Raw genomic sequence first — 72,089 nt, forward strand, 5'->3', positions numbered from 1 at the left:
TATCAACACTGATTCTCAATATAGCGCCCATCAGGAATAATTAAAAGGAAGTAAGCAGCAAAATGGGCGGTACTTGTGAAAGATTTGACCAAAATAATCCTGCTAATTGCACTTGGGAAAATCCTCGTATTGAGTGAGTACAATGAACTTAGGGATCTTGTGATTCGTCGTTGAAAAAGTCGTTTTGTACAAGCTTCCTAAAGGATCTGGTCACTTTCAACCCGTGAACCACACGAACTCAAATGGAGTCTAACGACATTTCTGATCGACAATCTTCCGAGTGGCTGACCACTCCAGTTAAGTTAAATTGGAAATGGCGGAATCGAGGTGGAAAATAACATTAAACTGCCTTCGCCTTGACAACAGAGAATCCCAGCGACGTTGCCCAGATATTAATTTGCTAAACGTAATACTTATGCGAAGGACGCGAGACATATTTCAAGATTTATGCGTTTGCTTGGCGACCGGAAAAGAAACAGATTCGGATAGATCTGAGAAACTCGTTTTTTTTAAAGTTTAAAACAAATAAAAACCGCCAGTGGTAAGTATTGGATCGCATCCCGTCAGGATCGATGTGATATACGTCATGTCCTTATTTCAACTTTGGACCCAAATTTCGACTCCCGCCAGTTGTTGAGGGCAGCGCCATGAACTTACAATATATGTGCGAGAGTCGTTCGAAATTCCGTTGCCATAAAAAAGGTATTAACTCAGGCAATTTGCAGAAAAATTGATAATTCGGGAAGTCCATTTCTTTGTCACTAATTCCACCATTCCGACGCAATTATTTTAAAGGATTGTCATTTCTTTACCATTTCCAGGGGAAAAGACTCCCTGTGATGCCGAAGGATAATATTGTATTGTCAGTATTGTAAGCATGGCGGGTCGATGACTTTGCAATACTTACGAAAGTCCTATTTACAATTTGCAAAAGGACAATATTATCCATCGTATTATCGTCGCACTCCTTGCTACATTGAGAAATAAAGCGAGGCTTATCAGAATTGGCTAGTCGGAAATTTTGACAAAAAAGTACTTTTGGTAATCAAGTCACGTTCGCTTTATCTTTCAGAATACCTGAAAGGCGCATGTGTAGATATCATCGTTGGTTGTGCCTCGGTACAGGGGTATCTGAGTTGTGAAAGCAACGTCGATCTTCAGAGTAATGATATCACTCAGACTTGTCTATTCTGATATTGTTTCAATGATTGCTTACGATTCACCCTTGAAAAAAAATTCAGAGTCGATGCAGAAGGCAAACATTCAGTTTAATCCTGGACGGGGATACTGACCGTCTCCTTGAAGTTCACTGTGTGACGCAAAGTGTCCAATTATCGCTGATTTCCAGTACCCATCAATCTCTGGAACACAAACTAGCCGTTGTCAGACCTTTAGACTGACTCACCAAAACCGTTCTTCAGCAATGGTTAAATTTGTTTATTTTGAATCAATCAACAAAGTATAGATTGTTATGGCATGTTTGATCATTACTCTCATAAGTAGGGTCTACCGTTGTGGATTATGCATGAACAAGGTCTATCTTGTCTCACCATTGTTGATACCACTGTCAACTATATTATGGTCTGTATCATGTATAGTACATCATCAAATATGGTCTATAAGGGCCATCATTAAGTACCATGGTTAATAATACTCTATTTTGTCATAATTTCCTCATTTCATATCTTACTATTTTAATTGTATAGGAAGTTGGTTGCGAGTTTTCTAGCAGCTGAACAGAAACTAGGAATTGCTTGACATCTTAAAAACGGCATAAAAAACGTTCATCATGTATACGGGGGATATTGTGTTTGTCGTTCTTTACCCTCACGTAGGAGGAAGTCCAGAAGGTTGGATTTTTGAGTAAAACTCCATTATGGTAATCCTGCATCATCAAAGACATTACTAAGAGCCCCTGTCTTTTTCTTCTCTTCTTTCCAGTCAAAGCATTGTAGGACACGCTTCCCATATCAATACAGGATCGCAGGGAAACGATAGGATACGGCGGATAATTGGTTGGAATGAACACAAATGCGGTCTCAACTAAATCCGGTGAGAGTTAATCAGGCGACTGCCCTTGTTGGAATCTCTTACAATAATGTTATATTAACCTTCCCGAGGTCATTGTCAGATTTACCGAACACGTGCAGCCTTTCACAAGGCCATTAGCGTTTCATTCGAATACAGCGGTATAACCTCGCAAACTCCGGCAAAGAAACTGGCACTCAGATATCTGTCTTTAATTTTATAATAAATAACACTTATACTAGATAATGTACCTGGTTAATACTTTTTCTTACTTGAATAAGAAAATTTGAATTTCTTAACATGTTTAACTATCATGATATTATGATGCATTTCTTAGCCACATTTGCGAGTTGTTTGGTATTTTAGATTCATATGTAACAGTTCGATATTGCTAACCCGGAAAAGTACCTCCTAATGACGAAACCAATCGCTCTACGGAAATAAATAGACAAACAAACAAACACCGAACAAATAACCCCAATGCGATAGGAGCTAGATTTTATCCTTTTTAAAAGTTAAAAGTTTAAAACGCGCATGCGTCTAAAAATTGCGATGATGCGATTTAGCGATTATGTATTTACTAATCAAAGTCGTATACCTTTAATTTTCATTCATTAAAGATTGGCATTTAGACATAGATAACAGCTTTCACTAAGACTTCACTCAGTCTAATATCCGAAAAGATTCCATCTGTACAGCTGCTCATTCTAATACTATGATTAGATTTGCGAAGAAAAGGACTGTCATTTATTAAAATAAAATTAAGGAGAGAACACTGGTGTCTACCTGTGCGATTTTCTTCAATAAACTATAGGGTAGGTAATTATGTCTGAAAGCTTCTTAAGATCGTGGTACATTAATGACTTAAACCATTTACATTAGCAGACAGCTGGTCACTAGAATTGCCGTACAACACCACTGTTGTTGTTGTCGTCGTCGTCATTATCATAATCATCATCATCATCACCACCACCACAACCATAATCATCAAAATCATCATCATCATCATCATCATCATCATTATCTTAATCATCATCATCATCATCATCATCATCATCATCATCATCATCATCATCATCATCTTCATCATCATCATCATTATCAACTAACATTATTATCATCATTACTTTCTTTGTTGTCATTGCCGTCGTCATTGTTACAATCATCATCATCATCATCATCATCATCATCAACATCATCATCATTAACATCTTCACCACCGCCACCACCACAACTACCATCACTATCATCTTCGTCATCATTATTTGACAATTTGTTTATTTAAATGCTGATAATAATCAGGGTAGAATTCTATACAGGCAATTCCAACGATGGTGTCTGCTTCATCACAACGTGACAAGCTGAAAAACTATGCAACTTCTTTGCACGCAAAAAGAAACACATTCGAATACTACTTGTAATCAGGGCTGAAAAATTACTGGTAACCAATACAGTTCTTTAATTGAGATCAGAGGTTATGCACAAAGTTGAGTATATTATTTAAAAAAATTAATAAATGATACTAACGTCAGTTGAAAGGGTAATTGTCATGTTATTATGCTTTTGTCATCGTTAAAATACATTTATGTTTCATTTTGCAGGCATTGACTGGCGCGTCGACGGTTTGAAGGGGGCCGATGAGCGTAATTTTCTGTCTGTCTCCGAGTCTTGCATCAGTAATGTAATGTGAGCCCAAATCCAGGAATATATGTACGAAGGTGAACGGCAGTGTTTGTTTGCTGTGAATCCATAAAGAGAGACAGTAAATGACACTCTTAACACATTTGTTTATTTTGGAGAGTTCAAACAATCAGCAGGATTAGAAACAAAATATGATCTGAAAGAGTTTTTAGGTCATCTGCGATAAACAATCATGAGCCGGCGGCAAAAATCAAAGATAAACACACTTTACTTCTGACTGACTATATCTGCCGCATCGTTAGATGCTGAGCGCGGAAGGTGAGGTCGAAGCACAGGCGCCAGTGGGCTGGGTAGTCTGCTAGATCGATCGATTTTCTACTCGATCTATCGATCCCGTAATCGATCTGCCTGCCACTGAAAACTAAATACTTCCAAGGTGTGAAACAGAATCACTCAATTTACACACGATCCGAGTCTTTATCTGGCCGTGCACTCACACAAAACATTCAAAAGTACACTCCCATAGATACCTTGTCGAGCAGAAAATCGATCGATCTAGCAGACTACCCAGCCCACTGGCGCCCGTGGATCGAAGCCATCGACTCACAACGAGCGCGACTTACTCAACCTTACGGTCAATCACAGATTTACGAAACAATGTGTGGCAAGAAATCACCTCAAAACACACAGAAAGCACGATCCATGGTCGAAAAACTACATCTGCTCTCATCGACAGAAATACAGATTTCTCTCAGTTGAGTAATCCCGCAGCAGGGACTGTCCTTATGCAATTACTTTTACTGTCATATAAGCAAGCCAGTGTGCGCACCGGGTCAGGTAAAACCAACTCGGTCTGAGCCCAGTCGGCCAAGAACCAACTAGGCCTGACCCGGCAACTCGGTGGTGAAATCTGGTGCAGTATAAAAGCTAACATCGAACTGGTTTTGGCTAAAGTTGGTTTGAGACAGAGTTGACTGTGAACTCTTCGTGTTGTTAGATTTTGTCTCCAGTTGCGCAAGGCGCATAGGCTGTCTCTTCGGAAGCCCGGCCACAAAAACGAACCAACTGGCGCTAAAGACTAAAAGCTTCCATCACACAATGCGAACCTGATTTGTGCCAGTGACCAGAAAATTCTTTCAACATGAACCGACAAACGAATAAATATTGTTACGTGCAGAGAAAACGAACAAAAGGGTGAACTCAGCAGTTTCCGTTTAAACAAAATTTATTACGAAAACAAAACTAATTGCTAAGTTAGGGACAGAGTACAAGCTTTAAAAGTGTACAGACTACTTATCTCAGCTGGGACGGCAAAGGTCCAGTCTCAGAGTTGTAAAAGTCAGTCGGATGAATGAACAGTCCTTTGGCTTGCAGGCTTGAAGCTGCACAAAGACCACAGTATAAATCCAGCGTTGACAGTGAAGGTCTTGAAAAGTCTTGAGAATGACTACTGCTGGAGTTTAGTAACACACAAGAGACACGATCCCAAAAGTCTGACTGGAAGCTGTGCACGTCCCTTTTATAAAGGCATATAAGAACAATCTAGAACTTTTATTGACATGCTAATTACTGTTCTAAAATTATCTCCCTTACACAACTAATCAACTTTCCAGAACATTCCAAACATGACTAATTGAATTCAAGGTTGTGAGGTCATCAAGGGCAGTGACCTTGAGAATGTTCTAGACTAATTGAACTCAGGTCATGATGAGTGTGGGGGAAATGACCTACATAACAATATTGAGTCCCACATATACAGAGAAATACCGAATAGGGTGCACAAGAAGAGCGTTTATCACAAGTCCGGTTACATCCCTTGCCTTGTATATTTATATCCAGAACTACGATCCTGGAGGAATAAAAATCAAGGACAAAACCTGTCCTGTTATATCACCATCTCATCCTCAATCACTTAAATGCCAAGCATCAAATAAAACGTCAAGAGGCGCCAATCCATGGGACGGCAAAATGACTGCATCAAGTAGCATCTGCATATAAAAAGTCTAGATGTCGTCGAGTTTAACACATTTGTAAAGGTTGGGCCACAGTTATTGTGGATACTCGGAGTGCTCATTAGACAACTGAAGATGTTACACAAAGTATTTAGTAGCAAAAATCGTCAATGGCGAGATCTCATTGCATTTCAGTGTAATGTTCAAGCACAGCTAGCAAGAGGATGTCGGGATACAGAAACAGAGTGGTGGCTCTAAGTCTTCAAACGACAACATCGCTACGTTTATTTCCTAATAAACGATATTGTCGTTTGTCGTTCCTATTCATGGATTTTACATACTGTCAGGTGCTGTTCCTTCCTTCCCGGTATTCGTAAACATACCTCTTAAGTACAGTTGTTATTTTCATGCAATTGAAATGCAAACTTATCATATCATCCTCTGTACATATCGTGCGTGATCAGACCATCTCATGCCACTATGCCGATATCATTATCATTATCATTGGCGTTGTGACGTGGAAACCTTGTGAATCTTTTTATCAGTTTATTGCCTTCTGCATCATGACTGACTTCCAAAGCAGTATCTCGATTTCAAGTTCGTTTCATCGGACACCGCTGCCTGAAATTCGGACAATTTTTTTGCCGCTGTTGTAGTCTGAGCCATATGAATTGATGTGACTTTTAGTATTGGTTGTAATACTACCAGGTTTTAGTTTTTATCGTTCCTGCGGAAAATGCGGACAAATATTTATTTTGCATAGTAATGAAAGAAAATGGTATCATTTGCGATCTGGGCTATTTCATTTTGTCTCGTTGAGACAGTCCTCATTTCCCACATGTATATTTATAACACGCCACATGCTGATTCAGTGTCGCAATTCGTCAGAACACGACACGTGACGAGCAAATAGGTACGACTAGTCCCTAATAGTTCGAAAAAAAGTGCCCGGTCACGTGACCATACATACACATGGTGTCGTCTGCAGCTTTTGAGACAATGGCGGGTGATCAGAGCATGATGAGCGCCGGGGATGATTAACGACTCTCTGACTAAAACAGCATGGTTTTCTGTTTCAACAGTTTAGGAACTTGAAAGTTCATTGACGACAAAGATTCATGTGCAACCAAGAACGTTATACGGTATGCTGAGGACACTTTGCTTCACTTTGTGAAGAAATTGGCAGTACTGTTCCCGCATTGTACATTGTACATTTGCATATACATCAAGCAATAGAAGAGTGGTGTGTTGTAAAACATCTATAACCTGGTCTTTAAACCTCGTGGTCTTGCATTACCAGAAACACATCGCTATACCCCTCGACCTATATGGCCTCGGGAAATGGCGATGTATTTCTGGTATAGAATTTGCACAGTAATGTGAATAATTTTGTTTGTAAATGTTACTAGGTTTAATTCTTGTTAACGATTTAGATTTTCAGGTTGTAATCCTTTGAATATGACAGAATGACAGCCCCCTCCTAATATCTCATGAACTTATCCTTACGTAAAGTGCCTATCGAGCACATCGGATTGTAATTGGCATTTGAATATCCAATTCCTTAATTTGAATTATCCTTTGTGGGAAATAATCATGTTTACCAGTACGGCCACTAGTGACTGGTCAATTAAGGGCTGGAGTCAGGTGGCGCTCGTGGAGCAGTTATCAACAAGTCACTTAAATCTCTTTTTCGCTTAATGAGTGTATCTGAAGAAAATAGGCAACGCTATTAAATGAGTTGGACTCTTCTTTGCAAGGGCACTGACATCGAGCCAATTAACTGTTGAGCGCAGGCCGGATAATGTACCATATTCTTTAGTGATATGATTGACCTGTTCCACAAAGAACTGCGTGCAGGCTGCAATACACAATGGGCTTGGATGTGTTATGAGGAAACGACTTGTTTTGGGGGGCCCGAGCGTACTGAACGTGGGCCCTATTGGTTTCGTTCATATTCTTCTTCTCCTTTCATGTTGCCGTGGTAAAGCTAGCTGTCTGCTTATTTCATCAGAACACGATTGGAACTAATTTGGGATAATTGGATGGTAAAGTAATGTCTGTTTAATCTTGAAATGTAAGCGCATCTGCTTTTCTTTTTCAGTTATAGACTTGTTTTTCTGAGTAATGTGTAATATTGCGACATTCAGCTACAGTGGACCTAACATTTTTGAGAAATTTGATATTGTTCATGATAAGTTGGACTAGCTTATTTAATGAAGTTACCAGGATTTATAAAGAGTGAAAAATATCAAGATCCAATTATCCCAAAATTAGTTCCAATCGTGTTTCTTCCATGTCTCGCCACTGCTCTAGTGTCATTGCTAAAAAATACAGTTTTTAGCTGTTCATTTTCTACAGTTTCCAGTTTTGTTCCGTTTCAGTTATCAGACGTTACTATCTTTTTGTCTGATTTCAGTTTGCGTTTTCGCCTTTAAAATTGAGTTGATGTGATATGTACTTTTCATTACAGGAGTTTGACTTTAGCATTAAACATTCTTTTGAAAAATAAAAAAATATCCTTCTTCTTCCTCTTCTTCGTCGTCTTCTTTAACTCTTCTTCCATATTTTTTTGTCGGTCCTAATCTCAGAAACTGCTACCAGTATCATTCTGAAACTTCACACCTTGTTCGGGGGTAGGGAAGCAACTTAGTGCATGGTAAAGTTGGACTTCAGTTGATCACATGACCTTGGCCGCCAGATTGGATTCTATGAAAAACAATAAAGTGGCATACTCGCAAAAGGACAGAGCAAATATACTCCAAATTTCTTGTGTAGAATGCTTCAACTTGGTCTACTAAAAATTAGGAAATCAAATTCCGAACAGTCACGTGACCATGACAGCCATATTGAATTTGTAAAACAAGTTGTGTCAGATCTATGAAGATTTTCTCTAGAATCATTAGACCATTTTGAAATGAAATTTTGCTCAGATCATTATCTGCGCAAGTAAATTTGAAAAATGCGTTAAAATCGGTAGCGCGTCTTGGCGACCATATTGCCATTAACGAAAACTTACGATAACCATAAGACAATATTCAAAATATCTCCTTCATGAGAACCAACGGACCTAATGGACAAGCATGCCAAAACCTTTATGCAAATTTTTTGGATGATCTTCAATGACCTATGACATACTTTCACGTGACTCAAATAACATCAAGGGGTAAAGGTTTGGTTTTTTGCGACAAGTATGAGACCAAACGTTTTTCTCCAAAATGTAGATAACCTTGGATGACTTTGACCTACTTCCATATATCTCAGTAACAACAAGATCAGTTTTTCTATGCATATTGACCATTCTGCAACTAATTGTTTTCAAAGACGTTGGGATGACCTCAAATGACCTGAGATGACCTCAAATGACCTTTAACCTATATTTAATGTATCTGAGCAACTACTTGCCCAGAGATCTAGTATTTTGTAGGATGATGACCACCATGAAACAAACGTTTTTCTCCACGACGTTAGGCAGATCCACTTTCACGGATCTCAGCAACTATAGGGGATACAATTCTTGTTTTTGTTGGATAATGACCAGAAAGAGACAAGTTTTTTCTTCAAAAGTGGGATGACCCTTGAGCTACTTTTATGTATCTCAGTAACTGTAAATTCTAGAAGTTTGTTTTCTGTTGTATATTAATATATGACTAAATTTTCCGCAAAAATGTTGATGACCTTTGACCTACTTTCCTGTATCTCGGCAACTGCAACTATGACAGGTATAGTATTGGTAGACATAAGGTGCTTACTTTAGTTAACCACTTTCAGAACAAGTACACCTCATTAATTATGTGCATACCTAATTTAAGGTAGACAAAGAGGGCTGGATAACTTGCGGGGTTAACGCGTTGGTGTGGGGCAGTAAGGGTCAGACATTCAGCTAACAAACTGGACTAAAATTGCGGCTGACTCGCAGCGTGTTTGCAAGGTTATATCTGATTGGTCGATTGTCACTATTCACAGCCACTTAGGGAGTCTATTTGTATTGTTTTCATTATATTGGTAAGATTCAGCCACCCCGTTGGATAACAGCTTCGAAATCGCTGCGAGTCGGCCCTAAAATTGCTTGTGTTGCAATTTATCATAACGCTAGGGGCCCCCGTTACGCTGCTTGCAGCTCTAATTGCATCTTGTTTTCAGCAAAATACATAATAGATGCCACAGGTGTGAGATTGACAAAGGACAGGAATTCAATGGATGCTAGCAATGTGCAGAAAACAATGTCCAAAGTCACGATATCTCGTTGATAAACATTCCTCCATTTTCGAGAACACTCATAGGCGCTTGGCACATTGCTGGGATAATAATCGTATTTAATATGTAGAATGTCTATATACGACTTGATTATATCAATAAAAGAATCACTGTACGTGATATTAGTGTAGGCTTATAGGCATTATACCGAGTGGCTATAGCTGCCTAGCTCGGGCCCGGCGAACGCACTGCATAATCATCAATGTGTAGAATGTCTACATGACTTGATTATTTAATAAAGAATAACTGTACGTGATATTACTGTACATGTCGGCTAGCTTAATCGAGCGGCTGTAGAGCTCTGCAGGGCATGGGCCCGGCTTGGGCCCGTTGTCCACCGCTGCACATACAGGATGAAAAGGCCGGAAAGCTTTTCACCGCCCGATTTCATAAATCAGCGAAATTCACGAACTCTGAGCGTTTCCGGTGATAAAAACTGGTCAACGGTCAGATGGTTGCATAAACAATCGATCGACTGACCTCTTTTGCCTAAAATCATACCTTACCCTATGCTACTGGTGAGAAATCGTCCTGAAATCGGCTGGGCACACCAACCCAGCGCCGGCCATTTTGAATCAGCTGCATGCAATGTACGCGTCTGCATACAACCCTTCGCAGATGACGTATTGTCTTTCAATTGCTCTTCTCTCATTGGACGCGTACATTGCATGCAGCTGATTCAAAATGGCCGGCGCTGGGTTGGTGTGCCCAGCCGATTTCAGGACGATTTCTCACCAGTAGCATAGGGTAAGGTATGATTTTAGGCAAAAGAGGTCAGTCGATCGATTGTTTATGCAACCATCTGACCGTTGACCAGTTTTTATCACCGGAAACGCTCAGAGTTCGTGAATTTCGCTGATTTATGAAATCGAGCGGTGAAAAGCTTTCTGGCCTTTTCATCTTGTCTGTGCAGCGGTGGACAACTGGCCCAAGCCGGGCCCAAGCCCTGCAGAGCTCTACAGCCGCTTGGTTAAGCTGGCTCACATGTACAGTAATATCACGTACCGTTATTCTTTATTAAATAATCAAGTCTTGTAGACATTCTACACATTGATGTTTATGCAGTGCGTTCGCCGGGCCCGAGCCATAGCCATTCGTGTATAATGCCAGTCAACATGTAGGCCTATAGGCCTACACTAATATCACGTACAGTGATTCTTTTATTGAATAATCAAGTCGTATATAGATATTCTACATATTAAATACGATTATTATCCCAGCAATGTGCCAAGAGCCTGTGAGAACACTCTGCGCAAGTGGGTTATCCCTTCGTCACTCAGAGGTTTCGAGATATTCCTGGTCAAAATGGCCGCATCGATGCGCTAAGAGACCCTATTCACAGTCACCTGTGGTCTATTCCGCTCTGCGTCTATATATATATGCGCCCCATAGACGTGTGTACATATGCCTGAGAAGAAGAAGACCGCAGGTGACTGTGCCCTATTCCACGGCACGATGAATACTATCGGTGGCTCCTCAATAACATGGACACGTTCTCACTTGCTCATGTAGCGGGGGTGTGACTTTCTTCACCATTAGCAAAGACAGACGAGATTCGCTGCCGAGGACGACACTGTAATTGACTGATTAATTAGGGGTATTTTTCGACTCCCGGGATTGAGTTTACACCAAGTGTTATATCAGATTTTTGTTCGCCATTGAAATTGTGATTTAATGATTTTGCTGTTAGCTAGACGTGATAAATCATGACTGCCTCTCTTCTACAGTCGTACCAACACAGTATGTCCAGGGCGCGATTAACTGACTCACGGTCCCTCCACAAAACCGTGACTGACTCTAAAAGACAAAAAACTGCCGGCAGAGTGTTGAAACAAAACTACAAGATTCACGATTTACCACCAGACTATACAAAGTTGGTACAAGCGGTAAGAACTGGGGCAGAAAATGAATTGAAGACGTGAAAGGGGCTTGGCAGACTGGCATTGCTTTATTTTTTTAGAATGTCTTTTTTCCTATCGGCTGTCGTCGGAAAGGGTAGCCGAGGCGACAAGGAAGTCGTGACTGAGACCCAGTTTACTCGCCTTGCACACACCTGTTTCCATTGAAGTCGTTCAACTCAGTCTGTCGTACAAAATCGACATTGCCCGTATTTGCCGTTTTAGCTTTTTTTCCTAATGTATCGTATGTTACTCTCTCGTTGAGCATCTGTCCTTTTGGGCATGCCTTTTGTGATTTTCGTTTGCCTCTTCTGTGTCTCTTCACTGAGGCGCTTTAAAATCGATTATCTTCATTTTTGTACGTTATATTTTGGCTCGTACAGTTTGCGACTTGAATTTCACCATCATAGGCTCACGGGGGTTGCGAAATAGACAATATTCACGCTGAGTCGGTCGGACCTGTGGGGAAAACCATATTCCTCCCACGCATAACAAGTACAAGTCCGAGGCTCCAATTATTACGTGTATGTAAGACTTCGGCGCCGACAAAAATAAGTAATGAATAAAAAACAACGACATAAGCATGAGTTTTGGTCATTTTTAGAGCTAAGCGCAACATCGATGCTTTAATCCTCGTCTGAAACTCAAGACCATTTTGTTCCATCCCCTGCAAAACATCAGAACTTTCCTTTGCTGCGGAAGGACACTGTAATAGATACGGTATACAGATTATTGACACTATTGCTTTTTTGCTGCTGTCTGTCGAAGAGCACATTATGCTTAAACCCTCTAACAACAATGGTTTATCCCAATTGCGGTGTTTGAAATATTGAAGCAGCAACACTAAACACAGATGTAGGGGTGGGAGGGAAAAATACCGAATCCTCAGGATCGACGACAGGATTTCGGTAGTTCTGAAGGAATCCCTTTCGAAAACCCTCGTATTTCTTGGAAAGCTTCTTGATTTCGCACACCACGAGTGTCATGGGGCTCCACTGCATCGTTTATCCCACCTCACACTAAGGGACATGTAGAAGACGAGGTGAGTACACAACGGCCCAGGAGGTACCATTCGTTGACAGCAATCACCGTATCTACACCTTTTTTCCAAGTTTTCCTGAGAGAAGGGACGATTTCCGAGAAAGAGAGCGAGAAAGTTGACACCTATTTCTCGCTCGCGGGTTATTAATTGATGGCTATTCAACACGCTCAGCTACTTTTACTGATGTTCTCAATATCTGGTCCATATCACAACGCAAAATTGCGTGTTACATTCTCCTCAGTTACGAGGGCTTAAAAAGATGGCCCTGAAATTATAGAGTGTCAGAACTGTTACAAACTATCGCTAGCGGTAGGAATACGTCTGCCACTGCAGGGGACTGAATCCCAGCGTGGCGCTGCAGCTCTACGATTCGCAAGACGCGTGACGTAGGCTGGCGCCGTTCGGCGTTTGAGTGTGAAAAGTAACACGGTTTGGGATTCTCCGTTGTACAGGTGCTACACTGCGATGAGCCGTGTCAAGGTAGGGTTTTGCAACGTTGCTCTGATAAATATCCTTTAATCACCTTGAAGGGTACTTTGTTCATGCCCTAATTGAAACAAGAAAAACGCGATGGGATGAAGCCAATTATCGTCCACTGCCTTATTATTATTAATTTCTTAAGAAGAAAAACGAGTATGCATCGGGAACTTGCCAAGTTCATCAGTTTGAAGGATGCCATGGTGGCAGGAAAGTACGTGCCATGGTCGAGACCGTCGATTGCTCATCTGCCCTCTGATTAAGCGTATACTGCTTTCGGCAAGTGGAAAGTGGAGGCATTCTTCACGTTTCAATTTCATTACCGACCGGTGACTATACTCAGGCTTTGTTGACAATTTACGTCCCAGGTGCATAAAACTAGCCGTAATTGAGATTTTTGCCCCGATACGATCCCGTACCTTGACACGTCTGGTCTATATATCACGGTGAACGAAAGACGGAGAGAACGTCGCTATACGGCCACTCTAACGAATTGTGTCTTCCGCGTTAACTGGAAGATTTATCAGTGATGTGACAACGAAGCAGTATCTCGTGATATGAGTCCAGAAGACTAATTGCTTCCACGGAGACTTGATTGACCTTTTCAACGAATTTCAGAGGAAACACCTCTTTATTAAGAAAAGTCATAAATTTCCCGTAATAGTCATAAATTGAAAGAGATTATTGCGTAGAATGTTATGTATCCAAACTAGTTAATTCACGTCTTCAAAGTGGAGACTGCTGGCACGGAGTCTCCAGACATCGTCTCTCCGGAGGGACGGTGCTCCAACCCTTGACAAGAGAAGAACTGAAAGAGAACTCATTTGCCATATGTGGCAGCAGAAGAAAACTTGTTTCATTTTCAGTATTTAGATAGAAAGTGGTTTGTCTTACCGGGGGGGGGGGGGGGGGGTTGGATCGTTACGTTATCAAAATTCTCCCCATAACTTCTTAATTATGATTACGAAGATGGGGATCTGACACAGTCACGTGAAGACTTACAGTTAAACTCGGCCAACAAGTAAGTCTGCCCACGCGTCGTTTCGTCATTTTGTTTCTATGACAGCTATTGCACGAATCTTTGGTCCCTGAAACCTCGACGCATAGAGCTGAGCACAGCTCGCCCGGACAACTGATGTTGTTTCGCAAGGTGACCGTATTCCATCGGAGGAATCGAATCAAGTCGGATTAAGCGGAAGTGACGTCGGCGCGTAATTCCATAGATATTCAGAGGAAAACGTTGATTTTATCAGCCGAATAGGATAGATTAGGATGCATAAGGAGGTTACATATTTCTGGGGCACCGCTCTGTATAAATGCAAGGTGTAGACTGTCTAGACCCCATTTTCTGAAAACCTACGAAAGGAAATGCCCGACGCTGTCCAAGTCATTATATCGCAATAACGTCTTCAATTAGATTCATAATTGGCATCGATACTTAAACCTCCAGGTAAGTACCTTTCTTCCTTACATATTCATGCACATTTTAGATTAAACTCGATTAGATTTTTGCGCATTGCGCTCGCACCGAACAGTTGTAACGCTGGCGATTAACATTTCACAGACTTGGGGGCTACTACTTGATACAGTCAACGGAGAAGAGTTCTCCCTACTAGCTATGCAGTTCCCAGGTACTTGTACGTATGGAACGCCAACCATTGCGTGCAAGATTACTGCAACTTGTATCCCCTATCCAAATCTACACTACAACAACTGCTTAAATATGTCGATGTGTTGACACTTCCATCAGATCATGGAGGCTAGAAAGTAAACTACCCTATATTTTGTCATGAAGCTATTTTACTTTCGAACTGTAGTTGGCTGTTGGACAATATGATTGAGTTTTTTTTCTTTCTGCGGAATAACTATAGAAACAAACATGAAAATCTAGATGGTTCAAACATTTCCTTCAATCAACCGTGTCATAGTTTACGTTCACAAGCAGGTAAATTTAAGAAGTTTAATGTATATAGATTTCGAGTAGCGATGTAATGTATATAGATTTCTGGTAGCGATCAGCCAATATTCCTGAGCATAGGGAACAGCTATGCCGTGTGACAGTTAACGCAACTCGATTTAAAGCGCTCTCTCTAACACAGTGCACTGGAACATCCGTTGTCATGTCATGTTGTCTCCGGTCTTTAACTGACAAGAAAAAATGTCAGATTTACGGGCGAAATGGCCATTTATTCGATGTCAGGGGCCAACTTGGACATGGTAGAAACAATGTGGCACATCAAGAACCAAGAAAGCTTACTGACAGGGAATTTGCCCCACTTCGGGATAAATTGCGGGAAAAAGCGAAATCCTCGGAGGGAGAATGTCGAACATCATTATAAATGGGATGATAACACTTCATATTTAGATGGTACCTTTTATTGCAGATTTATACAAATATTGGAACTATTTTGTCATAAATCGATGTTTTGGTGGTATTTTTGGCGTTTTTTTGACAGAAACTACATCTAGCAGTGTACTCATTTTTCAGCTCGTCGAAGGTGCAGCACAATTGACAAAAAAGTGAATTATCGAACCATTATCCGCTCTCAGTCTTACCTTTTTAATTTGATGAATTTTTTTACCTGATCCGGATAAATCGTAAAACATGCAAAATGCTGCAAATTGCAGCAGGCGCCTACGTACGCCGTTCCCATGGGTTCTACTATTTTGAAACCCGTTTAACTCAAAAGTCAAAGCACGTATGGTCTGTTCATGAGCCACTACTACATACAAGCGTCGAAACATCCAATATTTATCATTACGTGCATGGGATAAACCGAATTTTTTTTGAAAATAAGGAAGATCGTCATCTATTCTAAATGAATAAAACTACTCAGCGTCTGAGGCAATTTTCCATGACATATTTTCAATAAGCACTGATAACAACCTCACTAGGGGTTTAATGTTAGTGAACCAGGAGAGTTGTTTGTACACGGATGTCACAGTGATCGAGAATTCAACTTAACTGTGGCAATACATACTTGAGGTATTCGCCATTTGTACTTGAAGCGTTCAATTGTAAAGTGTCATTCGATAACACTCAACACTGAACAAGAGTTTGTAGTACATGGGTGCACATGTGTGTCGGTTTACACCGCAAATAATGGCAAAAGTTGGCGTCTGCATGCTGACGTGTATAAAATGCATGATATATTCCTGTGCAATACCGATTGTCAAACCAACGAAACTCGATAGCCTGGAAAAACTATCAAAAAAATTTCCGCCTTGTTTATTAGACTGTATGGGAAAAAGATACACTACAGTGCCCTCATCCAATTACAATAACTATTATTTGAATGCTGCCATGGGCCGTCGATGTGAAGTGCTGCGCCAATAGACAAATCGTAAATATTGTCTGTTTTGCCTCGATGTCAGCGGTGCCAGAGGACAGACGCAAGTGAATGAGTTGGCGGCGTTGAATAAAAAAGTTTACCCATATGGTTATGATAATTAATGACGCTTTCACCGCGGATGCCCTCCGTGTTTGAAAATCACATCGGATAACAGGTTGTTTGCATTCGCGCGGGAGAGAGACGGCCTTGAGGAACATTACTGCCTTGGCGCGTGGGATTTATACGGCGTGACAATTTAGCTCCGGGATGAAGGCTACAGATTGCTAGCGAACCAATGCCATGGTAGGACGCATTTCTCATCGTTTATGAAATTATCTTAATATTATCTCCGAGTTAATTTTTTATCAAAATGTTATTCAAATCAAATATCGACGTGAACGCAGAACTCAGATTCCAGACATTCTGGTGACGAATATTCGACGTTATATTCGATAAAAATTGTGCCAACTTTACTGTTATTGGCAGTTGTAAGATAAATGTATGAATTTTGATAAAATGTTGTTGTGTTGAACGTCGCTGCATTTTTGCTGTCTGGATACCTATTTAATCTGTCACCGATTCCCCGAACAAGGTTTGCTTGGAGTAATATGGAGTTATGGCCGGTCCAGTGATGGAAACCGCTATATCCTATTCAATTTAGATGTCGTCGCGAGTAAGGCCCGCTGGCTATGAGCCTGAACTTTATCAATGCAAAATCTAATGGAAAGAGCGACGTCTATAAGTATTCAATTATGCAAAGTGTGTGAATGTTGCTGGTTAAATGTGCAAATTAAATGATAAGAATTACATGAGAAGGGTTCATATTGATCAATGTTGAATCTTCAGTTATCGCGATTCGTGCATTTCTTTACAAAAAAATGCTAGTATAGGTACTAAACCGTCGGAAAGACATGTAGTGGCTCTCTGTAAAGGCGCTGAAAAGCAAAGTACAATTTAAAACGACCTGCTGTTTCATTTGAATGGTCGCTGCGACGACTCGGATCTATAGTTTTAAAAAAACGACGGGTTTCTATGCATGAGAATGCGACGGTGTTTTTAGTGGGAATTACTTTTGTATTAACTACATGGGGAAAGTATATAGGCGGCATGAACACGACGTGTATTCAAAGCTGTTACGTTTGGTGTTTCGCGATGTCATGAAATGCCTTCGCTACATCAACCATGAATCCAAACCAACCATGAATTCAAATCAACCATGAATTCAAATCAACCATGAATCCAAATCAACCATGAATCCAAATCAACCATGAATTCGAATCAACCATGAGCTCAAACACATTTATTGATATGCAAGACTTGAGTATAATTTACAACATCGCTTCGTCGCAATCCGGAGTTTGATGTTAATCGGTGTATCCGTTACGTTATTTGCACATATAGGTTCTTGTATCGGTTCTTTTCACTTTTTATGTAGAATGCGCCTCGGGGACACATACTGGACAGATATTCTGACTCTCAAACTTTTACAATTCTTTTCTGGTCTACAGCTTGTGGGGCTCATTTTGAAGCTCTCGGTGTAGGTAAAGTTTTCACCGGCTTAGTTTTGTGAAAATCAAAAACTTAATTTTCCCCGTAGCGTTAACACAGGGATGGCGGCCATTTTGAATTTCAAGTATCGGTGAATGTTTGGTAATTTGTTTCTCTTGTACTAAAAAATTGCACGGTGACCCCTTACTTTTCGTTCTTGTTTTGTTAAGAAAATGGGTGAAAGTTTCGTTGGGGAAAGTTTGAGCAAGAATGTAAGTCTCCCAATTCCGAGGTGCGGACTACCTTCAATAATATAGAACAGTATGTGTTCAAATAAATTTTGGACAGCTTGCCAACCAACACAAAACACGCACTCGACATAAGTGAGCTTGACATTCAAAGTGACTAGTCATAATCGACTGATTGATCGTTCGCAAAGGTCATAACCAGAAATGTGCAGTTCTTGTTCGTATTCAAACCGATGTTGTTCCATTCACAGAAATTCCGTACACTGCTGCAGATGTATAAATATAACTCGTAAACCGCTGCAGTTATATTCATATGGAAATTTGAAATCATAACCGTTGAATTATTACAGACATTGTAAACTGCTAAGGTTGCACTCATATCCTATAATTTCAAATCCACATTGATTTATGTATAGTGTGCATGCTCAGCTATTAACCTTTTATTTCGAGGAAAGTTGTTTTGTAATGACATCAGCTGTCAATAATTATCATACCATGAATTATGCAAAAACTGACATTTTTGCAATTTTCTGACTGTTTACCACTACAACTAGCACAGTGACTGTTGTGGGTGCAATGCTGTTTGTATCGTTCATAACTTATTATACAAAATAAAACTCACGTTCTATTTCAAATGTACACACTTTTAATTTGCCGTAGTTCGATACAAACCCTGGATCAAATATGACCCCAAAATTATCTACTGTGAAATTTGACCAAAGCCGTTCTGTAAAACTCAACCGTCCTGATTTCCAACGAGCCCCGAGCCCCCTCAACTAATCTAGAAAAGGAATCTCGTTAACCAGATTTTATTGTGAGATGTTTGAGTTCAGCTAAAGTACAAGTTCTAGCAATCTCATCCTTGGGTTTTGTAGCTAATATTGCAAGGAAATTTCTGATGAAAGGTTATAGCCTGTCGCTCATTGCGCGCCAAACAAATGCATGGACGAATGCATCAGAAATCCCGGTGAATGCAGATGGCGGTTAGAAATGAAAAGACTGTTGATGAAAGTGTATCGATGAGAGCGGTGAGCTTATAGACCGGTCGTACAAATGTGAACATGCAGGCGGATCAAGCTGACACCGGCAAATGTCGACCTCGAAGGAATGAAAATCACCGAAGACTGTATCTCCCATTCCCTGGGGGCAAATGCTAGCCAAAGCAGACTTCCCCCGGAGTGACCTATTTTTCACCCGGGGTTAACAAACACATGTTGCCGTATGAGTATATCCAGTCAAGATATTTTTGAATAAGAAAAGTCACGTTGACTAGAACTCGTGGTAACCTATAAATTCACCAATAGTTTGGAAAATTCCCATGGTTTGCAATAGTGATGGCGGACATTTATACAGGGAAATGTAAATGAAAGGGTGGAGACAGAATGCGCCGCGGGCACAGATTTTCATTTTCTCAAAACCTCAAAAGTCTTCGTTCGTCTGCAACTTAGTAACTTTAAGAGAACATTTCAATCTCACTGAATTACCTTTTCGTCAAAATCGAAAAGACGACTGTTGACCAAGAGACTTTACGCAACAAAATGGTCGCCATATCGGTCGCCTAATACCAGTAAATTGGCGGGAATTTCCTTCGACAACCCAACACTTTGTATGTTGACCACAACGTTTGCCTTTGCCTTTGAATCAAAAAGGCGCAAAATTTCTCAACTATGTACAAGAAGTTGTTCACAACTTTCATTGTCGATCTGCATATTAAAGTTTTAAAGTACCAACTAGAACACGCCAGTCTTTGCTTTATTCGGACACCGAACAACACTGTGTCACCCGACCATGGTTTTCGTACTTGAACATTAAGATCTAGGCAATATATCATTTTTGTAAACGTTTATTCTATTTACAGAGTTATTATATGTGTAAATCCAGCTAATGGAAAAGCCATCTGGTCTAAAGTATTATAATAGTTAAATGCAATCGATAAATAAATATTCCATGATGATATGTATAATATACATATATACATGATACATGTACACATATTATATACATACATATATATATATATATATATATATATATATATATATATATATATATATATATATATATTTATATTTCAAGGCTGTTATTCTGTTGGCATTATATTTCGACTTGTAATTTCTCACTTCTGGGCGATGATATCTCCACCTGTATCATGAAAATGCACTTTAGTGCTACCGTCGAACAAGACATCATTCCAAAAACTGATCGCTAACAGCTACTGCATATGAACGAACCTCATTTACACAGGCCATCCCTGCCTCGCATAAGATTACCTGTACGGACATCTCGTTCAGTCGTGAAGAGTTATCGCGATTAGACGAGAGATTTAATAGATATGGATGTTTTCAAGAATTGAAAAAATGGCTGATACATTTCTACTTCGGGATACTTTCATGAGAATTGAAGCGTCGCTGCCACTGTCTTTGCGCCCTCTTGTCAGGGCAACTGATCGGTCGTGTTTGAAGGATTGGTAAATCTTACAAAGCGCCTTCGGTGGTGGAGTAATTGCACGCCGGGTATGTTACTGGATCCTATAATCCCTTGTTCGCGATCAGATTCTTCTGACATCACACGCGCTACATAAGTTCCTTCTCAAGTAATCGTCAGTTTTGAAAAGAGAACTTTTTCTTTTTGTTTTAAGATAGTACGCGCCTCGAAAGTGAGACACACTTTTGCTCAAACTTTCCCCAATTAAATTTTCAACCGTTGTCTGACCAAACAAGGTTTAAAACTATGGGACCTGGTACTAGAGAAGCCAATTACCTAACATTTACCGATACTTGAAATTCAAAATGGCCGCCATCCCTGTGTTAACTCTATGGAGAAAAACAAAATTCTCGATTTTCTCAAAACTAAGACGGCAATTTTTTTTTCTTACTCCAAGAGCTTTAAAATGAGCACAAACAAGCAGTGGATCAGAAAAAAAGATATTTGAAAAATTTGACGAGAATCAGAATATTTGTCAATGAGGCGTATTCTACCTTAATAGACTGCATCAATCATCAGAATGAACTTCGTTAGGAATGGTCGCTACTCGTATGGGGTGCGTTTCATGGTCGCGTATTGAAGGTTTGTCCCTATAAATCTCAGCAATAGTGCGCACTCTGAGCGTTCTTCCTGTAGATGATAATAGTCTGTGAGAGAGTTGCAGGAGTTTGTTTAATCGAGCGATTATCGTGGAGCTCAACAACTGCATCGCCGTTCTTGCGGATCAGCAAATACAGCGAAACAGCCGTCTCTGTAACAGTAAGCATACCGTATAACAGTAATCACTATCACTGTTTCATTTCGTTCCATTTTCGTGGTTCAGTTTTGAATAGTTTCTGATCGATGAACGAACTTTATTGAAAGTACTAGAAAGGGCCAAATGTCGGCTGTACATTCATCTTTCCTTGAGAGGCGCTCTGTTCGACCGACGATTGCTCGGGTTTTTTTTTAATTTTGATGGACAACGCGGACCACTGCATCCCGTGCATCGGTTCAAGGAAATGCTGAACTGAATCACATTCGGAACGATCTTTGGCACATCGAAGATGAGAATTCCACCACCAGCTCTCTTTGGTTTTCTAAATCACGTATAACAAAGTCAAGGACATCAATCATTGCACCTATAGAAACCGTTTCAGGTGTTCATTTTCGGCTAAGCATATTAAATTGATTCTTCACGGTCGACGGCAGTACAGTCAGCCGCCGTCGTTTAGACAGCGCAAAAGACGTAAGCCGATCAGCTTGGATAACTATTCATCATTCATAGGCATAAATTTAAAAGATAAGTTCAAAATGCCCTATATCTATATTTCCAGCCTGTTCCTCAGATTTCGATGGCGAAGCAAACAGAAGCGATGACGAATATCTTCCCATTTTTACAATCTATTACAATTTTGATCAGTTCACTGCATAAGAAAGAAATACTGAATAGTGGTTTTAACTCTTTGAGTGCCGTTATTTTTCCCACCAAAATTTTAGTGCAACATTTTACCAATTTTTTATGAATTTTTCTGTAATTTTTTTGATAATTTTGGATCAAATGGATATCACATTTCAGACTACAGTTTTTTATCGAAATTTTGGTAAAAATCTGAAAAAATTGACTTGGGCATATTTTATAAAGGTGACAAAAATTGGCTTTGGCGCTCAAAGGATTAACAATTATGTGATGAAAATAATTGAACACAAGCCTTATTATATTAACCCTGTCACTGCAATGGTTTTGGACCAAACCCATTGTTATCCATGGTAATTGTGGAGCTGTTTACCTTGAATTAGGGGGCGAATGGTAAGCCTTACAGCAAGCGGAAAAATTTGCAAACCGGAAGTTCTAACCGATGATTTTAAGGCGTTCCCCGAAATACAACAATTTACAAATGGCAGTTGCAATTAATTACAAACAACAATTCTGAAATTTAACTGATAAATTCTTACAGCAGAGCGTTGAGACCAGACATTTTTTCCAACATGATTGACTCGACAAACTTTATGTGATTGACCCTTTCGTATCAGATGTAAACGCAAGCTGCGCGCCTTCCCCTGGTCAAGTTCAAGCATCTTTATTTTGAGGTAAATCAAAAAGTGCGAAACATAGACCCGTTCCAACTCGGCAAGTTCTATTTCATTTTAAGTACTTTTTAAAGAAGATATCATGTTGCACTTTTCTTCCTTTATCAGATCGCTGTCATGGCAACTACCGAAAACGTCCCGACGACAGAAGAGACGATTGTAACATCAGTGGCCACGGAGGAAATGACCACGGTGACTATGGAAGCAATAACCATGGAAGCGACGTCCTTGGCAATGGCTACGACCCACGAGGTGACGACAGAGTTTACGACCATGGGTGACGTCACAACACAAATCATGAACGTGACCAATATGACAGACTGGCTTAACGTGACAAATTCCTCTGAGCCGATTACTCCTGCCTACATGCCTCAACTAGCGTCGAAGGAAGCTCATTACTTGATAGCCGTAATCCTGTCCGTCATGGGTTTTATAGGATTCTTCGGCAACGGACTCGTAATCTACGTGTTCACGAAGTAAGTAAGACATGGCAACCCCCCTTGACCTTGCCCCCTCCCTGAACTTCGCCCTAGTTCATAAAAAATATTCACACAACTTTACGTGGTCGTTGTGAGATACGTTGCAGGCAGGGATATGATCAAACGGTGTCTTTATATACTGGTGCATTAGTGCGGAAAGTGATACTATGGATCATGACGAAGCCAAAAAGTCTAGTCTGTTGACCCTACCAATATACAAATTGGCTTTTTAAATTTTGTATTTTACAACAGTGATTAATAATGTTGAAATGACGTGTAAATGTTTAAAATCATCAAACTCGATTTTTCATTTACTTTTAAAAATCACAAAAGAGACGTGCCGTAACACAATCGGGGCTGTTGCGGTAAAGCGAAGAAACTTTCTGAAGTTATCCTTTCGACATGAACGACGTGAAAATGTACAACTGCATATTGATGATTTTTTGGAGGATTAGTTTTAGCTAAGTTATCGACAAGGAGTGTAAAAGAACTCCTAATAAGACAGCGGAGATAAATCAACGAATTTGAGAAAACACACAGTGACGTACATGTACCTGCCGGATGAACATTGTAATATCAACTAGAAAATATTCCATTTGCACCTTCGATATGGTTAGACGTAAACATTTTAAAATGAATTGTGCAAAGACATGTAGAACAGGATCTAACCTAGCTCTGCGTGGCAGGGCTGTGTGTTACCGGCTGGAGGCCGTATAACGCCGGTAACACATCTCGGTTTTCGGACTACCAGCACTTTGCTGTAGCGTGGAAGACCGCAATTTGAAGTACATCACTACACCCCACATATAATTCTGTTATCATGATTTGATTGTTCTCAGTCTCGTGGATAGCAACAATAATGATATGATATGGTCTAGGGAACTCTAGCCCGCTGCTGGCACGTTTGAATTCAGTGCACGTGTTTTCTGCGCGTAACAAATAGTCGTGCACCAGTTAACTGAAAACGCGCAGAAATGTAGTCGTTCACAGACTCAACTCTTTGGGATTGTGTTCTCCGCTTGAGAGGTTCGGACAAATGAAGTTTTGTTCTGTGTAATAAAGTTAATAAGGCATGAAAGCGAGGACAAGATCACGATCTTTTGCCTGCCCGGATGATGGTGCTCATGACGATAAAATTGATAATGCTTGAGCTGAAAGGGATGACGTCAACAATATAACACTGTCCATCTCCAAGTTAACATGTAAGTTAGTGTAGCAGGTAGCTAATTTACGAGGCAATTGTCCTGTTTGCCTTGACGGATGTCGCCTCAATTAGGTCTGATCATTGTCGGACAATGACGAAGTTCAAGAGGCGACATCAAGGAGGCGTTGTCAATGCGTCAAATGGTTGATAATGTCGCGAGACTGGGAAATCGAGGACGAAAAGTACAAACGAAAGGAAGTCTGAAACGTGTCAATCAGATAGAAAAGTGAGATACTTCACTTACGAAAGTGCAAACGAAAGGCAATTGTCACACGGAATCGGAAGCGAATTCCTCGAAGTCACATCAGTAGCGTTGATTGAAGTACACATTACTCGGAAGAAAAAACACGACGGCATTTTGCGTGACCCGAGCAAGCAAAACCAGGTATTTGATCCCAAGCATGGTTAATGTCGTTGAAGATAAATTCCACTACACGGATGGGCGAATAGGAAACGTTTAGGGAAAATTATCGCTCAGAATTCCAAAAACGATTCCTAATTCCAGTGTATGTGGTTAAATAGCACATGGATTTTTTGGTTATGCCTCGACGACACCTCTTTAGAAAACCTCAGCGCGCCGAATCTTTTTCACTGAGTTTCAGTTCAACCTCAAAATATAAAGTAACGTGGGGTTTTCATGCACGCAGTATCCATCAGACTCAAACACGACACCAGCTCAAGAAGAATCATTACTTAGTTTCTTTTATGAGCTCTAAGACGTATAAAATCAGACCAAAGAAGTCTGGGAGATTAGTTCTTTAGACCAGAAAGATTCTTCGTATTTCTAAGCTTCACTTCAGACTACTAAAGTATTATGTATTGCTAAAATCCAACGATTAGAATTTCGCGAGACAGACGAAGTGATCTTTCTAATGCGGGATTGAACAGATGCCTTTAATTCAAATGTAATTCACGTTTGAAGCCCCTATGAATTAATAGGAGAACCATGAATTAATAGGAGAACCATGAAATTTGATCACAAAAGTCTTGCTACGAGTGAATCCCAAAGATTTCGATGGAGAAAGACCACACCTTCGATATCGAAATTCTTGTCTCATGAAGTAGAATTCACATTAAACATAAAAGTAGTATCGCAAAGAGTCTGTGCTTGTAATATGTGATATTGAAGATCACTTCGTATACAGAACTTGAGCTGCCAGCGATCGTAACGTGGTGAATACGACATGCATACGATGCGAAAGGTTCATTGTAGCAAATAATTGTGACCTGAGCATACGTATACTTCATTTCAAGCAGATACTGGTAAACATGGCTCGGGCATACGTACATTGTAAAGATGACACAATATGTCAGTTAAAGTAATGCAGATGATAAAGTAAGACAAGAGAGTTCGGCGAGGACCATGAAAATTGTCTAGCAGAACGTGTCGAGTCTGCGGACACAATAAATATTCAAAATGTTATGCGAGATTGGTCAAAATACACTCTTAATGAAAATTCAACAAATAACGGTTTGCCTTATTGAGGATTGTTTAATTGTAGGTAGGTAAGGAATTCCAACGCTGTGTCGCTGCGTACGTATGTTATGTTGCTTAACTGTTAGCTTTCTGTTCAAGGCACAGTCGATTTTGTATTGAGTGTAAGTGTCTTTGAAACTCAAAATAGTGAGTATCGTTAAGAGCCATATTGTTTTATTTTAGATTATAAACGTACACACACTAACGATAGTTACCTGATTTAAAGTTACCTTCAAGTTTACATCTTGAAGCATTGGTACATGTACTATGAATAGCCTTTCCCGTTACATTGATGATGTGTTGCGTAACTGGTACACGAATATTTTCGTATTGAATATCAATAGTGTGTATCACTATGAGCCATGTTTTAGATCATAAAACAGAAATACAAGAATAATTGTTACCTAATATAAAACTATAAGGTACATTTAGTTCATAAAACAAAGGCTTATAATCGGCAATGATATCAGGAAAAGTAATCAGACGAATTATATTTCCTGAAGACGAAATATGGATTCTAAAAGGCTTAACCCTTTGAGCGCCAAAGTCAATTTTTGTTGCCATGTAAAATATGCCGAAGTCAATTTCTTTTAGGTTTTGACAAAAATTTTGATTAAAAACTGTAGCTAATGAAATTTGATGTCCATTTGGTCCAAAATTATTTAAAAAATTAGAGAAAAAATCATAAAATTTGGTTAGATGTGCACTAAAAATTTTTGTGGTAAACATTACAGCACTCAAAGGGTTAATACGTATTTTCCAAAATATCGGTACGATATGCTAAACGAGGCAAAATAAAAGCATTGTATAATTTGATGAGTACAGACCTTCGAACGTAATGCCAATTGAGGGGGCGGTAACATTAATAACTGTCTTGATGTAATACTTCCAGGAAAGACTTGAATCTATGATTACACAAGGATAACTTGCCGACAAGGCTACTTCTATAGAGTCGTCTCTATTTGACAAATTTCCTTCAAATGTGATATTTCTCTGTGGGTGATCACATATTTAGTTTTATCAACATTAACTATCCGTTTGTTGAACATGAACCAGCCGATAAGTTCCGAATTGTTGAATTAAGTATTGATTTCCCTTGTATTGACATTCCGGGTCCGTAAAGATTTGAAAATATTAGTAACATCGGCAAAAAGTCCATAATTTATATAATTGTTGAATTACTGACATCATTTGCATATGTAATGATCACAAGTTTGGATTTGGAATGGAACTCATGTCAGATGAATGAAGTTAGGGTTCAAGAATAGAATCTTCTTTCAAATGAATGATGATACGGTGTCGAAGTTAATAATGTATTGCTAATATGAACCCGTTTACGAATATCAAAATACATTATCGTGTGCGTACAGGAGAACGACCTCAACTAGCAACACTACGATACAGATGAAGCCCAGCAAAGCCACCTCAGTAAACTTACCATTCATGTCCAGAGAAACGAAAATGTAGCGAAAAAATAAAATTGTCAGTTTTGCAAACAATTTCAAAACCAATGCAATACGCGCCTGAAAAATCTTCCATGTCGGTCAGAAACACACCATCGAATGTATGAAAAATGGGGAAATGACTGTAGCGTTCTAGTCGTTAAAATTACAAAACATGCGAAACTTGATGTGCCGTATTCGACACCAGCTGGTCTATTGTGGCACGAGGAAAAATGACAGCATTCATAAGCCGATAAGAGAATCCCATGCAATCTGTGCGTGGCGAGCTGAAAGGGTATTACAACAAAAGTCCATAAAACATAAATCATACCATTGAACAGAGTTAGCATTTACGAACGAAAAATAATGATAACTGTTAACATGCGTATCATTGTGACTTGGCATACTACCCGACAAACCGTCCTCAACATAACGACAGATAAGGTCAAGGACAACTCAATCATGACAGATAAAAAGCTTTCCAGAGATCATCACATGGGCTAAAGATCGCTCAATGGTCTTTAACTTGTACTCCAGGTCATATAAAAATAAATGGTAAATCTAACGCCGAATTACATTTTTATCCTATTCTGTTTTGCAAGAATTGAAGTAGACAATATTCGTGGTGATGTGGACAGGACTTCTCCTGTGTTGCTATACTACATCACTATGTCACCAACTTCCTCTACATCTCAGTTTTATAACCTCCATCAGCATCACAACTTGGATCGTGTCCTTGTCCTCATTCTTATAACCACCACCATCTTGATTGTTGCTTTTGACATTATAGTTGAAATTTAGTAATCATCGTCATCTTCGTTGTCGTCACTGTCACCTTTTCGTTCTGTTCACCATCACTTTTTGTCGTCATCTTTCTTGTCGCAATCGTCACCACCACCACCACCACCACCACCATCATCATCACCACCACCACCACCACCACCACCACCACCACCACCACCATCATTATCATCATCATCATCATCATCATCATCATCATCATCATCATCATCATCATCATCATCATCATCGTCATCATCACTATCATCGTAAAAGCGAACTTCAAATGATCAAGTATCTTTGCCTCGTCACATATTACACCTTGAAAAATAGACTTTTTAAGTATCAGATATCTTCTCTAGGCATTTTTACCCCACTTCCAATGTCTATCAACACCTACTGGAGTCGTTGTATGGCAAGGAGCAATGTTGTACGGAACGCTATGGCTGTTCTCAACATGCAATTTTATGCAATGTCGTTTCTTGCGTCCGAGCCTTTTCTCTTTTTCTGATTCCATTCTCTTTTTGCTTTCTTTTTGCTTTTGTATTTGAAGAAATATGGCTTAACCACCGTCCTGCCCTTTACAGCCAAAAAGCATTTTTTGTCATCGAGTTCGGTGATCCGTGTATGCAGTACAATTTATGTGATTTATTCTATATTTAAAGGTATACAGTCATCTGTAATCTAAATATGCCCATATATGGTCAAAGTGGCGTTTCTTGGTATTCAAAATACCCATGTGAGGGCGCTGTTTTTAAAAGCGGCCACCCGCTTAAAATCTGTGATTGGTTAGATTTTCTCTTTCCATGGTAACTGTGGCAAAATTGGAACAGGTGACAGTATACCTTTAACGTGTGTTCTGTTTCTTTTCTAGTGATGACTTTCTTACTCAGCCTGTGTGAATTTTTGGTATCAATGTCTTTCAGTTTCGATCACCTCTTTAGTGTCCTTTGTCAGTTTATTTGTCGTTACTTTGTTCAAGAACAACGCAATCATCTGGTTTTAACTCTTTCAATAGTTGACCTCTAGTGTGCCCAAGACATGGTATGTATACCACTCGGCTTAAATCTTAAAGTTTGAAATTACTAAGAGCCTCTGTAGACACATGCAAATCTCTACAAAAAATGCAGATTCTTATGAAGCTACAACTGTAACGTGAATGGTCTATGTGTCTTTGTTTGACACTACATTTTAAGGTGAAGTACTACGAATTACGTCAAAACTAAGTTGTGGTGTCATTTTCTTGAAACTTTGCACAAATATTCTTGGAAGTTGTGCAAGTGCAAAAATGAAATAAAAAATGGGGGTCACCACGCTCGTTTCCATGGAAACGGACGTTAAAATGGCGTCGTTAGAAATAAATAAAAATGATATAATTCACTTAAACTAAAGAAATCAATTATAAAACACTTAGCAAACGAGTTAATTTTAATAAATACAAAGACTTAAGATCCATATCTATCGAATGTATGGTTTTCATGATGTTTGTGAAGAAATTTTAACATAAGTATCGATTACAAAATAATGATATCGAAATTATTTCACTACATAATTTTCGAACTTTCTTCCTGTCGCTTTGAATGGTGTCATTTTGACCAAACTTGGCGAATAAAATCCTGACATTATACCATTTAGTTTACACTTTTAATAAAAGGGTGTCACCACGCTACTTTTTACAATATCTCCAGGTGAATGGGTAATTTGCGCCACATAAATGGGAGAGAAATGTTAATTTTTTGCTCATATTGAATAAAAACCAGCTTCCTAGGGGGTCAAAATATGACAAGGTTATAGGTCACATGTATTTCTAAGACACTGGGTCAAAAAATTAGGTAAAAGCGCAATTTCAACAATGACAGGTGATGTTAAATATATGCGCAACAAAATAACCCATTTGCGGCAGGCTGGAGTTAAATCTGCGCAGAAACGTTCTAAAGCGTGTGCGCGTCCGAATTCGTCGCCCTTTACCTTAACAACCTGACTGTTGATACCGGTAATATCCTTACTCATATAGAAATGTATTTTTCCTTTGGGAGATTCTATTTATTATTAGGTGGCATCGGGAATGTTATTTTTACAGCGTACCCTAGAGAACAGTCATATCATGCAGTCCTTGATAGCCTGGGGAGGGTCAGATTTTACATTTACCAATTTTGTAATGAACACGAATTTTCAATGTCAGGTTAGCTACCATGAATAGCTAATTGTCAATATAAATGTACTTGACTAGAGAGGGGTGATTGACAGTTCGCATGTTAAAGAAACTTTACTGAATTTCATCCAAAGTGTTATTTTCGTTAGCTTACTCGGTCTAATCTGTTTATATATATATATATATGTTTGAAGTGCATTTGTGTTCAACAAATGTAATTTTGAAATTTCACCTGAAAATATCAGTTCACCATAAATGGGCATCTATGGGAAAAAACTAATAGTTTTTTTCAAACGTAAAACCAACTATATCTGTGCATTTATATAGGCCTGATTCTTGATACTATTGTACCTAACTAGATTACGGTGGTGAGAAGAGCATATATATACAGCACACATGATATTGGAATTTCACCAAAATGATCGTGTTTCACCTATACATTGGTGTTATTGGCGAACACTAATAACTTTTTTCCATGTCAAAGTCCCCTATATCTGATATGCCTGATTATTGATTTGAATGTATACTTAACTATGATTGGGATGAATAGAAAATTATACATGTATTTATGTACAACAAATATGATAGTGGAATTTCATCCAAAATACCAGTTTAAAGAGGCACTCCCACTTGGTAACATTTTTAAAACACATTTTTTTAATGTCAACGGTCGATGTTTGACATGGCGACTGCGCACGGATCGCGAGATATCGATAAAAACATGTCCTCAAAAAAGTTAAAGTTTGAATTCCGGTGGCCCACCTGAATTCAGCTTCCGAACATAGAACGTTCGGCACTGGGACCATTGTCAACTAAGCTATGGAGTACGAGTCTACGCTGACGCTGCTGTACGCCACAGCAGTACCACTCGCGTCGGTGAGCGGTCATGTCCCATGGGAGAAAGCCGAGTCCTACTGACTAGGCAAAAATACGAAAAACAAAGTTTGCTGATTCCACCAGAATTCGCATAGGTGACTAGCACAGATAGGTGCGGTTGATACATAGTATGTATAGTGGCCGCCGCGTGGTATGCGCGCATACCACGCGCGGCGGCCACTATGTATCGAACCACGCGTAACTGTGTGGCAGACGACAAAATGTAGTCATCAGAGGCAACAAATATTTTACACGTAAAAACTGATATCTATGTGGTATTGTTTAAAAATTTAATACAACTGATTGAGAATAATGAAAACGACAAAAACTAAGGAGAAATTTTAAAAAAGAATTACCAGAGGTGAAGGCATTGATAATGATGTATGTAAAGTCATCGCAGTAGGAGGTAAATTAATTGCGTCATTCGAACGTTTTTGGACTCCTTAGAATATCGTCAATCAGCACAACAACACACTTTCGGGGGACTTCGGGTCATAACCAGAAACGATCGTAAAACTTCGAGATGTGAAAAATACGCTCGGGAAATGACATGTTTTTATCGATATCTCGCGATCCGCGCGGAGACGCCACGTCAAATATCGACCGTTGGCATTAAAAAAATGTGTTTTAAAAATGTTACCAAGTGGGAGTGCCTCTTTAATGTACAATCTAATACCGAGTTTTTTCAATAGAATTCATTTCATTTGTGCAATTATATATGCCTGATTATTGATATGAACGTTATCAACTAGATTAGGGTGGTCAGAAGTGCACATGTGTACATGATATTGGAATATCACCCAATAATGTACATGTATTGGGTGGCTATGGCGAAAACCGCGAATTTGTCTAATTCTTGAAAGTGACATTAAGCCAACAACAAAAACCAGGGCATCTAGTTGTTGACGCATGTGTGAAATAATAGGCAGCAGGAGCGCTTCTTCTGTCTATGGTAAAATTTACGGACTTTGTATGTACCGATGGCTGCCACGGGTAATAGCTGTTAATCTGATTGGAAAACAAACTATGACCGGAAATTTTCAGGACGGTGGTTGGTCGTCAAGATTTTAAAGGCAAAGTTACTTTCAGGATATACGCTCGTCAAAATACGTTCTCGTCAACCGCTTAACGATGTGTTTTCCGCCAACTATTTGCCGCGTTCTAATTCGCCCGTAAACTGCCCTAATGGTATTGATACTATCCGCAGATTAGCGTCGCTGGGAGACTGCCCCTCCTGTTGCTAGGATATTCTACAACAAACTGCGTCAATTGTCCTCGGCGGCAATTTAACAACATAGTGCGAGAAACTATACCTGTGTAGTCCAGCTTCAATACGTCGGCTCTGCTTTGTTAGCCGACCATCCGATTTTGATGATACAGGTACTGCGGCCACGGGGTTTTTTCCTTATCGCCCTACCGTTCCACCTCATCTTCCTTTCAATCAATTTACGGCGACACATTTTCAGTATCATGGTCATGTCAACATCTTCACAATCGGCACGTACATTTCAGCGAAATCTACAGGGTTTCAACAAGCGGATAGAACGCGTGCACCAGCTGTTGTGGAAATTATCGCAGTAATAACAACATAAAGACCATGCATCGGAATGTATTCATGAAAATCTAAACACGTCATTATTTTCACGCGGCGCCTTCCTGTAATAATGAACTTGTCTATTCTCTCTACCTCATCGCTTTTTTTATTTTTGAATACTTTACGTTTCGCAAGGACATTTTAAAACTTCTGTCTCTGGATGTCATGAACCAGACAGGCGACACTTTCATCAATCACGATTACATGTACATGTCTTGTTTCGTAAGCCTGTCAAACTCCTCTTTACAGAATTATCCTTGGTGACTGGCATCGGCCACTATGAGCGGGTTTGATGTATTGTAATGGGCGTTTGATGTATCGTAATGAACTGTGGATTCGGCAGGTACTATAGCAGCAGATTACTTCAACACACCATAAAAGGGCACTTTTTATTGCTATAAATTTCGCATCTAAGGTGTTTGACCGTTTATTTCCTTTATTGCTTGTCTCAACGACTGCACTAGTCATAATTCCCCACTAGACAACGCATCGTTACTCCACAACAACTTCGTCATTCGGTGTTCAAATAAAAGCTTTGAGATTGCTTTATATTCCAATAGCTATCAATTACTTAAAAGTCTACGGGTAAAAGACACGTCTTTCGAGACAAACACATCAATCAAACCAATTGATATGTGAAAGCACTGTGTATTTTTTATTAAAGTGCCGGGAAAAGCATCGATCACACGCCACGATAAAATCAAAAAGGCGTGTATTAGGACGGGGTGAGTCTGGGTCAGGGATAATAGACTTGCCAGAAAACCGTTCACAGAGTGCATTTATTCTTTCAAATTTGCGAGTTTTGTCAATGTCGTTCCTCCCTGAATATCAATTCGTAGTTTGTTGACCCACATTTGACAGCGTGTAAGACTCACGGTGTCTTATCTATCAAATATAATCCTTTTTCACAGGTGGTTATCGTGCTTGCAGTTTCTGAAAAGGAAAAGCACGGATTTCGACTGCACCAATATTTGAATCCGTCGAATTGTTCCTTTCCTATGGGATGACGTTGATTATTTAGATAGAAAAGATCAACTCTATACAGTCTACATCAGTTTCATTTTCTCGAAAATTTAATCGGAGCTTTTCGTGGGAAATTCCATGAAATGGCAGAAAAAATTGATAGCTAATGTCCTTCTAAGATGAGGACAGACGATCGTGCGATACCATTGAGTATTGCTCCGAATCTCCATGTTATTAATTCGTGTAAAACACGAGACGAACCCCGTAATTTATTAATTTTTCCGACAATACGCCGATCTTGATGCTAAATATTTAACGATTAAATCTTTAATTTGCTAAACCAAATTATAACAAACTGCAACGGTTATTTAGTCCACCAGATGCTGCAATTAGTTAGAGTCGGTAAATATTAGGTAATTCGTTTCTATAGGGCCAAAGTTTGCACGGTGACCCCTAATTCTTGATTTCGAAAGTAAATTGTTTAAAGTTTTCCTATTGAAAGTTTGAGCAAAGGTTTAAGTATTTCATTATCGAGGAGCGATATCCTCAAAAGGATCTGTGGATTCTTGCTCCTCTCTGTGGTCAGAGACAATTCAGAAAAACTTTTTCTTCCTCCGTGCTGCATACTGAAGTGACAAGGTCGAACCTGCGGTATCATTTCAGACAGCGAGACGGAAATCGAAAACTTGACACGTATCAGATCAATGCAAGCCAGTCTGAGGTATACACATGTGAAAGCTAGCGTCGATCGCATTGAGTAGTATACTGTACTACTAAAGGCGCTCGACTTCCCGATAACTTGGGGCGTCGAAGAGTTGTATTAAACCTTTTTTCATTCCGGAACTCACGTCATGGCGATAAATTGCATGTATCTCCGAGATAATCGTAAGTTCTTAGACACTCACTTGTTTACGCGATGGCCTTGAAGTCGCCCATCGTTATCACTTCTTTACTTTCTCGACACGTCTCAGAATTGCCCACTTTACAAATCTCGTTATCTGATCGTTAAAACCATGGGATTGCCATCGAGGAAACCCTGCAAGTACGTCGTAGCCATGGAAAACGAGCAACACTGAAACAAAATGAAGAAAACATCCCCGTATAGAACATAACTGTTACTACCCGTTGCTCAGCTATTTTGGATCTGAAATCGACGATAAATCTGAATAGTTTGGGTGAAAACAATCACACCGTAAAAGGGAAAATTGTAATGGACATGACATATTTCCTTCGGGCAAAAAAAAAAATGGATGCAGAGACCTTGAAGTGGGCATCTTAGACAGATTCGTCGCACTGATGGCTTACAGGCGTTGCTGAATGATTAAAAAAGGCGTTTTCCGGAGAACGATAACCAAAAAGATTATTTTCGTCTTCTTCAAATGATACTCGACAATTCTCAGGAAAGTTAAGGAGTTCTCAGTGGTGATGTGTCATCGTAATCATCATCGCTGAATTAATTCAGGCCCCACTTTGCGTACGAAACGTGATAACGTTTCCGAGCCTTTGAAAAAATAAAAAAGGTTCTCATATGGCGAATACCTAAAACAAATACCGAACACAGTAGCAAATATATGAGATCAACTGAAAGAGAAACTTCGTCCAGGTAGAATCCCTAAGAAGTTTTCACATATGTTTTGTTAAAGCTGAGAACGGTGTCGCAGTACTTGAAGGTCAAAAATGGCCAAGGCAAGTCGGTGCAACGGTGCTGTAACTGCCTAATGCTGTTATCTTGCCGAGATACCGTCTGCCGGGCAAACCCACTGTCGTGTAAACGTGAAATAGAGTCGTATATATTGTGTTTTGGGATGTAATAGATGTTTTGAAGGACCCAAATTGAAGTGGAATTACCCCATACACTGTATGACGGTTGAATAATTGAATCGGCACGAAGCATTTGAATCTTTTTTCTCATCTCAGCCTTCCCGTTCTCATTCTAGAACGAAGTACCTCCGGACCCCGGGAAATATGCTAATTGTCAATCTCGCCATTTCTGATTGGTTGATGTCAATCACAAACTTTCCTCCGATGATCGCATCAAGTTTCAACCAGTACTGGCTCTTTGGTAAACTCGGTAAGTCGAACCATCTGAAACCCATCACAGATTTATCCTTGCTCTAATACTCCCTGGTGTCTACCCTGTTGTCTACATGGTAGTCTATGAGAAAACTATATTTTTTTCAGTATAAAACTAGCAATATCTATGCATTTATAGATGCTTGTTAATTTAAATGATCTAAATGTACTCGATTGGAATAGGGTGATTACAACTTGCATGTATACAAGAAATTTGATTTTAGAATTTCTCCGAAGATGTTCATGACAAAGCTATGAATATTTTTTTCCAACGTATAACTTGCTATACTTGTGCATGTATAGACGCTAGATAAAGGATGGTTAAAAGCTTCTGAGGCTTCGAGCGAAATTCTTTTTTTATTTTTTTTTCAAACCAGCAAACTCTCCTACGAGTTGTATTGTCACTGATGACTTGGAGTCTAGATTTTACAAACTGTCCACAATAACAGAGGCATTACATGTACAGGCTGTGTTGACAGAACAAATTCTGAGCATTTCCACATGCTCCCAGAAAAGAAAAAAAAAATGAAAAAAAAATAAAAAAAATAAAACTGTCTAAAATGTGCACAAAAATGCCCTTTAAAGTTGCAATATAAAAGTGTATAGTTACCGCAATTTCAATTTCCAAATGGCTAAAGTAGAAGCGGCGATTCCGAGGGACAAGTTCATTAATCTCCTTCGCCCAGTGAGAATTCACCAGTCTAGGTGAATGGGCTATAGTCAAGCACACTCACTCAGATCTGTACCTTTCACCCATTTTACTTATTTTCAAGTGAAGCTTTCTATTTTTCTCTCAGCAAAACATTGAACCTTGAATTAAACCAAATACCACCAAAAAGACCACAATGTAAGGTCATGAACAGGTCATGAAGATGGCGTTTTACGGTTATTCTCATGACATAGGCTCATTGTCATATTACGGAATATCTGCGAGTCAATCAAATTACTTTTATTCGTTTAAAAGCCACAATCGAAAACGGTCAGAAAAAAGATTTTGCTAGCAGTCACTCAACTTGCAAGGACAAGTTTGGGGAAATTATTGCAAAATGCAATCAGTGAATTGTGGTCTTAAAGTCAGTACTTTGTATTTTTAGCATACTTCAGGGACATAAGAAACACAAGTGTTTTGTTTTATTTGGGACAAAACTAACGAAAGCCTTCTTTGTTACCAGATATGACAACGTGTGTTTGTTTTCTTGCCAGGTTGTGAATTGTATGGTTTTGCAGGTGGTCTGAGTGGACTCATGTCGATCTACACGATGACTGCGATCGCCTATGACCGTTACTATGTGATATGTAAGCCCATGAAGGCAACCAGGACTGTCACATCAAAACGATCTATGAAGTTCATCGCGGGAGTTTGGTTTTATGCCCTCCTCTGGTCGGCGTTACCGTTCGCTGGCGTCGGCGCGTACATCCTTGAAGGCTACGCGACGAGTTGTACCTTCGATTACATCGACCAGTCCCTGATCAATGTTGCGTTCGTGACGGCCATGTACACGGCCGGCTTTCTAGTGCCCGTGTTTTGGATTATCTCTTGCTACAGTAGGATGGTATACACCATGCGCAAACACCGTCAGGAGTTGGATAGGATCCAGGACAAAGCAGGCAGGCAGGGAGACGTCACAAAAACCCAAGAGGCTGTCTTGAAAGTGTCAAAAGAGGCCAAGTCTGAATTCAAACTAGCCAAGATCGCCTTGATACTAATCGTGTGCTTTATGTTTTCCTGGGTACCTTACGCTGCCATGGCTGCTGTTGGGCTCATACTCGGCCACGGTTACTTGACCCCTACTGCACGCACACTGCCTGTTCTGTTTGCCAAAACTTACTGCATTTACAACCCAATCGTCTACGCTCTGACCCACGTAAAATTCCAGAAGGCCATTCGTGAACAGGTCCCGTGGCTGTCGTGCTTGTTCAGCAGCTCCAAGGGCCCTGACAGCTCCAAGTCCATCATGTCTGTCAGCCAAATGCGTCAGGGCTCCGTCAGCAGCCACGCATCTGACGCCACCGAAGTCAGCGACGTTGAAGGGCACACAAACCGCACTTTTGACGTCGAGCTGAAGTCCGAAGCCAACAAGAAAACTGAAACTACATCCTTATAGATAATACGTTTTCTAGTGCAGGAGTAAGGAGCACTAAACATTGACTAAGAAAACATTCAGTATTTTGTGTTATTAGTTACGGTCATCGTCATCACAGGCAAACTAGGAGTGAATAGTCTAAGAAACATAATATTGCTATCATGATTATGAAATTTTAATATTATAAATAAACCATTTTGGTATTGCATCAGGTTTTAGCTTCTTTCCTGCCTAGCAATCCTTGATAAAATTACTGAAGGTGTATGAATCATACTTAACATTGATGTCTACGGCTCGCCCATCATGGTAAACATACTATATATATATATATATATATATATATATATATATATATATATATATATATATATATATATATATATATATATATATATATATATATATATATATATATATATACGATATCAAATGCAATTCACACATAGGCCTATTGCTGAGCAGAATAGACGTTCTACCCTGATGTAATACCAGCATGGTCGTATTGGTAATATAAATGTGTCACAGTTGTGATATTAATATCATATTTCTTAGACTCTTTACTCCGACTTCGCCTGTGCCGTGATCTCTCAGACAGGCTACAATCCCAAAAGAATAAAGTTGATAGAACAAGAGCGATATCATTACTAGTAATTTTAGCACTGAATTTACGCACAGTTGTCAGAGATATCCCCTCGTTTACGTATATATTTAATCACTCGACATTTTGTTGTATTTTATCTATTTGACGTTGTATCCCCGAACTGTCCGAGCAGACAAGGAAAATAAAGCCGCGTCGTGCCACAGCGCCAGCTCCACCACACCATATTTTAGATTGTTGAACTGTCTCGACAACAAACTGTACTGTACAACCTAGAATTTATAAATTTTAGAGCCTTTTTCACTGAACCTAGGTCCCAGAACGAGTTTCAATCATCATAGCTTGATGTGCCTTTACTTTCAGAAATGTTATTTAATGGTCGTAAAAAATTAAGCAACTTTTTGGTAGGAATTTCGGGTAACTTCGCCTGATGCGTATCGCACTAGAAAAATAATTGCGTAGTCTTTAATTAATTTCAATTAATCAACTTTTACGTCATCAATCTGACCGTGGCCTTGGAAGATTTCCTTCAGAACAAACCGCTGGCGTGCACTTTGTCGTAAGAGAATCGAAGCATCAATAGAGACCCATGCAGAGAAACGTCTGTGATTAAAGGAAGAATGCACTTTTTTCGACAGATATTCAGCTCTCAAAAATTTTACGTTTTTTAAATCCATCACTTACGTGGACTCATTTTGAAGGTCTCGGAGAACGCGCCTCTGGGACAGATATTCTGACTCTCAAATTTCTATTGTTCTTTTCTGATCTAGCACTTGTAGGGGGTCATTTTAAAGCTCTTGGGGAAAGAAAAACTTTTACGTCTTAGTTTTTCGAAAATCAAAAATTTAATTCCCCCTGGAGTTAATACAGGGATGGCGGCCATTTTGAATTTCAAATATCACAAAATGTTGGGTAATTTGTTTCGCTGGTTCCAAATTTTGTCCCTTGATTTTTATTGTTCATTTAGGAAGTGAATGTTTGAAAGTTTCATTTCGTAAAGTTTGAGCAAAAGTTGAAGTCTTTCACTTTTGAAGCGCATACTACCTCAACCGGATTAATTTTGTCAAAATCAGACGTTGAATTTCTTTTCCTGTGCAGTCAACACATGGATGGCGGCTATTTGAATTTTAAGTATTACAGGTATTTACAGTACTTTGTTTCTCTGGTACCAAAAATTACACGGTGACCCCCGACTTTTATTCGTGATGAAAGAGAATGATTGAAAGTTTTCACGTGGGAAAGTTTGAGCAAATCTAGGCGCCAACTATATACACCCTGACAAGACATACAATACGGCCGTCGATTGGAATGTGACAACAACACTGGGTGCATTGAATTTTGCAATTCGCAATGTTCTCTATCGCAACCATATCGAGAATTACTCCAATTTTAGATAAAGCATTTGGAGAAGTGCTGGTACGATATACCACTCTGTAATGCTACTTGTAATTACGATTCACGGTTAGACTGCAACTATCAATGCCCGCCCGATGCAAAATTGATTCGTTCTTTTCCACACCATTTTTCAGTCTCTCACTATTGTGGCCTTCTGTAGAAGAGAATTTTATTATTGTGCTTGATTCTCACGTGCCCGAGTGCCTGGTCGCCTATACGGTTCATTACATCTCAATATAGAGAGTTAAAGCGACTGTTCAGTTTGCCAAGATTTAGCCTCCTGGTTGTTCACGCTCCGCAGCCTCCGCTGAGCAAATTGCCTGTGCGACGAAAGGACATAATAGAACCATGTGATTTTAATTACTCTCAGGTTTTTAAAGGGATACAGTCGTCGGAACTGCGCTCAAAGGTCGTATGGGACCCATACGACCAATCACAGGCACTGCCGTAGTTGACAACGCTGTTAGTATAGTAAAAAGGGTCCTTTCTTACTACACTAAAAGCGCTGTCAACCTAGATATCGTGCACGAAATACATTGTTTGTAAACAAGAAATTCGCACAGGCTCAGTTCTGACGACTGTTTCCCTTTAATTATCACGACCGAACTGAACGTACCTGCTGAGTCCAGCCTGCATATTTGTATACCATTTGAGTGTTATGGTGTAAGTTAGTATATTATGACGTTGCCATGGTACATCTGAAGTATGGCATTCGTATAGAGAGAACTAAACCGATATGTCTCTATGGTAATGTGAATTTTGATTATCATTCGATGCATGTAATTAAGTGTGACGCTATATATTTGTACAAGAGCACTCAACTGGCACAATGCTGTCAACCGTAAAATATGTTCAATATTACAGCAAAGGTATGCTATGCAGAATTTTCAGGTTGTTATTGCAGCTGACGGATATGTGAGCGTAACGTTCAGACGATGGTTACGCCATAATGTGTTTTGTATTCGCATTACGGACAGAAGCATTTACATGATCGTAATCGTCACGATCGAATTGTTTGGCATGCTGCCTGAAGTTCATTGTTCCAAAGGACCGGGTGGATTCATCGGAACCATGGTTTCGTCGCTGTGTCATCCTACTACAAACGCAAGCCGTCAATACAAGTATACGTGGACACACAGTTCAAGTACTGTTTATCTACATTGTAGAGAAAAAAATCGTGTGCTACGTCGATAAAGTAATGCCATTTTATTAATTTATAACGAAGACAACCACATCCATATCACCTTGGTAACCTACACGTTTTAAACTAATCTCCTTTCATAGTATCTATTCAGGACTAGATTATGAATCATAAAAATGGCACAACTTCATTGCCTGTGCTTAATTTTTATCTTAAAATATTTGTTCAGATTAAATATATATTATATATATTAATTTATAGTAGAACAACCATAGATATAAAAGAAATTTAAGTCCAGGTTTATGACTTTTCAGAAATTTCATAGCACAACAATGCCTGAGGTGTATTTTTATCGTTTGGGCTGGTAGGTGCAACACTATCTCTCTTCATGTTTATGGACACGTTTCAGATTTACTTCTTGAGGTACAATATCCCGTCACCATCTCTGTTTCGGAAAATAATATTAAAAAAATGAAAATATCACGTTTCTATCATTAAATATTATCAGCTTTTAAAAAATGTGTTGATCACTACTGATTTCACGGGCAGTAGAAAGCTTTGGGATCGTAGTACCTCAGAGTTGATTAATACTGTGGAAATTCAGAATATGACATAGAATTCCGGGCTTTATTTTGTACAAAATCAACCTGAATCTTTGACCATTCGACAGAAAGACGATAAACACAGGGCATTAACATTCCCACATGTAAAGAATAAGGCGACGAGTCACTGTCGCAAAGAAATTAAGTCTGTATTTGATAAATTATATGATTAATAACAGAATAGTTATCAGCTTGGCTAAACACTGAACTGTGTGACATTTACAGAAATGTGAAAGTTTAATCTTTTGCAATAAAGTTTATTGAAAATTGACACAGTTGTGGATGCGGCTGCCTTATAGTGGAATGCAGGTTTTGGACAGAAGTATTGTATCCATATATAGCCGATTATCAATGTTTGCACTGTAAAAAAACACAGACACAGTTTTTAACAAACAAGGTACGGCAACCAGTCACCTATAGCGAAGACATCAAAGTCAAAACCGCTCGGCCAAATCCCCATCCTTTAAAAAAGAGCGGTTCAATAACCGAGATAATTTTTTCTGCCTGCGACCCCTCCACATGCTGTAGGGGTCATGAAGCATTAGCACTCACTATATATATATATATATATATATATATATATATATATATATATATATATTCGTTCACAAAGATGTATCCCTCACAAAGATGTGTCCCTCATGAATAAATCCCCTGCGACAGTATGTGATTTGTGAAAGAAAATCAATCATTCCGTATAGAATGAATGCTTGGTAGAAATTTAGCATGCTAATTTTACTTTGAGTACGGTAACATGAAGTGACCTATGTTATTTTCTCAATCCATGAAGGACTTTTGGATGTTGGGACGAGACGTGCAGGGAATCGTTTCAGCCAACAGGATAATGAACAACGCGGACTTGACATTCTGCGGAACATTGGGTGTTATCAGCGTGAAACCTATTATAACAAACAAAAAGATTGGCAACGTCAATTTGTCTTTTTTTTAATTAACGGTGAATACTTATTTGGTTTGTTCCATTCCCGGTCTCATTTTACTTTGTTACTGGCATGGCAACTCTTTGCAAATGACTTCTCGAGCCGACCAGTTTGAAGCATCAGACTTGTAGCAAACATCATCTTATAGAAATAACGGGCGCGCGCTGACCATTAACGTTAATTTGTGGGCAAGGGCGAGATGAAAGCCAAAAATTAACGGGCGAGGTTTGCCGAGCCCGCGCCCACAAATAAACGTTAATGGTCAGAGCGGAGCCTGTTATTCTCATTACATTATCAGCGAACCAAAGAAAACCGTCAAAATTTCCGAAAATTTCAGGAGCGAATGACAACTGGGCCCCAGAAACTGAGCAATACGCGACGCACTGTCATGCTATGAAAAATTGGCAAATCCGGAAATAATGTTTTCAGGAAAAAGTATCTCAACTTGACCTACAAGTGCTCCATTTTATTTTGTTATTGATTATGATTCACGTTTGAGCTATAAAGTTACGATACTTTGAGTTGTTAATCTTATTATTCATATTCACGGGCACGTAAACAAACCGTTATGTACAGTGTGTTTGTGGTCAGTCACGTGGTTCAGCTCGACCAATCAAAATGCGACGGGCAGGGCATGGTAATATAATTGTGGCATATTTTATACAATGGCTGACGGATTGACAGATTGCGGATGATATAAGAAGTGCTCATTCATTTCGGAACACGTGACATCTCCTTATACATTTACTATGAAATACCTTTCTGTAAAGCATGCGTGCGATTGAGTTTTCCATGTACTTTGTGCTCAGCCAGCTAATTGTGTGTTTTTCGTGAATTTCCAATCACGTTGCGCATTTAGACTGTTATACCATTTCTCAGTCCATTGAAGCAGCCAGGAAATAGGAACATGTCATCTATTGATGCCGGGCTTTATCTTTTTGTGGTGTTTGCATCTTCACATCTCTACAATCAAATGTAATTTCTTACAAAGATTAAGTCCTGATTCACGCAGTGCAGCTGAGCTTAGGTCATTAAACAGTCGTAATTGAAAAAGCGTATCATGAGATAATGCAATTACCCCTTTACGAGAATAGCATCTTCTTCCTCAATCGCATATCTGCAAATGCTAACCCTCAAATGATAAAGCATTGACTTGTTGACTTTTGAATTAGGGTTTTGAAGACGAACATCATTTCAAAGGCATTCAAAACGTTTAGGCATAGACTTTCTGACACATATCCGAGAGGTCATCCTGCAGACACATCTTTCTGTCTCATTATCTCCCAACAGAGATTAACAACAAATTTTGAAAACAAACGTCCTGATAGTTCCAACTCTTTACATAATCTAGTTTCTCAATTTTGACTATAAACAGTTACGCATAATGACTGTGTGACCCAGGGAATCGAAGTCTTCGTAGGGTGAGAGAGAGAGAGAGAGAGAGAGAGAGAGAGAGAGAGAGAGAGAGAGAGAGAGAGAGAGAGAGAGAGAGAGAGAGAGAGAGAGAGAGAGAGAGAGAGAGAGAGAGAGAGAGAGGGGGGAGAGGGGGTAGAGAGACAGAGACAGCGAGAGACAGAGACAGAGACAGACAGAGACAGACAGAGATAGAGAGAGACAGAGGCAGAGATAGGCAGAGACAGAGAGACAGAGACAGAGAGATAGAAAGAGAGATAGAAATATAGCGAGACAGACAGACAAGACAGACAGACACAGACAGAGACAGAGACAGAGACAGACAGACACAGACAGACAGAGACAGAGACAGACAGACAGAAAGAGACAGAGACAGACTGACACACAGAGACAGGGACACAGACAAGACAGACGGACACATACTGACACGGAGACAGACACAGACACACAGACAGAGACATACAGGGACAGACAGAGACGGACAGGGACAGACAGACAGACGGACAGACAGACACATAGGTAGGCAGGCAGGACTGAATCGGAGAGGACACATAGACGTCCATAATGACAGACAGGCAAACGCATTAGACAGACTGACAGTGATAAAGAGACAGAACTAGAATCGAGAGAAACAGAGACTGACTGAGAATACTGTCGATTTTGGAAAGTATGACCAATAGTAACCATCTCACTTAACGATATTTCGCATTCCAATAACGTCACACAGATACGAAAAGGGCCGGGGATAAACAGGAAAAGAACCGCAAATCCATGATCAAGCTTTTGTGACTTTGCGCAGTTCAATGACATGTACTGGAGAACGTTCACTCCGTAAAGGATGGTTCATTTTGAACAAAACAATTAGAGACTGGGGGAAAATGACAGAAAGAGAAACCACTAGAAAGGAAATGGTTTTGCATTGGTGAGATTTCATTTCATCAGTCTACTTATTGGAGCAGGGCAGGTTCTACCATTGTCATTGAATCCATAGGATTACGCTGAGTGTAGATCTTGAACAGTAGGCTAATTTACGTGTCATTGATCACCCTCTTTCAACGAACATACGGCGTGATTTGTCACAGGAAGACACTGAAGATTTCTACCGCAGAGCTAGTTTTGTAAGGAAATAGCATTTCTCCTCATTTTCTCCTTGTTTAATCTCCTTTCTTCTCTTCCATTTTGTAATAACCGTTATGCCCGTTAATACTTAGCTGTGAAAACGCACCCTGGCGGGGTTGACCTTTAGATGACCCGCATATAGCGACGCACGCTACCCCACCAACAGATAGCTGCGTTTCCACAGCTATCCGTTACCAAGCGTGTAGTTTTACCTATGCATAATAAAACCTGAATAGATGAGAGAGACAGACAGATAGACAGACAGGGACAGAGACACACACACACAGAGGGACATAGAGAGACAGACTGCTACCTCCATGGACAGACAGACAGACAGACAGACAGACAGACAGAAAGAAACAGCATGCCTTTACTTGCATAAAAAATAACAGGATAGCCTTTTTTTGATCACATTTCATTTCATTTGCGATGCCTGATAGTTAATGTTTTGCGGGTCGCGAAGATGTATTTCTCATTTAGAGAAAACCGATATCTTTTATTGAATTATCTCTCGCGGTGCTTGAGTGTTCGTCAAGACTCTACAAATTTTAGGAGGATTCGATCGAGTTTTGTAATTACTCTGCGGCTAATGGGAATCCTGCTGTAAATTCTGACGCATATTCCGTAAGGTCATATCATTACTTTGAAATTTACTAGATAGCCTTGAGTGGAAAAGTAAACATTTTCTTTTAATCACATTTAGCTTTGTGTTGCTGGGCGTAATTAAATATCTGCAACTTCACTGGGCATATAGCCTGATATGATATCCACTGCCACTGTGATCAACCTGTTCGTTACAGCTAATGCTACATTTTTCTGCTGCAAATTAATCCAGTTTCAAGTAGACTATTTCTATTCAAAACAATCCCGCGAGGGAATTTGATAATGAATATCCGTGTCGGTCCCAAACTATCTGAAATAGTACAGTTGTGCACCGTAGTGTCGTATCTATATTTTGAAGAAGTTTTACTGGAAATTTCCATTTTTACGTAGTCATCGATTTCACGGACGATACGCCAGTCCTGTGCTCGCTAGGCGATGTTCTTCATACACAGCGAACAGTTTCTAAAATATTGGAAACGCCGGACTGGAAATTTCCGTACATGAAGGCCGTCCGCGCAAACAATATTTGACTTAAAAAAGGGGCGGTAAGAGGGAAAGATAACAAGTCGCCATGGATGACGTAGTTCCCGCTTGATCAACTGTTTTGGGGAGCTGTTGATCCCTATTTGGATAACACTTTTTGTCTGTGATTGCTGCGCAATCATTGTCTTGTCTATGTTTGCTACGCGGAGCGCTGACGCTGTACACCCGGGTTCGACTCGTTGTACAACCACCTGTTTCTTTCCGAGTCCTCGCGCAAGTCCTTGCCCTCGCACAGTAATTTCTGTATTGGCCCGAGAACGTGAGGAATTTCTTATGCTTGATGTGTCTAAGTCTGTAATTGATTGCGTGACAGTTTTATTACTGTGTGTTATCATCTGGGTTATTTTGTGACGTTCATATCAGTTTCAATAATTCATATCTGTGGAATTGATTGTGTGTTGTTGTATTCTGCCATCTTATAAGTCGAGTGGTACTAAGAAACTCGTAAATTCATTTGGTGATGTAGATTTGTAGCAATTATGAATATATGTTCAGGATATGAAGAGATAAATACATGCTCTAGTGGTTCATATAAAAATATTTCAGGACAAGATTATACTCTGTCGGCATTTTGTTAAGCTTGTAAAATATTACTGCCTGGATGAGCTGAAGGTATACCTTTCTTGCAAAATGGCGCCAGATATGGAAAACATCACAACAGAGAGAAAGTCAGTACAAGGACATGTAATAACCGCGGGAGATAAATATTTATGGAACATCACTCCAAGATTCTTTGCTAAGGCATAGACCCTCGAGGGTCTGTGACCAGGGTAAGTTTTCTGCAAAGATCAGTGAACTTGATCGTTTAAACCTACTGAAAGATAAGCCATTTTACGAGAGCATGCACTTGGGATTTGGTAAAGCGTCTGATATTTGCTGAAAAACGAACACTCGAGACGGCAGTAGCATCATTAAAAGATGGCAATTCTCTGAAACTAAGTTCCTAGACGGGCAGAGTGACCTTAATTTCTCTAATATACTATAGAATGAGAGGTAAACAGTATCGGTGACGTCTTTGAGGAGCTTTATCCAAAACATGTATCGGCATTAATAAATGGCTCTAATCCCCCAGTTTTCGGTTTCCGACATTCAATCAAAAGTTGTCTTATGATGTGCGATTCACAATGATAAACGCAATTACTCTCTGTACTCAAGAACTGGATTTTCTTTTACATTAATCCAGTTCTGATGGCATCATTAAGGCAGTATAAGTGTACATCTTGGAAATGGAGAGCCAGTGTGCGGTTATATGCGCGGAAAAAGCGGTGTTCCTTATGAGAAGGTAAACAATACTTAATCCGCTATCGCATGAAAGAACTGTGATTAAGCATTCAGATATACATGTAAATCCGGTGTGTTTTTTTTACATCACGGAACCTATCTTAAGCACCTTTAATTACTCTCTACCTGAAGCTGGGACGCCCTCCCCATAAAGATACAGTCCATTATGGTTATTTCGACATTCTCTAAGAGATCAATATGTTACGACGTAGATTTCTGGATAATTTAACATGAATAGGGTGGATTTATGTCATAAAACCCCGACGTTGTCATGACTTACTTGAACACAGTCCCCCAGTGATTGAGGTTGAGACCTCACTTTCTTACAAGACTCGATTAAATAGTGAAGCACAGGCATCAGCATCTACCCAATTTCAAAAGTGTATTCTCACGACTTCTCAGTGCTTCCATATCAGAGTAAAGTCGGCAACTGAAAAAGGATAAATTAGTATTTATCATCTTAAATGTCACGTTCTACCGGCAACAAATTAACAAAAGTTAAAATTGCTGTCACTGATACAGGGATTTGAAGGTAAAAAGTAAAGCCATTCACTTCAGTCAAGAAACCTGGAAGTATTTTTATTTCATTGTACGAAGTATAACAAACAGTAACTGGTAACGATGTTATGACTTGATAGCCATTATCAGTCAATCATAGTTGTTTGTTTGTGCGTTTCCATGGTTCTGGATAAATCACGTGACTGTATGGACATGCATCTGCTTTTCCCTGCAGTGCGGTTTCCGCTCCCCTCCACCGGTGTAGAAACTGTACGTTATTTTTCCTGTGAATCTTTTCATGAATTATGCTGCCAAATAGCAACTTCGAGACATGATGGCAATCTTTAGGAAGACTTAGGATGTTGTTGTTTTGCATAACGACATCTGCAATAAGTCAATCTCATTTGCTTACTTTCCGTTAAACGAGACAGATCTCAAATGCTTGAATTAAATGGGCTCGCTTCGTATTCGTTACGGCAGCTATCCCGGATTTACTATCAATCTTGTCAGGTTTTTCGTTTGGACTGGACTCTTTCATTTTAAAGACTATATCGACTGAATTCTCTTTGTAAATATTGATCATTTCATACGTCCTTGCTGAGTATTTCTTATCACTGCTACTGCCACAGAATAATTCCCAGGGAATACAGTTTAGACAAACAATACTGGATGTACTTCTGTTCGGCACAGTTTTGCCGTTGAAACTGGTGAGTTGCGTCGAAATTTCAGAGGACAAGACGATTGCTTGCAGATTAGCCCACCTTGCGGATGTTTATGACAAATAAATTTTATGAGTTCTCTTCTTCCACATGGGATTGCGGCGACAGATATGTTTCCAACAAATAACTTGTCTTCATCAGTGCACACACTAGATGTGACAGACAGAGTCGAATTCAGGAATATTAATAGCCATGGTGTTGAAACAATTCAACACCTTAGATATTTCTGTACTTGGGTCTTTCCGTCAGATGAAACGTGTGCACTGGAGAAAACAATTGGAAGAAGAGAACTCATGTTATCTAGTCATACTGCTTCCACAGTGAAAGTTTATAACTGAGGGGGTTTCTTTCCTCTTCAATGGCCCTGGCATCCGTTCCACACTTTAAAACATCTTCAGCACACGGTGAATGCCATGTTTACGCAAAAAGCACATCACTTTAAAGATTGGGTAGTAACCATGATGAATTGTCAGGGTAATACGGAGAATCCTTTCTTAGATTTTACGAGGGGCTTATGGTCGTTTCTGCACACGTCTTCCACCGGAGTATAAATCAGTTTTAGGGAAAACATGTCTGTTTAACTGGAATTGAGTTTTGATAATGAACAGGGTATACAAATCCATTTAAGTCCAACGATCTTACCAGCGACTGGAAACCTTCCAGAATTTTAACGAAGAACATTTTACGACTATGTCAATATTTATTATTTCTAAAAAGAAAGACAGCTCTGAAAGTTCCAAAACATTTATTTAATGCCTGTTAGAAGGATTTAAGATAAATAAGAACAGATATAGAAGAAAATCATTAATATTTGAATAATCTTCTCGTAAATGAATAACAATCAATCATGTGACCTTTATAAGGTAATAAATCGTGTCTCGTCATGTCTACACGGGGTCTCCACACTTTCTAGTCTGCAGAGAACATAAGAAATATCAATTGAACTTAACTAGTTTGCGGCAAGAGTTGGTCAATATGTCTGATGCTCTTTTCTCAAATCGAAGGTCCCGAGGGGTCTCGCCTTTCGACGAAGAGGGTCAATGGAAAATTGATGTACCGGAATTTATCCTACTCTGAAGACCACGGAAGCGTCATTGACAATGTCGCCGAAAGGACATCTTGAGTCGGTCGATTCACAGTCGCATATTACACAAAGGCGCAGGTTATTGACTGAGTAATGGTAAATGATGTAATCATTGATTGGTTGTTTGTAGCAAAAATCAGAAGACACGTCATCGACTACGTATAGGCAGATGTACACTCATCTAACAATTGCACGTAATCGAAGCGAACATCAACAGACTCGGAAGTATAGTACCTTCATCCGTTTCCTTCTTTCAAGCTCAAAACGAGGGAGAAGTACATATACTTGGCTATGATTGAAGACATACAAGAAAGTTCATTAACGAAACAAAATCAACCGTTTGTTCCAGTTTCGATGTCGTCTGGAGGGCATGAATTAACAAAGCAAGAAGGCCGGTAGATTCGAGCAGGTTAGAATACAGATAATGATTTCAGAATATTATGACAAATTACATTCGAGAAAGTTTCGTGAATATGTATGATAATTAAACACTCAGTGAATAAAGTATTAAATAAATAAATAAATAAATAAATAAGTTAAAATCGTGATTATGTACGGTCATAATTATGTTCATTGTCGTTATCGATTTAATCTCTTTCGGTGATAGTGAAAAATGATGTTTAATTTTTTTCATTTTTGCTTTTCTTTTTGCTTTTTCTTCTTCGCAGGGGTCGGACAGTTCAGAGACAAAGACCTTGACCATCAAAACAAATGCTTTATGAAAGCTTCAGCCTAGACACTGTGGCAACCCTGCTCAGGTACTAGTATATGATCCACCGATTTTTAGGCGGGATATAGCCGAGTGGTTCCAGTCGGCGAGACACCGTAGATTGGGGGTTTCGACAGTTATAGAAGTGTGACTGAAATTACAGAGTAACGCTGAAGGTAGAATTCCCCTTGGGAACTGGTATTTGGACTCTAAATTTTTTACAATTCTTTTCTAATCTACTACTTTAGGGGGCTCATTTTAAAGCTCTTGTTGTAAGAAATATATTCACCGTCTTTAAGTTTGTTAGTATTTCGAAAATAAAAAATTTAATTTTTTCTTCATAGAGTTAATACACTGATGGCGGCCATTTTGAATTTCAAATATCTGTATATATTTGCTAATTTGTTTCTCCAGTAACAAAATCTACATGGTGACCCCCGATTTCTTATTTTGGAAGAAAATGGTTGAAAGCTCCCAGGAGAAAAGCTCGTGCAAAAGTTTAAGTCTTTCTTTCATTTTCGATGCGCATATTACCTCAGAATAGATTTTGTTGAAAATAGTAGTACTGAAGGCACGAATACTTTCCACTCCAACGTTTCGTTTCCTGTGCAGCTAGTTTTGACGTAAAAAAAACACGCCAATTTATCGAAATGACGGTAGAAATATCAGTTTGAATCTCACGAAGATCACGTCGTAGTTGAGGTTTCAACAGTCTGCGAGCAACACCACAATACTTGTAAATCAATATGTCATATGTTTCCATGGTGACAAAATGAGAGATAACAATGAAAATGGCTTTTCTCTCGTAACGAGGCGCCGTTGGGAATCTCACGCTCGTTTCGCAGCAGACTACCGGCATCTTGTGTAAATATTCTCGGCGATGTTTTACGTTCAGCACAATAAAAATTCATCATTTCAAGACAATATCGCAGCATCTTAAAACAAGTCGCAGTATGATAGTTTTTATCCAAAATATAATGAGAACGTATATACAGTTGATTTTTAAGACACAGTACTGAGTACTTGATAAAACTGACACTGCGCCTTATCAGCCAGAAACAAACTTTATTGCCCTAATCATGGGAATTAGAATTCAGAAAATGATTTTTCCAAAAAACGTGATGACAATGTATTGCTGATCTGGATACATACACTGGAGACAGGGTAAAAACTGTAAAACGTGCTTCTCCTGTCATGATTTCATACGGACTTTTATCGTCCTCGTCTCGGGAATTACCGCTAGAATCACAACAGCATGTGAAACACCTTACCTGTCACATTACACACTAGCTTAATAAACAATAACACTGTTCGGCAGGGTTCAGTTATTTCACCTATACTTTTTTGTTTCTACATAAATGATCTTGGGGAAGCACTTGCGCAGGGTACTGAGACTGTGGTATATTTTAATTTGTTAAAACTGTTTTATTTATTATATGCCAATGATCTCCTGTTATTCAGTTCTACTCCTATTGCTTGACCGACTTGCTGATTATTGTAAAAAATGGAGACTTAAAGTTAATTTAAGCAAAACAAAAATTATCGTTTTTCGTAAAACAGGTGGGGGGGGGGGGCTGAAGAAAAGTGAGAAATGGGTTAACGGAAATCAGAGAATTGAAGTTGTTTCAAAGTATAATTATTTTGGTATAGTTTTCTCTAGTTCTGGTACTTGGTTCCAAGCACAAAAATACATAGCCGATCAGGCAAGGAAAGCATTGTACAGTTTGCAAAATATTCTTTATAAATTAGATGGATTAAAACCAGACATTGCATTTAGGATCTTTGACTGTAAGATTCTTCCGATTCTCCTGTATGGAAGTGCTATTTGGGGAACTCATACTTGTACTGGTGTTGAAAAAATTCATCATAAATTTTGTATTTATTTTGGGAGTTGGTATGAACACCACAAACACTGCCGTGAGGGGAGGGGGCTAGGGAGACACCCTATATTAAATATGTATCGACATGCAAATGTTGAGATTTTGGTTTCGTTGTATCAGCGTTGATTGCCCACCCATTGTTAGAGATTGCTATGAATATCAATATGACCGTGCTGAAAAGGGTTTCAACTGCTTAGCATTGTATATTAAAAATTTGCTATGTAGAAATGGCTTTGCAGAAGTTTGGTTTAGTCCTCATAGTGTTAACGTAACAGCAATATTTTTCTTCACCAATTTAAACAGAGGTGTTATGACATTTCCATACAAGAATGGTGTTCAGATATTATTATTATTATTATTATTATTATTATTATTATTATTATTATTATTATTGTACTTGGGCCTCAGCCCAAGTACATTTGTTTTCATTCCGTGGGAAAAAACTCTGTAAGGTATAACCATTCCTGGCTGAGACCAGGGAGGGCAAAATGTCTTGGCTTCATCTTTCTTGGCATAATAAATGGCGTAATGATGTTAACTGAATGGAAGTGCTGCTCTCAGCCAGTCTTGAATAAGTGAGATGTGAATATAATGCTTCTCTATCTGAGTTTTTGCCACAAAATCTTCTGAATATAATCAAAATGTGCATCGAAATGCAACAATTAATGCACCCTCCGTTTCCTAGGCGATGGCACGACCCTTGCTACACCCACTGGACGAGCCAAAGTAGGAGGGGTAATTTCAGTTTGGTCGAACAAGAGGGCTCGAGACCAGAATTTAACATTTAAACTTGAAACATGTTTAATCGCTGACAAGATGTGGACTAGTGTTAATCGAAGTAAAATTGTGAAAAGGAAAGGTTTTATATCCCGGACACAATGAAAAACATTACAACTGGAAACTGTACCCCCAGTTGAGAATAGTAATGCCCACAGCGATGGAGAACACTTATCCTTGAGCTGAGAAAACCAGACCATCATTTCGAAATAGAGCTGCAGATTCGAGAAGCTCGTTCAAAATAGCTAGGTACACCCCATATTATATAAAGGGGTGGTTTCGAGTTTTGAGGGCAAATTTCGCCTCCTTCATATAGAAATCGTACGTTTGTTTTTCCAGGAGAACACACCATTTGACACAAAATTTGCATGTAAAGGGGTCGCCAGTAAGCACGTGGTCAAATCTGGCATAAGAAACAATATGAAATGTTGGGTAAAGCCAGTCCAAAATAAACTGATTTGAACTTTTGTGTTTTGTAATTTATACCACTGCAGTAACATTTACTTTTTTTGACAACATCACACAATGTAATACGTTTTGAAACTGAATACTCCGACGTATTCTGTGTCTCCTTTGCTAAAAAATACGGTATGCCGATTACCATGTAAGGAGATGATGACGTCAAGACAGATTTGTAGTGTGTTTGGTCCTGGATGGTGCACGAAGTTTTGTCAAAGTAGCTTGTGTATTTATTTCCTAAATGGGAGAGATTAGGTTCGATCTAAACGAAGGCCGAAGAATGTTATGATCCTCTAAGCGAGCTGAACTCTAACGCGAATGGTTGGATAATTTGGAGGATGTCTAGAATGATCTCGTCTCATTAAGATTATTTGGCGGTCAGTATTGAATTTCAACTGCGTCACAAGTTTGCGAAATGAGTATTCCGTCGAACGGTCAACGAACGATGTTTTAGAAATCTGGAGACATGGCACATCGCATTTTTATTTTAATATTTTATATTTTACAAAAGATGTAAGAAGCAATGATTTTGTCGAAAATTCTGAAAAAAATATAGGAAGATTTGATCGCGAACACATTTTCACTTGGGGTCAACTAGCTCTGCGTACGATGCTGTGTGTTCCGCTACAGCTATAAATCGCCCCGCTCACCACAGCCCTGCAAAGACCCGTACGCGTACGTAGGGTCGGTGACTTCAAATCCATTTTGGGACTTGATGTAAAAAGCCAAATTACTGCCGAAATTCAGCGTTGTTGGACCCAAGTCGTATCCCAGCCTACCTCAGCTACTCGATCGCTTCCAAAAATGACAGTCTTTTATTCACTTCTCGTAAATAACCGTCGATGTTGGCAACTCTCTCGCTAGCCCTGCGTACGATGCTGTGTGTTAGCTGTAGCACATAGCATCGTACGCAGGGCTAGGGGTCAACATGGGGTCGCAGCCATGTTGCCTCAAAACTTATTTCTGTCTGCACTCAAAACTCAAAAATGTCGAATATGAACCTGAAAAATCGATGCAATTTTGTCAAACTTCGGCGAAATTTCAGCATATAGACAAAATTTCATCTAGGTAAGGTAAATTTACTGGATGCTTGACTTCCCGGAGAAGGCGAGCTGTCACGTTCAAGCTCAGGATTATCTGTCGATCAGCTGCTCATACACAGTTGCCCATATGGCCAGGTTTATGAGATTGTTTTCAAGCGACGGCGGCAGACCGTACGGGGCTCTGGATATGAACCTACCGCCGGTGCAGCTGTAATAACTGTTGCGTTGTTTTTAGTGCCCACGGACGAAGTCCTGGGGGAGTTATAGGTTGGGTCATGTCAGTCCGTCCGTCCGTCCGTTCACGCAGATATCTCAGACATGCCCTGGTCAATTTCTTTCAAACTTTGCACAAGAATAGTACCCAACCCCATACAGATGCACGTCGATTTGTTTCACAATGCGATCGAATTTGGCCGTGTTAGAGGACTTTTTAGTTTACATCTCCATAGACTCCCATGTATAAGGCAGTTCTCCATAGACTTTCATGTATAAGGCCAAGAAAAATAAAAATTTAGTTTCTCATCGTATTCATATTGCCTAAAGGATGCAGTGACACAGTTTTTTGTCCCCACGGATAAAGTCCAGGGGGCTTATAGATTTGGTCATATCCGTCCGTGAGTCCATCAGTGAGTCCATCGGTTCACGCAGATATCTCAGACATTTTGACAAAATATCATGTGACCTTGGTGACCTTTGACCTCAAATATACATTATTGTCCATAACTCAGTAACCACAAGTGCTAAACCTTTCATATTTGGTATGATGGGACACCTTATGACGCCACATATTGTACCTCATTAATTATGCGCATATCTAATTTTGAGCGAGCCAATAGAGCTAGAGGTCTGATTTTTGGTATATAGGGATAAGTTAACAATATAATTTGTTTGACAAAACGTCACGTGACCTCAATGACCTTTGACATCAAATATACATATTTGTCCACAACTCAGTAACCACAAGTGCTACACCCTTCATATTTGGTATGATAGGACACCTTATGACACCATATATTGTACCTCATTAATTATGCGCATATCTTATTTTGAGCGAGCCAATAGAGCTAGAGGTCTGATTTTTGGTATATAGGAATAACTTAGCAATACGATTATTATGACAAAATGTGACGTGACCTCAATGACCTTTGACCTCAAATATATATATTTGTCCACAACTCAGTAACCACAAGTGCTACACCCTTCATATTTGGTATGATAAGACACCTAACGACACCACATATTGTACCTTATTAATTATGCGCATATCTAATTTTGAGCGAGCCAATAGAGCTAGAAGTCTGATTTTTGGTATATAGGATTAACTTAGCAATACAATTATTTTGACAAAATGTCACGTGACCTCAATGACCTTTGACCTCAAATATATATATTTGTCCACAACTCAGTAACCACAAGTGCTACACCCTTCATATTTGGTATGATGGGACACCTTATGACACCACATATTGTACCTCATTAATTATTCGCATATCTAATTCTGAGCAAGCCAATAGAGCTGGATGTCCGATTTTTGGTATATAGGGATAATTATAGGGTAGAAATCTAAATATGCCCATCTAAATATGAGACATCTACCATCGAGAACAAAAGAAATTTGCTGTAATTTGAATATTTAAGGAGTTTAAGCAATTTCACTATAAATAAAGAACCCCTGCCTCAAACTCCACAAAAGTTGCTAGACATATTTTGCCGTTGTCATGCCATTGCTTCGTTTAATAACCAGTTAATCAAATGCCTAATTGACAGGAGGAAATTCAAGACCATATTTGAACAGTAGTATATATTGTCCTCAAAATTACTCTATCTCGGCCCAAGTACTCATTGCCTTCAGCAATACTGCCTTGTTATTATTATTATTATCTTTATTAATCCTTGTTGGGAAATTGGATTGCTCGCCACATAAATAAAACAGAAGCAAGTCACCACAAATGAAAACCACATAGAAACCACATAAAAATACAGACAGAAAGAAAGACAGGTAGACATAAAAGCATGCACATATATACATCTCTGCATGTTCAAAAGATGTGCGAATGGTCATGTGCGCGGACCTTAGTTTCTATGAAAAAATTCTGAATTATAGACCGAAATTGCTCTCGGAACAGACATTTTGTAACGCTTTTAGTTTGTTCGTGGTATTCTCAGTCGTCCACTCCTGTCAATACGTTCATTGTCAAAGTCATTGTACAAGGAATGAGTCGTGTCAGATAATATCTGTCTCACTTTATCAGTAAGTCGTCTGCTATACAGGTCTTGAATGGATGCCTGGTTTCCCCCTATAATTCTACAGGCTTTCTTAACGATTTTCTCCAACCTGCTCTTGTCATGACCAGAAATCACATTACCCCAACAGACGATACCAAAAGACAGAATACTCAAAACTGAAGCATTGTAAAACATGGAAAGGAGTTTTCGATTAACATCAAATGATCTTAATTTACTAAGGCAGTACATGCGACTATTAGTTTCTTTATGATAAAATCCACTTTATCACAAAACTTCAGTTTGTCATCTAGTCTTGTACCAAGATATGTATATGTACTAGTTCTCTCAACCTCGGCCCCGTCTATTAAAGAGGCACTCCCACTTGGTAACATTTTTGAAACACATTTTTTTAATGCCAACGGTCGATATTTGACGTGGCGACTGCGCGCGGATCGCGAGATATCGATAAAAAATGTCATTTCCCGAGCGTATTTTTCACATCCCAAAGTTTTACGATCGTTTCCGGTTATGACCCGAAATCCTCCGAAAGTGTGTTGTTGTGCTGATTGACGATATTCTAAGGAGTCCAAAAACGTTCGAATGACGCAATTAATTTACCTCCTACTGCGATGACTTTAGCCTATATACATCATTATCAATGCCTTTACCTCTGGTAGTTCTTTTTCATAACTTCTCCTTAGTTTTTGTCGTTTTCATTATTCTCAATCAGTTGTATTAAATTTTTAAACAATACCACATAGATATACCACATAGATATCAGTTCTTACGTGTAAAATATTATTTGCCTCTGATGACTACATTTTGTCGTCTGCCACACAGTTACGCGTGGTTCGATACATAGCGGCCGCCGCGTGTGGTATGCGCGCATACCACGCGGCGGCCACTATGCATACTATGTATCAACCGCACCTATCTGTGCTAGTCACCTATGCGAATTCTGGTGGAATCAGCAAACTTATGTTTTTCGTTTTTTTGCCGAGTCAGTAGGACTCGGCTTTCTCCCATGGGACATGACCGCTCACCGACGCGAGTGGTACTGCTGTGGCGTACAGCAGCGTCAGCGTAGACTCGTACTCCATAGCTTAGTTGACAATGGCCCTAGTGCCGAACGTTCTATGTTCGGAAGCTGAATTCAGGTGGGCCACCGGAATTCAAAATTTTACTTTTTTGAGGACATGTTTTTATCGATATCTCGCGATCCGCGCGCAGTCGCCATGTCAAATATCGACCGTTTGCATTAAAAAAATGTGTTTTAAAAATGTTACCAAGTGGGAGTGCCTCTTTAAAATGGGGTCAAGTTTTTTCGCATTTCTTCTAAAGTCAATGTGCATTTCCTTGGTCTTCTTTACATTAAGATGCAGGTAATTTTCTTTACAATACTGTACAAAGCGACCAATTTCATCAATATACTGAGAATGATTGTCCTGGCTAATTTTGCCTACCAACTTGTGTCATCTGCAAACTTGACAAGTGGACAGGTCTCAGAGCAACTACGACAGTCTGCCGTGTATAAGGTGAAAAGAAATGGGGCTAGAACAGTACCTTGGGGTGCACCTGTGTTAGAACTAATGATGTTTGATTTGATGTCTCCTAATGGAACATATTGTGACCTGTTTGTTAGATAATTAAAGATCCAGGCGATCATGTTTGTGGGGACCTTCATTCTCAGTAATTTTTGAACTAAAAGATGTGGCTGAATGGTATTGAATGCACTTGAGAAATCAAAGAACATAACACGAACAGATTTACCGGCATGATCAAGGTGTGAAAAAATATTGTGAAGAACCAATAAAATTGCATCATCAGTACTTCTGTTCTTCCTGTACGCAAATTGATATGGATCAATAAAATATTTAACAAAAGTATTAAGTTGGGTAAGAACAATGCGCTCGCAAACTTTCATAAGCGCTGACGTCAGAGCAACAGGACGAAGGTCATTCAAAGTTGAAACAACCGATTTCTTAGGCACTGGAATTATACATGACCGTTTCCATATTTCAGGAAGAGAATTACTTTTGAAACAAATATTGAAAATGATGGAAAATATGTTGGCAAGTTGATATTTTAAGTACTCGTGGAGATATTCTATCGGGACCGGATGCTTTTATGTGGGGTTCACATTATTGAATAATTTGTTCACCTCCTCCTCATTTGTCGAGAAGAACTGACCATCATCATTGCAGCCAAGGTGGTTTCGTATTTGTATGTGTTCACTGGAAAAATCATGACAGTCGAACCTATTATAGAATAAATTGAGTTTGCTTGCATAAGTATTGTTATTCTGTGGACTCAGATTGGTACTGTTATTCGCATTGTTATTTCCGCTCATAAGTGTAAGACCATGCCAAGTACGTTTCATATTATTGCCAATTTTTTCCTTGTATGCTCGTTTTTCCTTTCGGATGGTATTTTTCAGATATGAGTAATAGTTCGAAATTAATGACATACAGTAAGTTCAAAAATAACTTTACCAGTGAATTGTATCTTTCTTTTATTTCAAATAGAATATATAGAAATGCTCTTTCTCGTTTTAGAGTATCATCACATTGTCTTCTTATTGAAAAGGGTAGAGAGAGTGGAATCCCTCGAGAAAAAAGATAATGTACTTTTGGTTGTAACTGCATAGAGGACGAATATCATTTTGCAATGGTATGTCCAAAATATGAAGCTATTAGGAGAAGATTTATAAATAGATTTTATTATACACATGTAAGTGAATGGACATTTTTGCTACTTATGCGATCATTAAACCAAAGCGGAGAATCTTGGAAAATATCTCTTTTACTCATTTCAAAAGCGTGAAAGTCTTGTAACAAAATAGAATGTTGACAGAGAACAAAATGTGCTTTCATTGTCACATAAGGCGACTGATACTGTTTCTTTCTGTTAAATTTTTGTTGTACATAAAGGCTGGTGGCCTGAAGTACTGAATAAAGTATATACAATACAATAAAAAAAATAATAACACAAGGAAAATGAAGAGGTATAAAACTGCATGGGAATAACGTAATATATTTACTGCCTCTGGAAAAGATATCAATATTACAAACACCACAGCTTTGGCATACCGTTGAGTTGTCTATTAACATACTGACGGCGGTCACCCCCACCCCTACCAGCATCGTCAGGAATGACAAGATGGACAAGCGTTAATTATTTCGATATTGAACATGCGTAGTACGTGTTGCTATCCACAATCCTCCTTGATTGTGTACACACTGAAATGGCTTATTGAATTGACTCAAATTTCCTGTGTACACAGAACTGTTTGCACAGTACAATAAATTACTCACAATTCTCTTTGATTTGTATCATTCAAGGTTACTTTTCTTATAACTTTTTCAGTTCTGCAATGCCATATAAACAATATACACAGCATCAGAATAATTGTTAAATAATATCTAGTAAAAGTACGTTTAGATACTTTAGTGATAGTTTCCAAATAACCATTAAAAACCATAAAAGTCACATTCTGTTTGTACAACAAATGCCATACTTTTAGGCAGCAAGTTATGATGAACTAAGAAGGGGTCATTCTGTGATGAAACCTAGCATGCAGATTCCTTTATGTCATGTCCATTGGAAAAAATCAATAAACACGATTGGATTCACTTTGGGATGATTGGATTATGAAGTATTGTCGGTTTAATCTGCAAATTTAAGTTCGTCCGCTTTTCTCTTTCAGCAAGACACTTGTTTTAATGAGTAATTTGTTATATTGCAACATTCAGCTAACGGGCACCCAACACTTTTGAGAAATTTGAAAAATATAAGGATCCAATTCTCCCAAATTAGTTCCAAGCGTGTTAATATCCCTTTTATTTCATAAAACAGGTGCAACTAGTGTCCCTACTTTCTATCACATTATTCTGTATTGGTGAAGACACAATCAGCGGAATTTTTTACAAAAATGCTATCTCCTCTTTCAGTCATGTATAATTTTCCAAATCATTTAAAATGAGAATTAAGAAGAATGATGTTGCTTAAAAGAACTTATTTTTAGATACAACCAGTCTATAAATTTGTCTACACAAGGGAGACATGGCAGACTTCACAGAGGGATCTCCGATAATACAGATCATGATGAATTATGGGAAATCTACTGTACTGTACGTGGCTTGGTCCATATTTCAAGATTTCTGACGGTATTGCTTCGATGATGATCGTATCTTTCTGAATTCTCAGCTTGAATGATGAAAAGATCAACCCTTTTTCTAACGAGGGGATAGCAATTTTGTAATTTTGTCAACAGATACAATTTATGTCGATCATACACAATATTCAAGGAAACTAGGCAATAAGTTAAACCTGTGTTGGCAAAAGAAAGAATCACGTTTCTTTTAAATGTCCGCGACAAAGGAGACTTATATATCTGGCAGGTATGACGAGACCATCTTATTTTTGTTGATAACTCTATACATTGAAAAGTGCATAAATTCGAGCACATACAAACACCGGCTTTTGTTCAATTTACTCTTCAATTTGTACCGTAATCGATAATTTGGTATTATACTTTTAACAAATAATTTTGAAATTAAATCTTAAGTTAAACAAAAGTGTGTGAATATAAATCAAGGAGAATTGTGGGTAACTTCGCTTACTTTGTTATGCTGTGTGTGAAGCAAGCCTCCACCATCTCGGCATGACTTATTAATTTTTCGTAATATATCTTGTACCATATGTTCTCCATGAGATCGTAATGCAAAGCTAGTCATTAATCTGCATGGCAGCGAGTTTTACAATGATTTAAAAAAGCCTGTATGTAAAGGGCATAGTATTGTGGCATTTTATTCAACTTGTACCGTCTGTCATCTCTTAACTTCGTAAAAATCATATATAACCGAACAAAGGACATTCTCAGGCTCTTTGAGCACGCAATACGATAGCAAAATTTATGAATGTAGGTTCATGTCGACTTCCTCTGCAGATTGCGAGTACCATGCATATTAATTTTACTTGGAAGGGGCGAGAATGCAACCGCTGGTTAAATATCCAATTCTCCCAAATTAGTTCCAATCGTGTTAATATCCCTTTTATTTCATGACACAGGTGCAACTAGTCTCCCTACTTTCTATCACATTATTCTGTATTGGTGAAGACACAATCGCCTTTGTTCTAGTCTGTGATAGCCTTTTGTTTACCATTGAAATTGTAATCTGGTGGGTAAATTTTCTGTTGAGACAATCTGGTGCCAACACACTGGCCTTTCAAATCAACGATATAAATGTCACATGCTGTTGAAATAACTCACAAACGGAAATCCGGCAATTCTATCATGAATCGTCATCCACAAGCTAAAGCAGTTATATGCAAATGTTTTCAGCGGTGTGGCCATACCAAAACGAAATAGGCTTTACGTACTAGATAAAGTATTCTATCGAAAAGTGGACAATTAAAATTTTTTGGGTGCAAATTGTATAGTTCCGCCAATATGTTACCTACAGCATGTTACTTATAGGACACAACTTATAAAACTGATAATACCTTACTATGCAAACGATTTTTAGTAAGAGCAAAATAACTGGATGTGAAATTATTGACATCACATAATAGCATCCATTGTGACAATACATTATTGAAAAGTTTAGCCGTGGGGTTTTTAATTGAAATTTATTAAATTGTCTCTGATTAACACATGACAATAGCTATATTTCTTATATTTGAGGTAGCGAATTGTCATTTTTGACAAACAAAACCCAGTCCAGAGTAACACTAACAGTCGGATTTTTAGTTGACAAAGAGACAATCTTTCAAATCTCATTTTCTCACAGAAGTTGTATGAGCGTGGAGACATCATACTCGTGTGAATTATGTGCTGGCAAGATGAGCGATTTGTCCTGCAAAAATGACCACGTGTAGTTGAAGCCATGTTCCAGCTAAAATAATGACAAAATTAAACATCATTGTTTACTGTGCTCTTTTTTATTCTATTGTTTGCAGGTCACGTTGTTACCAGGGTATCCCGTACCATTGGTGAACGATGAAAATGAAGTGATACACCTTCGTCGTTTGGTGAAAAAAATCATTTAGTGTCTCGTGGTTTGTCAGATTTTCATTCTTTCCCTTGCCGCCAAAATGTACATCTCAATCTTTTAGACTTATTAATTTGGATACAAATTGTTTAGTTATTTCAATTTCCAACAAAATACTTGTGCTGTAATAATATTAAACATAATCGCTGTAACTGGAGGGTTTGGCAGTAAAGTTGAGAGCGGAGAGCGGGTACAAGACAGAATACGGTGCACTCTTTCGAGTTCATTAACGTCAAAAATTGACCTTTCAAGTGACGAGTCGAGGGGCTGATTATAAGTACTGACATTTAAAGAAATCTACTGATACAGCTTCCCCCGTGACATAGTTTTACCGAGAGGGAACTATCGATAATATTGATATCACGAAAGGAGCTTCTTGAGTGAGTGACGTAAGATAACCTGAAAGTCAGTAAAAACATGAGCCATGCATTCGGTAAGATTTAATGATAAAACTTGGTTAGTCCGACGATCCAAGCATTGTCAGTTTCACTTTGTAATGGCACAGATAAGGACGAACTCAACAAGCGATGACATGCATACAACTTGTGGTTTCAGGGAAACAAACCGATTTGTTAGACTTACAGCTACAGAAATCGAACATTTCACGTCGGTCTTTACTAATGATTAACGGCTGGATCATTTTGTAACAGTTTTACGGTTTCCTTCCGTTCTCATTTCTTGATTGAGGTCAATTATATTGACTGTATTGAATATAAAGACTTTAAAGTCAGTATTCGTGAATTGAGACTTTACACTACCAACAGAGAATGATCTATTTTTGAACATGGAATGATCGAGTTGGTCAGAATATTGACCACACCAGATGGACCCTGGATCAATTAACAACATCGAAGGTGGTCTATGAATGGCATTGAAATTGTATAATTTAATGAGTATGTTACATCAAAGATCCATGGGAATTTTCTTCACATGATTCGATTGTGATCTTGTCACGATCTGGTCACACTTACACTCTATGTGAATGGAGCTGCGACTTTAAAGTCCTGTTCAAAATCCAAGCTGTGGTCCTCTGTCTTCAAGGGATAATTAGCGACTATTCAGCTATGATGTTTGGGACCTAATGACGGAAACTTACGATAGCTGCTTTGGGGTTGTTGAGCAGCTATTCAGCTATTCTGCTTTGATACCAAAATCCTTGGCTATTCGGCTATTCAAGCTAATAGCCGTTTTTAGCCTCTATTAGCCAATGTTAGCTGGCTATTGGCTGGCTATCAGCTATTTTCTTATCAATCTTATTCTTGCAAAAACACCGTCATGTTTTCCCGTATTAATTATTGCCTTGCGTGGAAACTTATACTCTCATCATTAACACGCCGAATGAGGTGACATACAATTCGTAAGTGTATTTTCTGACTTGTTTGTTACATTTCCAACATTTGCTAACGAACTTTTAAACTCGAGAAGTCTTGCAATGTCTTACAGTGCGATAACTATTGCAATGCAGCACCTGTTTGTCGATATCTTTCTTATTTACACCAATTATTCAAACTGCCGATCTGAGCGATCTCGCAACTGCGCTACCGCTTTTCCACTTTACCTTACTGGTCGCAGTTCTTTGTCTGATTTAGAACCTGTGTAATCAGTCATTCATGTTTCTCCCCTGAACTAGCATCTGTTAAAACCTGTAAACATTACCAATTCTCATGTACAGTGATTCTACCCTTCGCTTATAAAAGATAATAAACAAAATAATTACCACGTTCACCATTTCCTCCGTAGAGCTCCGCTTGACAAGAAATGCACAATGCAATAAGGTATTTCGAAAGTAACCTGACATTTGATATTACTTTCTTGGTTCTACCATGGCGGTTGTAGAGAACATCTTTTATTTAATACAGAGGCCAAGCCAAAACAACAGCTTATCGTCCAAACACTTGTGTAAATTCCTACTTGTCAGTTGTGGGAAGTCTTCTACAAAACATTTTTGTGTTAAGCTGCAAACTGACACGTATATTTAATACGTCTTTGAATAAAATACAATTCACAACCCGTCACAGGTATTTAATAAAGCCGTTGCGTGAATGTCGGTACATGTAATCACATGAACCTTTTTCAGACACAAGCAATCACATGAAACCTTTTCCAACAGAGACTAACTGACTATAACTATTCTACAAGGGCTACCACTGTTGGGCCAAAAAGGTCAAAGAGCTTTTGTTCAATTTTGGTTTTGGCATAGCATGGGATATGCAGACTGTAGGCAATGAATTAGTTTTCATTTCTACTTTTAAACAGAGGTGCCTTGATATCGGTAGTCAACTATGGTCATGTGATCTAGCCAACTCCTCAAAGCTGGACTCATATCGGGTTTTTAAAAATATTTTGACTTTCGAAAAGTATCTGAGTTGTGTAAATGTTGAAATATTTAGAACAGCTCTTTGTAGATTTAGAATTTCTAACCATAACCTGCTTATTGAAAGTGGCCGTTTTGAAAGTCTAGCCAGAGAAAATAGAATATGCCAGTTATGTAATTTGCAATGTGTTGAAACAGAATTTCACTTCTGCTTTATTTGTCCCGTGTATGACGATTTAAGGAAAAATTCCTCTCGCCTTTCTTTTATGAACAACCATCAGTGATTAAATATACCAGCCTATTAAATTCACAGAACCCTCATACTTTAATAAACTTGTCAAAGTTTATTTATCATAGTTTCAAGTTACGGGATGGTCTATTGCAGACAAATTGATATTACACATGGATTTTCTGGATTTTCTCAATTCTTTGTATAATGTAACCATTTTCAAGTAGTAAGCCCCACTGTATCTGTCTGTATATTTATTGTCACTTATTGTATAAAAGGCCGGAGGCCTGCAATACTGAATAAAGGATGATGATGATAACTATTCTACAACTCAACCAGCCATGTGACTTAATATATTTTCTGGGTTCTACCAATCGCAAGATTCTCCTGATCATTTCGTTTTGCAACATTTTTCGTACCAGTGAATGAAATCCTCATTACGTACAATTTGTGATTTCTTTCTGCTCTCATTGCAGAAAAAATGCCATGTGCTGTGGTTAGTAGAAACTTACACTTGCATGAAAGAAAATGTTTTCCATATAGAACTCAATACTACGTTCTTGATTCTACAATATTTATTCAATATATTTATGAGATGTCTAATTTTTTGTACACCTAAGTGAAAGTCACGCCCGCAACTTCCTTTGTAAGTAATTGTCAGGTTTTCTCAGACGTGTCCACTGCTCAGCTCGTAGCCAGCTAATAGCTGGCTAATAACAGCTAATAGCGGCTAAAAACAGCTAATAACTTGAATAGCTCAATAGCCAGCCCATTCAGACCGCGGGAGTTGTTAGCTGATAGCCAGCTAATAGCTAGCTAAGAGTGGCTATTAGCGGCTAAAACCGGCTAATAGCTTCGATAGCTCAATAGCCAGCCCATTCCCACTGCGGGAGCTGTTAGCTGGTAGCCAGCTAATAGCTGGCTAATATGAGCTAATAGCGGCTAAAAACGGCTAATAGCTTGAATAGCTCAATAGCCAGCCCATTCAGACCTCGGGAGTTTTTAGCTGGTGGCCAGCTAATAGCTAGCTAAGAGTGGCTATTAGCAGCTAAAAAAGGCTAATAGCTTGAATAGCTCAATAGCCAGCCCTATACAATAATCATTTATTTTTAGCTGAATAGCTACCTTCTACGTTTATTAGAAGCTAAAAGTGTCCTGTGGAAATTAATAATAGCTTAATAAATAGCCACAAACAGCTAAACATAAGCTATTCTTATGGCTAACGTAGCTATTAGCTACCTAGCTATTTAGGGGCTATTCAGCTATCCAGCAATCCCGCACCCGACTCTTCTCGTGTGTTACCCTAACCATCTGTTGCTCACCTTACACGATAATTATATTCATGTATGCAAAGTTTATTAATGGGCACTGTTCCAGTATGCAAATCAAACTATAATGAGTCATTATCAAAGGAGAATATTCATGGGTCTAAAATCGAGCATTATGTAACGCTAAGACCACACAACCACGCAACACCTTGACCACAGGCGATTTTTTTCTCACTGTTTAGTCAACACAACTAAACGTTGTTTAGTCAACACTGTTTTCTCTATTAGTTCCTCTCATTTTCTTCATGCCCTGACTGATCGGAGAAAATGATTATATAACCTAACTTAGCCTCTTGACTCTTTTTTTTATTTTACACCCATTACAAGGATTATGCTAATCCGTAGACTTATCATGGATTTTATCGGTTGGTCAACACTGCGAAAGATAGAGATGTAAATTAAAAAGGAAAAGGCATGAAGATCTTAGTAATCGTGTCCGGAGGACGTCCGTAAATCTTACCTTCCCCTTTATTTTTGTTACTTTTCCTATCTTTAGCAATGTTGACAAACCCATAAAATCCCTGATAAGTCCAGGGATTTGCACAATTAGTTGTGTTGACTAATTAATTACAGGATGTGTGTATGAGAGATAAACGTCTTTGTAATGGGGTGTAAAATAAAAAACTAGTCAAGAGGCTAGGTTAGGTTATATAATCATTTATTTTATTTACTCTGATCAATGAGAGTAGTAAAAAAAAGGTGTACTTTTGGGATTAATAAGAATTTTACACCCCATTTTATTCATTTATCTACATGAAGTGAAGGAAAATTTAACCATCCATGTAACTAAAGTATAACCCTGACCTATATATGAACTCACGCGCAGCAGCTTGCGCAGCAGTGCATTGTCCTGAACTAAGCGGGGAAATTCCCTGCTGAGCATGTATAAACATGTACGAGAAATTCCGTGTGAGTCATCACCATCAAACTAGCCTATATAAAGGAGCTTTTTTTACCTCCCGTTGTCAGTCAGTCGCGGAGTCTAGCTGATGTGAATTTTTTCCTACTGCATGACTGAGGTCTGAACTCGGAGTTCCTATCGGTGCGAACTTGTTCACCTGATAGATAAAATTTTAGTAATTTCCTCTGAACTTAAAATGTGACGAAAGACCATTACTTCAAATAAAATGAGACGTTTCAGATGAATGGTACTGATATCTAAAGTGTTCACTCTTTTATCTCTACGTACAAATGTAGTTCCTAAGTCGTTCTCTATTCTATTCCCACCAACAAAACATTCAATACTCATTTCATTACGATCTTTATCGATACTTATGATAATATCACAAGTTGTTCTGTTATCTGTTTTCATAGCATAATATCCAACCAAATCGTCAAATTCATCTCCAGTAGCTAACTTTACACATCTAATGAGAACTGTACCATGTTGAAGTATTTTCATATTATCAGTCATCTGTTGATTTACAGTCTGTAAAGTGAGAACAGCTGCCTCATCACCGACGCTTTTCAGACCCAGTTTCTTTAAAGTTGTGTCCCAAAATAATCTAACTGGAACTCCGCTAGCTGTATACGAGCAATAATTCTCCCCCTCGTTTATCCACCTTCTTAGTGTATTATCTGCCTTCATTATTGTATTAAGAGGACTAATTTTAAGGTGAATCGGTATACCAAGAAGTGCAATGTATGGATTCGTAGGAGTAAGCCAACTACGAAAATCTAGCAACTTGTACTTGTTAACATTGCTATCGAAATAAATAACATTTGGAGTTCCTGGTGGTTCAGCAACTCCACCCGCAATTTCACTATCCAATATATCTAAGATGTTACGCGGCACATTATAAGGCATGAATTTCTGACTAGCCGAATCCCATGTCAGAGCAAAAGGAGTAGAATCATTCGAAGCCTTTGTGGCGTCAATTACAGTTTCATCAATGTCTTTAAGTTCGGAAAATTCTACAGCATGTTCGTGGGTGGCGCCGCGGCATTGGCTAAAACGAAATATTTTTCGCGGTCTTTATAACGAAGGACGTAATCCTTATTATGATTAGCAGCCATCTTAGTATTATTGTTAACTTTAACATCACTCAGATCTTCAAGCTCAAGATTTTGCATACGAATTGTACCTAGACCGAAGCCACTTGGATCAGACATACTCCGTAGGGACCTATATACAGTGAAAATTAAAATAATACCTTGTAATATACACAACCATGGCTTCAGCTATAGGAATGACAGTTCTCGGTGCTGTATTAAATGCAACGGCATTTACAGGAGGAAATATTATCGGACAAAAGCTTTCGGGGAATGGTGACGCTCTTATTGAAGAGAAAGTCCGACATGATAAAGCATTAGAAAAATTTGAACATGATCGCAACGTCTGGTCAGAAAAAAGATTACTACAGGCTGATTGGGAAAGAGAAAATCAGGCAAAGGACGCACATGCTGCGGCAGAATTAAGAGATACAGATGCAGAAATCCTGGAAGAAGCAGAAGCGGTGCAAAGCCGTTCCGAAGGGGCAGTTCAATTCTCAGATTATTATCAACCCAGTCCTGAGCAAAAGAAATATGAAATGATATATATTGCTGGAGGATTGGTCGTGGGATGGTTTATCTTCCGATAGGGTTACACCGGCCCCGCTTCGGGACTACAATAATTCAATACAAAAGCTAATTGGCCAGTTATTGAAATCGATCATGTTCCCATCCTGATCTGTTATCCAGATACGCATTGAATTCATGTAATCTCCCCCTTTTCTCAATGGCATAGAAATTGCTCCGTTTTTTAAATCGTAAGTAACCTTTTCACTTATTTCTCTCGTATCCCGGATGGGAAGTATTTGTAAACAGTTCGATACTTTCCCCTGTATGTATTCACCCGAACCAAATGAAACATAATTTCCAGTAACATCGACTACATCTGAATGAACTATATATTTAGTGACTGTTAAGAAATCCACTTTCTTCGGACTCATAGTACTTTTTATAACTGGGTTGTTCTCAGGTTTATCTGAAAAGCCGACGACATTGGCGAAGCTACCTGTGGCATTGAAATAGACTTTAATATCTTTAGCCAAAGTTAGATAAACATGGTTTGTCGGCAGATGTTTTTCAAAATTAATTTTTTGCTTCAACCCGATTGCTTTGTTTAACGTATCGATATTGTAGTTACCTGGACGTATTGATTTAGTCTTCTTTGGTTGGTCACCTTCTTGATATTTTAGTACATTATTTGTCGATGTTATGTTATGCCATGAATTATATAGTCCGCACTCTAGCAGTCTTATCTTCGTAAACTGTGTCGTGTCAATACAAGGGTAAAAATTAACAGTAACAGGTTCACCTGTTTGACTTTCAATCCAAATGATCATCGTTGTACGTTGTATGTATATATTACTAAGTATAAATGTTCGATGAATATTATTATTATTCCGAAGGTGCCCATTACACAGTATAAGGTTCTGCAGGAATAATATTTTTCTGTTCAAGGAGATCTTTGGTCGCAACCGCTGCAGCAGTCGCACCGCCTAATTTTGCCAATCGAGTTAAATTTGGTCGACTTGGATCGCCAACCTCTATTTTCAGAAATTTGCTGGAGATCATAAGATATCCCATCGCAAGTCCTGCGATTACAATACCATCGTACATTGTGTTTACAACTGTTTTAGTATCCATGATTGCTGACTAGTATATAAAATAGAAAAATAAAAATAAAAAATATGGGGAGTTAATCCATCTCATACAATGTAGAGGAGCTGGGTTCCCTACCCCCCGGAGCCGCTTTCTGAGGAGGATCTTTCCGGGGAAGACAAATATGCCGAGCACGCCCCCAATATAGCCCTAATGCAGTCAATGAAACTCCCACAATTCCTAAAACAAGATAACATTTATTATACCAGCGTGAGCTATCACACTGTTCTTTCATTGTAGGTGGTAGGTCTGCTTCAGTCGCTACCGCATCACTATCATTCCCCTCCATTGCTTTTAGTTTCTTCTCCTTGTTTTTCCTGTTCCATTCCGCTAGTCGCTTCCCTGAAGCAACTCTCCCTGGATGCTTCGGCGGTAACAAAATTTTCTCTACGTTGCGCTGTGTCGGAGGTGTCGGTGTTGGTGGTAGGATCGTCCCTGGCGGAGTCCCTGGCGGAGTCGTTTGCTGAGTCGACGAAGTTGAATCCATTTATTTCAGGTACTATATTAAACCCGATTTTTTTAAAATTTAAATGTTTACCCGTAATTAAACCGGTGGAAATTACAGCAATCAGGGGCCCCCATGTGTACCCTATCCATCCTGATAATCGTTTTATTTCACAGTTTAGAATAAAATCCTTTTTAAGATCAGTGGCATAGTTATCTCGGTCATCGATTGGAACTACCTGACTTATTGCGCGGGCTCCTAGATCTATGAAACTTTGAGTGATGGTATCACTTATAAGAGAACTGTATTTCGCTTCGTACATTTTAAAGGCTTTATCCACCGTTTCATCTTTCCATTTTTCTACGTCAACAACTGAAATCTCCTTACCAAAAAATAACTTGCTTTGACCACTTGCGATGACACAGAGTATTTTTTCACGTTTCGTCTCTATTATGGATCGATTATTGTCCGACGCTGCGGTTGGTCCTTCGGAATGCGCTGTCGTATTTGCCGCTGCCGATGACTTTATTAAATTCTCCATTGTTTGCAGTATGTTATCTATTCTTAGTAAAAAATAAAAAATTCGTTTAAACCTGAATCCGAAATATAATATTAACATGGTCTGGAATGTTAGTACGATTCCGAAGTATGGAAAATTCTCCTCCATTAAAATCTATATGTATATAGAAACACGAATAATGAGTACAGACCTATTCCCAGTTGCTTTTCAATTGAATAAGACGAGCGTACCGACAGTACAGCATGCTGATATTCCTTCCAAACCGAATGGAGGAATAAAACCTATTCTCATGGACTTAGAAATATATGTAACGCCGACAGATAATTTTACTTTTCATCCTCGGGATATATTTAAAGATAACGTAATCACTCATCGATCAGCGAAAGAAAGTAATGTCTGGCTGGGCGGTCCAAACATGAAATACTGGGACCAGCAACTGAATTTCGCCGTATGGTGCAGCACTACTGGTTGTGGTATATCATTCGC

At 39.0% G+C, this 72,089-nt stretch overlaps 1 protein-coding gene across 2 annotated transcripts; it reads left to right on the top strand.

Annotated features, from left to right (window-relative positions):
* Window positions 1-14,218: 14,218 nt before the first annotated feature.
* On the top strand, window positions 14,219-42,045 carry LOC139120118 (rhodopsin, GQ-coupled-like). Of its 2 annotated transcripts, none has more exons than XM_070684215.1 (4): window positions 14,219-14,742; window positions 23,023-23,390; window positions 35,819-35,952; window positions 37,158-42,045. In XM_070684215.1, exons 2-4 carry the CDS (start codon window positions 23,032-23,034, stop codon window positions 38,057-38,059), a joined length of 1,395 nt encoding a protein of 464 aa, XP_070540316.1. In that variant the 5' UTR covers window positions 14,219-14,742; window positions 23,023-23,031; the 3' UTR covers window positions 38,060-42,045. The 2 variants fall into 2 exon arrangements, with proteins under 2 accessions (XP_070540316.1, XP_070540315.1); XM_070684214.1 differs by lacking the exon at window positions 14,219-14,742 and adding an exon at window positions 16,827-16,927.
* The last annotated feature ends 30,044 nt before the right edge of the window (window positions 42,046-72,089 follow it).

Source organism: Ptychodera flava, chromosome 20, assembly GCF_041260155.1.
Source record: "Ptychodera flava strain L36383 chromosome 20, AS_Pfla_20210202, whole genome shotgun sequence".
Classification (NCBI taxonomy): domain Eukaryota; kingdom Metazoa; phylum Hemichordata; class Enteropneusta; family Ptychoderidae; genus Ptychodera; species Ptychodera flava.

Coding starts and splice junctions, on each gene's coding strand:
- LOC139120118 (XM_070684214.1), top strand. Junction 23,391..35,818: donor GTAATCTACGTGTTCACGAA/GTAAGTAAGACA, acceptor TTCTCATTCTAG/AACGAAGTACCTCCGGACCC. Junction 35,953..37,157: donor CTGGCTCTTTGGTAAACTCG/GTAAGTCGAACC, acceptor TTTTCTTGCCAG/GTTGTGAATTGTATGGTTTT.